We start from the raw sequence: 72,089 nt of genomic DNA, 5'->3' as shown, positions 1-72,089 counted from the left end.
TCCTATGCTTACCAAGTTCACTCTTCTATGCCAATTCTAGTTTGTACCATAACATTAAAACATTTAGCAACACATTTTTAGTCATTTTGGCAACTTGTAACCACTCTCAGCATACACCTTATAACTCGGAATTTTTCCAAGTCCAATTACAATAATTAAAGTCCCATTTACCACAATTCAACCACATGAACATACCTCATTTCCATTGTAACACCCCTATTTGCATAGCCTGGTATATTTCACTGTTCCGGTGACCGGAGTCGGTCTGGACAATTAAAGGGATTGGAACCACACTTAAGACAACTAGATAAGCCATAAACACAAATAATTAGTAATTGCCAAGTAGTTAAGTATAAATAAGAAAAACAGAACATAAGAAGTTAAACGAGCTGAGAGTCACAACGATGGGTGACCTTCTCGGGAATGACTGCGAAGTCGATTTAAACTCAAATTTCAAACCGTAAAATATGATGCCACGGTCCTTAGGGCCATTACGAACATAGTGGAAAAGAGAAAATCACGAAAAAGAATTGTTAAGCCAGTCAATTAATTAGGTCAGGGAGCCGGAAGAAATATTGAATTATTTGCAAACTAGGTTGAACCGACGAGGGGCAATTTGGTCAATTGACCTCGAAAGCTGACTCCTGACCCAACTGTCGAATAAAATCGGAGAAAAGAAAATTTCGGAATCAAGAATTAAATTAAAGAACTAATAGAAAAAAATAAATAGAAAAAAAAATGAAAAAGGTGTAGAGAGATGACATCATCATGCATGATGCCATAAATCCTATTATTAATAAATTTAGTTATATTGATTTTTGGTCTTCCATAAGATAAACATACATAAAAAGGAAAAGAAAAGAAAAATAAAACAAAGTCTTCTTCTTCCTCATGGTTGCCGCCTCCCATCTCCCTCTCCCTCTCCATTAAAATACCTCCATTGAAGCTTGAGCCCAAGCTTTTAAATTCCTAGTAAACCCCAAATTCTTCCATAAAAACTTGGTTTAGTCACTTGAGAAGAAGATTGGTCATCAAAGAAAAAAGAAAAAAAGAAAGAAAATTGGAGAAAAAGGGGAGTTAGAAGTTGCTACACAAAGGTTAGTGATTTAAGTTACAAATGAGTTTATTATTTGTGTTTATAACTTAGTTAACTTAGAAATATGCTTAAAATGAAATATAAAAAAAATTGTTAAGGGATCATGAATGATTTTCGGCCAGCATGTATATGGGAGTATATTTGTATGGTTTGATGGATTTGAATGAGTATATGAATCCCAATTAGTTTAGTGATTATAGTTAAAAGCATTAAATGTGGTTAAATGCAAGAGTTGTGAATTAGGGTTTTGGACATTAGGGTTTAGAGACCAAAAATGTGAGAAACTTGTAAATGATGTATTTTACCTAATGTGAAGTGAGAAATGGTCATTTGTGACCAAATGAAGTGTGTTGGAATGGTTGGAGTTAAGGCCAAATTCGAATTGAGTGTGGTCATGCTGCTGGCAGCATGACCAAGTCAACTTTGAAGGACCAAAAATGGAAATTTACAAGTCCAATTGGTATGAGACCAATTGGGAATGAAAATAGACACTAAATGACACAATTTTAATTTAGGAACCATGCCCAAAAAGTGACTAAAACCTAGTGAACAAATTGATCAAACTTGGAAAATCTTAATCTGTCCCTATACAAACTGACCAAATAAACAGTGTTTGTTCATTTGGCCATAACTTGAGCTAGGCAGGTCTAAATGACCTGAAATTTTACCAGTGGACAAATGAGATATAGACCTAAAACTTTCATGAAGAATATAAACCCAAATTATGCTATTAACCAAGTCATTTGGCCACCCAAAATTGGTGACCTAAAATTGCCAGAATCAAAAATTGCCCAGAATTCTGGGTTGAGTCCAATCTGGCAGCCATAGTTCAAATGGCTATAACTTAAGCTACAAAACTCTAATTGGAGTGATTCAAAAAGGAGAATAAACTTAAGACAATAGGAAACATTTTCTATGAAGAAAGTTTTGCCAAATTTCAACAGTAAGATGACCAATGGAATAGTACAACCTTAGACACCAAAACTGAAATTTATCAAATTTGCCTAAAAGACCTAAGTTTTGAGAAAACAACCAAAACCAACAAGTTTAGGAACCAAAATGTGTTATGTGGGTGAAGTTGAAGTTCCCATACCTATTAAGCCTTAGAAAGTCAACAAATTGACTTGAATAGTATCATGAATAGTAACTCTAAAATGAAAATTTCCAAGAATGTTAGTTTAAGCATATTTGGGCTTGAATTAAGTATTTATGAATTAATTATTGGATTTACTATGAAATAAGATACTGAAACACTATAAATGTTATGTTTCAACTGAAAAAGATCCGAAAGGTATAAGGGACTAAGTCCAGGCCTAGAGGAGACTCATGTCAGGTTTGTGCACAAAAATTTTTAAATTATAGTTTTCATAATGGAAATTGATTTGTTATACATTGTGAATGTGTTTTGTTCATTATGAATTTCAAGAATATTGTGTTGCCTATTCTACAATGGAAATTTGAAATGAAAGTTATTTATTGATTTGTATGAAATATTTGAACAATATGGTTTTGAATTTAGTTATGGCTTTGAAAATCTTATTGAAAAAAAAAATGGTGTGTTGCCTACTTTGTAAATGAAAAGTTTGGAATGAATTGTGATTTGTGAATTGTATGAAATGTTTGAATAAGTTGATTTAAATTGTTTTTGATTCATACTTGGTATGGCAATATTAATATGTTCCTCCTCCACTTGTGGGGTGAGTTTGATATTTGATCACTTTCCTCCCTCTCTGGCTTTCCAGTTTGAGGGGAGAGTTTGAAGGAGTACTCATTAGCTAGCTAGCCACCTCCCTCATTGATTTCGATTAGTGGGGTGAGTATGCCTTGTCGTGATGTACACATGACATGTTCGGAAATTTTGTGTCATGGCCTAAGTTGTGTTATTATTTGGAAACACTTTGTTTATTAAATTGTTTGATCAAGTTGTGCTATATTAAGTTTTGAAAATTATGATTTGTTATAAATTTGATTGGAGAAAAAATTTGTGAAATGCGATTATGAGATTTTTGAATGATGATTTGTTCATAAATGTTTTATATTTTGCATTTTATGCTTTATGGTGCACCACTGAGTATTTATATACTCAGCGATAGCTTTAACTTGCTTTCGCAGATAGGGAAAGGGACATAGCAGCAGAGTGAGCTGCTACAGTTAGAGAGGAGCACAATTGAAAAATTTTTGTACGGGTATTTGTCTATACCCTAGTAGTTAGTTTGATGTAAATATGATAGTATGCATATGTATCTCTGTAATTTGAGCAGTTGTACAGATAAAATTGTAATAATATTATTTTTGAGATTTTGCATCTGTAAATTACCTTATGATTGTAAATTAATGATTTAAAATGCAATATGCATGAGTTATGAAATGTTTTGAGATATTAATTCTTGATTTGAAATTTGGATTTTGAATTGAAGTGTTGCTATTGCTGTTGATTTGAACTTTGGTAGTTGCAAATGGAGTTGTGATTGAGAAATATATTGGGAGTGTTTTTATTTTCAGGTTTTGAAGAACTGTTTTCTCAAAATACAGACAGCACTCTGCCGAAATTTTTGTAAAAATTGTAGAGATTTTAAATATCCAAAAATTTAATTTATGTTTGGACTTTAAATAAAGGTTTTTAAAATTTGAAAAAATTTTACCCACCAATTCCAAAATGAATGAAAATTGTTTTAAAATCCCTTGTAGTATATTTAATGGGTTACCGGTAGGTGAAGTACGGTAATTCATTAGGTGTACTATGGGAACATGTTACATCTTACGAGGAGTAGGGTGTGACATGTTTAGTAAAGGTCCCTTAGGCAAATCCCACATCGGCAAAGCACGAAGATGGTCTTGGGTTCAAAAAGTAATGATATATAAGATGGGGGAACTAATCACTAGAGGCGCCTTTTGGTGGAATGGCCTGGAGAGTTGGAAGAACTTCAGGGTTAAGCGTGCTCACTTGAGAGAAATCCTAGGATGGGTGACCTCCTGGGAAGTTCTACATTCCACCTATGGGACAAAACCGTGAGGCTTATGGCCAAAGCGGACAATTCCTCTAGTGGTTGGAGCCCGATCGTTACAATTGGTATCAGAGCCGCTCGCGTGTCCTCTTGAGCGATGGTGGGGCAAACCTCAGTGAAGACGCTGAGTCCCGAAAGGGGGAGAGAAAGGTCCCTTAGGCAAATCCCACATCGGCAAAGCATGGAGATGGTCTTGGGTTCAAAAAGTAATGATATATAAGATGGGGGAACTAATCACTAAAGGCGCCTTTTGGTGGAATGGCCTGGAGAGTTGGAAAAACTCCAGGGTTAAGCGTGCTCGCTTGAGAGAAATCCTAGGATGGGTGACCTCCTGGGAAGTCCTCCATTCCACCTATGGGACAAAACTGTGAGGCTTATGGCCAAAGCAGACAATTCCTCTAGTGGTTGGAGCCCGATCGTTACATCCATGTCCAAATTCTAACAATTAAATACACACACATGCTGCCATCAATGACAACATAATTCAACAATATTTCATGAACTCAAACACTTCAATAAGTCTTTAACTATTTCTTAAAATATTTTCTAGGGTTTCTCGCAGTTTAGGGCTAGTCAACAGTCCACGCCGCAACTTCCTGGTGCGGTCACCCATCGCTATGGTTATCGGCTCATTTAACTTGGTTACATTTCATTGCTATTATTTTTCCTTTGTTTTTCTTGTATTTTCTTTTCTTGTATTTCATTATTTTATGTCTTCTCACCCATATCTAAGTGTAGTTCTAGGCATTCTAGCTGTCCGGACCGACACTGGTCACCGGAACAGTAGAACGCACTACCGAACATAGGGGTGTTACATGGACTGATAAGAAGATGCATACCAGAGGAAGATATGGAAAGTATTATTCATCATTGCCATTCATCACTATATGGAGGACACTTCGGCACCTCAAAAACCGCAGCCAAGATTTTGCAAGCAGGGTTTTACTTGCCACATTTGTTTAAGGATGTAAGATCCTTTATGCTAAGTTGTGATCAATGCCAAAGAACAGGTAACAGTTCAAGAAGAAATAAAATGCCACTACATGGTATACTTGAGATAAAATTGTTTGATGTATGGGGAATAGACTTCATGGGCCCATTTCCCTCTTCCCATGGAAACAAGTATATTCTGGTTGGAGTTGATTATGTGTCAAAATGGGTAGAAGCAATTACAACACCAACCAACGATGCTAGAGTGGTCACAAGGTTCCTTAAGAAGAACATCTTCATAAGATTTGGCACACCACGAGCAATAATCAGAGATGGAGGAAGTCACTTCTGTAACCAACAATTTAAAACACTACTGAAAAAGTATGGAGTGACTCACAAGGTGGCCACACCTTATCATCCTCAAACCAGCGGTCAAGTAGAAATCTGAAACAGGGAACTGAAGCAGATTCTGGGGATAACTATAAATAGATCTAGGAAGGACTGGTTCATGAAGTTAGATGATGCACTATGGGCATACCACACTGCATATAAAACCCCAATTAGCACAATACCCTTCCGACTGGTTTATGGAAAATCATGCCATCTCCCTGTTGAACTTGAGCATAAAGCTTACTGGGCAATTCAGATCCTAAACTTTGACCTCAAAGCTACCGGTGAGAAAAGACTCCTACAACTGAATGAGTTGGAAGAAATTCGACAAGATGCATACGAAAATGCCAAAATTTTCAAGGATAAAACCAAAAGATGGCATGACAGGCGCATAGCAAGGAAAGAAATAAGAGAAGGAGATCTTGTCCTCTTATTCAACTCTAAATTGAAACTCTTTCCAGGGAAGCTAAAATCAAGATGATCCGGACCTTTCAAAGTCACCCAAGTCTTCCCACATGGAGCAGTAGAAGTGTGGAGTGAAACCTCAGGTGCATTTAAGGTCAATGAGCAGAGGATGAAGCCTTACTTTCAGGGAGAACCCATAGAAATGGGAGTCAATTACCCCCTTGATTATCCTACCGACATACCATAAACAAGCGCTTTTTGGGAGGCAACCCAAAAATTTTTCTGAACCTTTTCTTTTTTTCTTTTTCTCCATTTTCATATTGATTTTTGTTTCATACTCATTAGCATTTCATTTTGTAGGATTTTTGGAAAGGGGAGTAGAGAACAAGAGAGGGAAGGAATCACCAAGTTAAAACCACAAGAGGGAAATTTGGACAAAACTAGGGAAGTAGCTCTATTGCTAAACTTTACATCCATTTCATGTGTTGTGATGATAAAAATTTTCATTTGACAAAAAATTTGGAAAATCAGAAAATTACACGGGTTGTGTACTGGTTTTACATGCCCCGTGTAACTTTCTGGAAGTCCGTAAATTTCTTGTATTTTTAACTCTAAGGGAGACAGAAAGTTACACTGGTCCAAAGCCCAATTTACACAGACCGTGTAATGTTTCTAGCAGAATAACTTAATTCCAGGGAGTTACACAAGCCTCCTTGTATTTGACATGGGCCATGTAACATATCCAGTAAAGCAACTTGAGAGACAAAAAGTTACACGGGTCCCAGAGCTCATTTACACGACCTATGTACTACGACAGAATTTGAAACTTTCGGGCAGAAACTTACACATCCTTACATATCGGGACCCGTGTAGTGATACACGACCCATGTATCATGTCACAGACGCGACTCCTGGGGCGCGAAATGAATGAAACGAAGAGTCCTAACAGCTTTTTAAATGTACCAGTAGCATTAAAACCATTCACAAAGACAAAACCCTTCGCCTCTACCCCTCCTAGCCTATAAAATCCCTCAAATCTCATCTCCCTTCACCAAACCCTACTCTTCTCCTTCCCAAAAACTCATTAATGGCTCTTGCAAAGTGATATGCGAGAAGAATTGGCTCTTCGTCCAGGCAAAGAGGAGAATCCTCATCTTTTCCACCTCAGCCTCCACCCCAACGCCCAAGAACAAGGGTAGCCTCTCCCCAACCATCTCAACTACCTCATCCTCCACCGCAACCCCAACCACAAATTGCTCTACAACCCAAAATCTCCATTCCTTGGGGATTCCGTGATGATGCCCATAAGGCAATGCGCACCAAGCTTCACGTTCGAAAAATAAGCTCCACCAAATACATGGATTTTCTGCTGCTGGAGCAAATCGAGCTACAGAATGAAATCAATGGGCTACTCGATAGCGTCAGGTGGACAAGGTTGCCCAACTCCAATTTCCAGCGTACAAGGACACCACATTAGAGTTTTTGGGCAGTTTCAAGGCCACCTTATGGCCTACCAACAGGGAGGATAGGGGCAAGATTGAATTTCGCCTCCTCGGTGTCGACCGGGTAATGAACATAGATGAGTTCAATGCCATCTTCGTCTTTGATAGCACCGGCCACTAGGAGATTCCTAGGAATTGCATGCTCTACAATAGCATCAACTTATAGAATTCCATTGCCTCGAACACGAAGCCATATAACTCTAGCAAGTCCAAATCCATGGACATCACAAGTTCAGCCCTGTGCTATATGCATCGATTTGCCACCCATACCATCATGGGCCGAGGCGACAGCCTTGGAGTTGTAAATGCCAATGAGCTATTCTTCTTGTGGTGTATGGTTACTAGACAACGCTGCAGCACCAGCTTCTTTTTGTGTAACCATCTCCGATGCCTCTGTCATCAGTCTACCGAGCACATCCTGCTTGGTGGCCTTGTCACAACCATTTCCCTCCTCTTCGGTTTCATTCCAGGACATCACAGGCTGCGCTCTATCACTGGAACATCAAGAATGGATCAAACTATTTGCATATCCATGGGGATATGTAAAAATGTGGGCAACACATGCTACCTGCTGGATACCGAAGGAAACGCCATCCCTCGGAGAGACGAAGCAAGAGAAGGACCTGGCGAGACTTCACAGCCTCAAGAAGAAGACCAAGAGCCAATGTTTCAAGAGTCCCTCGCTCGAGTGCCTCCATACACACCACCACCCATAGACCCGGTACTCACATAACTATGGTGCATGGAGACCGCAATCAACAACAGGATGCAAGCAATCGAGGACAGCCTCCAGGAAGCCCACAACGAATTGGACATGCTAATAGAGAAGCTAGATGATGAGGAGGAGGAGCCAGCATTGCCATCATCACCATCAGAGACCTTTTAGAGCTAGGACTATAGGATAGGATCTTTATTGTAATATCTTACATGCCTTAGTTCTAAGTTGTAATCATAGGTCTCTTTTATATGCTTAATGTCCAAACTTTTCAATGCCTAATAAATAATATGCTTCCTTATAATCTTTGTACATTTTCTCTGATTTTGCATATTATTTTAACATTGAGGACAATGTCTAGTTTGAGTTTGGGGGGGGGTACAAGTGCATTGCATATCATTACATTTGCATATCATTATATGCACATCATTACATTGTTTAAATCCAGCTACATTATTCTTGTGTATAAAAAATTTTTGAAATTTTTTGAAAAATTTTAGACTTTAAATTGTGAAACTTAGCACTATAACCAAATTCTAGTAAGCTAATAATTGGACTCCATGGGATAGAGGAATGAACGCATCTAGATAGGCAAAAAGAGATTTTAACATGTTGTTTATGAAGAAACTAATCTCTTTAATGGAACTAGACTAGTTAAACCTCTTCATGACTATTAATTTATCACATTGAACTTGTAAAATTAGGAGAACAATTTTTGAAATACAAGCAAACCTAAAAAATGTGACACCCCTTTCCCGTGTACAGTATACCCGAGTAAGCAATGTCACACGGTGTACCGGCACACTTTAATATACCTTAATTAATTTTTATCATGCTTTTGAATATAACTTGTGTAATATAATGTATTTGGGCCATTTATCGAAATTATAATTTATTTGAGGTTCCGAAAATTTTAAAGAAAATCCGGCAGAGTACCGGCTAAAAATGGAGAAAACAGTTCTTCGGAACCTGTGAAAAACACTTCCAATAACTATATTCGATCATCTCAAACTCCAATATCATTAATAACTCAATATTTTTCAATTTCAATTCTCAATCATCATTTCTCAGGGTACTCATATATAAACAACAGATAAATACTCAAATTACTTCCATACATAACCATAAATCTTCATTATTTACATGAACCTCAAAATACATTACATAAGTTTATTTACATATGAGAAAATAGAAATTTAGTTACAAAATACCAAAATGACACCTAGTGTCCTACCAATGCACTGCAGAAGTTGAGGTGACACGGACACTGTGCAGAACTGCAGGATGGACTCACCTAGTCTGCGGTCTACTGGGCTCACGATCTGTATCTCCAGAACCTACGCGTGGCAAAAGCAATGCGCTAAGCAATAATGCTTAGTGGTGTAATAATAAAATAAAAGAAATAGCAAGAGAACAAATATGCAGTGAATGTATATGTTTTAATCGTTTTGAATTTGTACATCATTAACTTTGTCCACTTTCATTCATTTGGTTGCCCAAGTAACCTACACTAGACGACTGGACTGGATAAACGGGTAAACTGGCACTGGGTATCTAGTACCTCGGGCCGTCACACCATCGGTCACATATGTATCTCCCAGTAAATGTAAGCGGCTAACAAGCTGTAAATAGTATTAGGCACGAGGCCAAGTCTCAACACAATGTCAAAATGGCTAAAAGCCATAAAATCATAGAATGGCATAATGCCATGTGCAGTACTGCTAACTGAACCCTATTGGCATGCCAAACTATCCAAACCAATCTTGTTAGGTATACTAGGGCATTTGATATTTTAAGATTCTTCAATTTGTGAATTTCAAGTTTTGGTGTCACTATTCACTTCATTAGTCAACAAAAATGTTGACTTTTGGATAGAAAATAGGTGTATTGGTTTTAACACCCTCAATGTACCACATTTTGCATTCAAAACTTGTTGGAATTAATTACCAATACCATTTCTAAGTCTAAAACAAAGGGAGCATAATTTTCAGTTTTTGTACCTAAAATTAACTGTTCTATTAAGTACTGTTGCAGTGGAAATTTGAGGAAATGGTAAACATGAAAGTTGTTCCTTATTTTTTCTAGTTGAATTTCGTTTTTTGAATCACTCCATTTTGGAGTTTTGTAGCTCCAGATATGGTTCAAAAACCACAGCTGGCCGGATTGGAAAATCTGAAATTACAAATCTACGATCATGAGCAGTGATGTGGATCGCCATTTGGGTTAGGTTCTGGTCATAATTTGGGATAGGTTTCTTCATGAAAGTTCTATGTCTTAAATTGTTGCTGTAAAAATTTCAGGTCAATTGACCATTTCTACAGTGAGTTATGGCCAAATGAACAGTTACTGTTCATTTGGTCATTCTGCAGAATTTGCTTGCAGGGTACCCGGATTGGTGCCAACTTTTGGTCCTCTTGCTTTGGTCTTTTGGGCATGGTTTCTTCAGCAAAAATGTGCCATTATAAGTCTAGTTTCATTTCCAATTGGCCAAACACCAATTGAACCTACACAGCCAAAGTTATGGCTGTCCAAGTGGGCTGGAATCACAGCATCATTGCTGCTATCACTAGGCAGCCTGCACATTTCACTTTGCCATGCATTAGCTCACTCCAAATTATGATTAACTTGCCTCAAATGGTCACTAATTGACCATTAGAATGTCCTTTAATCATTTCATAAGCCAAGTCCACATTTTACTCCCAAAACCCTAGTTCAAATTCATGGTTTACACAATTTACTTTAGTTAGCTACTAATTCATTATTCTTATGTTTATAAACTTCAAACATGATTTCTAGTTCACTCCAAGTTCATCAAAAATACTCATTCCTATTCCTTCAATAGGGCTGCCGAAATCCATAGTGTGTATACACATAATTTTTTTTCATTTAAGTTGCAAACTCTTACTCAATTCAAGTTACTAACATGGAAATAAAGAGCTTAAGGTATATATGTGCACTAACCTTTAAGTGGCAGAATTTTTCCCAAGCTTAACTTCACTTTCCTTCCTTTTCTAGGCTGCCAAACACTTTCCCAAGATGAGTGGACAAGTTTTAATGAAGAGTGTTTAGGGTTTAGTAGTGTAAACAAGAGGGAAATGAAGCTTTTGTTGCAAAATCAATGGAGGTTGGGGCAAGCTAGGTTTCGGCTGGTTTTGGGGAAGGAGATGGCTGCTGGCTTTTTGATTTTTTTTTTTTTTTGTCTCAATTTGTCTCTTTTATTAGTTAGTTAATTGGTTGTTTAAAGGTGATTGGTTATAGCTTTTAATGACATCACATTATGTCATAAATAAGCCCTTTTTTCTCATTTTCTTTTCTTTTCTTCTCTACTTATTTTCAATTTAATTTTTAGTAATATTTATTCATATTTTATGTCATAATAATTATTTACTTAACTGGACAAGTCGGCCAAAAATCACCTCTAAAAGCGAAATGACCAAAATGCCCTCCGTTTGGCTTAACGGGTCAAAATTGTCTGTACCGATTGAAAAATTTTTCTAAATATTTTCTTGGCATTCTAATTCCATAGGAACCTCAATGACCCTTCTCTGAAGTCTCAAAAATTATTTTATGAATTTTTACCCGGGTCTAGTGTAACATCCTCACTTTAGCTAGTCCGTATAGTCTACTGTTTCGGTGATCGGTGTCGGTCCGGACAGCTAGAATGTATGGAAAAATATTTAAACTAAAGTGAGGGACTATAATTAACTCAAATATTAATAAGAAAAATTTAGCAAAAATTTTAGAAATAAAATACAACCAAGTTAAATGAGCCGGTGCCCTAGCGATGGGTAACCTAGTGAGAAGTTGCGGTTCTCGCAACTAGGAGCCCTAGACCTGGGGGAAAAATTATAAAATAATTTTTGGGACTCTAGAGAAGGGTTATTGAGGTTCTTATGGCATTAGAATGCCAAGAAAATACTTAGAAAAATTTTTCAATCGGTACAGACAATTTTGGCCCTTTAAGCCAAACGGAGGGCATTTTGGTCATTTCGCCTTTAAAGGTGATTTTTGGCCGACTTGTCCAGTTAAGTAAATAATTATTATAACATAAAATGTGAGTAAATATTACTAAAAGTTGAATTGAAAATGAGTAGAAAAGAAAAGAAAAAAAAATGAATTAAATGGGAATTTATGACATCACATGATGTCATTAGTGTGCCTTCACCCACTCAAGTGTTGACACATGGCATAAATATGTTTAAAAAGACAAAATGGGCTGAAAAATGAGAGAAAGAAATCAGATTTCCATTTCCTCTTCTTCCTTGCCGTAAACCAATTTTCCCTAACCTCCATGGACAAGCTTTTTCAAGCTTGATTTTCCCTAGCTTCCACACCATAAAAGCCCTAGTTGTCTTCACAAAAAATTCACCCCACACCTTGAGGAAGCTTTGGGCAGCAAAATCTTGAAGAAAAATTAAAGTTTTGGTTGGCTTGGATTTGAGCTAAAAGAGGTTAGTGACCAAAACCTTAAATTTAAATTCAATTCCATGTTTAAGCATTATATTGGTGATTAAATGACAAAGAAACTTGATGAAAGACATTGGTATGCCATCCCTTATTTTTGGCAGCCATGGTTAGGGTTTGATAGTGTTGAGTTTAATGAAGTTAAAAGGGTATTGGGGCTGCCCACAATGTGTATTTGCTAAGTAGATTGAAGAAATAAAGTGAAAATGCAAGTTTGATAATGTTGAGTTAGGGTTTGGAGGGGGGAAAATGAGACTTTGATCTTGTGATGATAGAAGTAGGTTTTAATGGTCAATTAGAGACCATTTGGTTTGGTTTGAACCAGAAATGAAGTGAATTGGGTTGTGGGATTTAAGGTTGGAGTGGCTGCCTTGGGTGACCTGCAGGTGTGGCTGTGAGTCCAGCCTGTTTGGACAGCCATAACTTGAATTGTAGAGGTTCAATTGGTGTTTGGCCAATTGGACATAAAACTAGACACATAATGGCACAACTTTGATGAAGAAACCATGCCCAGAAAACCAAACCAACTTGACCAAAAGCTTACCCTAATTCGGGTGACCTGCACTCTGCCTGGGCAAAATGACCAAATAAACAGTGTTTGGTCATTTGGCCATAACTCAATGTAGAAAGGTCTAATTGACCTGAAATTTTACCAGCAACAAGGTGACATATAGACCAACAACTTTCATGAAGAAACCTGACCCAAATTATGATCATAACCTAGTCAAATTGCCAACCAAACTTGAGACACCAAATCTGGCAGAATCAGTTTTGCCCAGAATTTTGGAATCTGCCCAATCCGGCCAGTTATGGTGTTTAGGCCATAACTTGAGCTACAAAACTCCAAATGGAGTGATTCAAAAAAAGAAATTCATCTAGATAAAATAAGGAACAACTTTCATGTTGATCACTTTTCCAAAATACCACTGCAAAGGTGACTAATGGAACAGTAAAGTTAAAGCATGAAAACTGAAAATTTTGTCTAATTATCATTAAGCTTAGAGATGGTGTTGGCAACCAATACCAACAAGTTAAAAATGTAAAATGTGGTATGTTGATGATATTTAACCTAATTTACCTATTGTCAATGCAAAAGTCAACATTTTGGTTGACTAATGAAATGAATAGTAATCATTAAAATTTCAATTTCAAAGAATTACACAAATTAAAAGTGTTAAATGCCCTAGTAGTCCTAATGTGATTGGTTTGGATAGGTTGGCATGCCAATAGGGTTCTGTTAGCAGTACTGCATATGGCTTCATGCCGTTCTGTATTTCATGGCATCCCATGCCATTCTGTAACATAATAGCCTTTGGCTATGATAGTGAGTTGTTATACTTGGGTTTAACCCCCGATAATTATTACAGCTTATTAGCTGTTCTGTTGCACACCGGGAGACACAATGTGACCGATGGTGTGATGGTCCGAGGTACTTAGTACCCTGTGCCAGTTTACCCGTTTATCCAGTCCAGTCAACTAGTATAGGTTACTCGGGCAGTGTTAATAAATCTTACTCAACTTTAATCGAATAATATTACAATAAATATTTGAAATTTAGTCCACCCAAAAATGTAAACCTACATTCTGCATATTTTATTATATTTTATTTTATTCTATTTTATATTGTCACCACTAAGCAGAATTGCTTAGCGCGTCGCTTTTGCCACGCGCAGGTACTGGAGATTTAGCTGGGGAGTCCAGCAGACCGCATACTGGGTGAGCCATCATATCTGCACTCAGAGTTCAGAGTCACCTCACATTGCAGTGCATTTGGTAGGACATTAGGCCATCTGGGATATTTTGATATTTTGTTATTTTGTATTTTGAAAACTTTTGTTATGTACATTATAAACTCATGTACTTATATTTTTGCTGTAATTATCTATGAACTGTGTTCAGAATTAAATATGAGTATTTCTCATTGAACTTGGTGAATATGAGTTGAATGTAAATTTTGGAATACTGAATTGATTTGAGAAATGATTGAGATTGAGATTGTAATTATATTGGGAGTGTTTTTAAACAGGTGCAGAAGAACTGTTTTCCAAAATATAGCCGGCACTCTGCCGGATGTTCTATAAAATTTGCGGTAAATATAGATTTTTTTCAAAAATTGTAAATAAATAAATAAAAAGGGATAAATTGAAATTAAAACATGAATTGATGTTCCGACACACTGAGTGGCATAACTTGCTCGGCTACACTGTAGACGGGTAAGGGGTGTCACATCTAGGGCTCCTAGTTGCGAGAACCGCAACTTCCCTCTGGGTTACCCATCGCTTGGGCACCAGCTCATTTAACTTGGTTGTATTTTATTTCTAAAATTTTTACTAAATTTTTCTTATTAATATTTGAGTTAATTATGGTTCTTGACTTTAGTTTAAATATTTTTCCGAACGTTCTAACTGTCCGGACAGACACCGGTCACCGGAACAGTAGAATGTACGGAGTTGCTACCGGGAGGGTGTTACAAAAAATGTCTCACTAGCTCTAGAACATATCTCTTGGACCTATCAAGGCAAAAACCTAGCATATTGTCACACCCTACCCCTCTGTAAGGCATAACATGATCCCGTAGTGTACCTAATGAATTACCAACTCCGTCTACTGATAACCCATTAAATACACTACAAGGGATTTTGAAAACTTTTCTTACTTCTTTTACAGTGGTGAGCACTATTTACAGGTGTTAAAAACCTTTTTGAACTGAAGTGATAGAACTAACACATTTGAATTATTTGGAATTTCTATAAAAATTTTGGCAGAGTGCCATCTATATTTTGGATAAAACAGTTCTTCAGAAAAACCTGTAAAAAGCACTTCAATATATATTTCCAAATCTCAACTCCAACATGTTTCTCAACGCAACATATTTCTCAACTCAAATCCATAGTAATTTTTCAAAGACTGAGATACAAGAAATATAATACAATTTTCACAAGTCCAAATAACTCATAATTTATTTTACAACTTTAATGTACAATTTTAATTTACAACTGCTCAAAACCAAGAACACTATATACATACAGTGAACATACATTACAGTATAAAATGCAAAATGTGGTATACTCAATATACCCGATGATCTCTCAATGTAGTACTAGCAGCCTAGTGCTGCCCTGTCAGTCTGTCTACCTGCGATAGCAATGAAAAGCTATCGCTGAGTAAAATTTACTCAGTGGTGCACAATAACAATTTGAAATGCGATATATAAATCTTTTATTGGCAGTTCACAAATCAAATGATTCATAATTCCATTTCACACTTTAAAAAATTCATCTAACACAAATTTGATCAAATAACTGAGTAACACAGTTTTGCCAATCAATAATACAATTTGATCAAATAACTGAATAATACCATTTTGCAAATCGATAATACAATTCAATCAAATAACTGAATAATACAATGTTGCCAATCGATAACATAATTTAGGCCATAACACAATTTTTTTCCACACATGCCGTGTTGTACACCACGACAAGACACACTCACCCCAATAATCGAAATCAATGAGGGAGGAAGCTAGCTGAATAATGAGTACTCATCCACACTCACCTCAGACTGACAAGTCAAAGAGTGAGGAACATAATCACACTCACCCCAGACTGATAAGTCAAAGAGGGAGGAATATATCAACAGTGTCATGCCAAATGTGAATCAAAACAATTTCAAATCACAATATTTCATACAAACCATAAATCACATTTTATCTCAAATTTTCCATTTGCAAAGTTGGCAATACAATAAGTTCCAAATAATATTCCCAAACCAAAGCAATCAAAACTTATTCATAACTCATTTCTCTACATAAATTTGCTAGTAAAAGCAGTGAATATAAAAGTATTGTGCACGGACACAATTTAAAACTATAATGTTGAATTAAATTTTTAAGTAGAAAATGAGAAGTCAAACTTATTGTGCACAAACACAATTTAAAATAATAACATAGAAATAATCATAATTTATTTCAATTGAAAAATTCAGAAGAAATACTTATTATGCACAAACACAATTTAAAACAATAACGTATAAATAATCATAATTTATTTCAATTGAAAAATTCAAAAGAAATAAATATTGTGCACAAACATAATTTAAAACAATAACATATAAATAATCATAATTTATTTCAATTGAAAAATTCAAAAGAAATACTTATTGTGCACAAATACAATTTAAAACAATAACATACAATTAATCATAATTTATTCAAAAGAAATAATTATTGTGCACAAACACAATTTAAAACAATAATGTACAATAGTCATAATTCATTTTAATTGAAAAATTCAAAAGAAATAGCCGTTGTGCACAAACACAATTTAAAACAATAACATATAAATAATCGTAATTTATTTCAATTGAAAAATTCAAAATAAATACTTATTGTGCACAAACACAATTTAAAACAATACAAATAATCATAATTTATTCCAATTGAAAAATTCAAATGAATTAATTATTGTGCACAAACCTCTGATGACTGTCTCCTGGTCTGGACTCAGTATTTCCTTCCCTTTTCCTGAGTCTTTGGTAACTGAGAAATACAATTTAAAGTGTTTCAGTACTAAATTAAATTGTCTCTAACGATAATGTTCGATAAGTAATTCACTGAAAGCTATTATTTGCTTAATCACCTAATATACCGACCCTCGATGCGTTCTAGGTAAATTAGATTTTAGTGTCACTAATATGTCACATTCGATAGTGTTTTAGGGTTGGTACACGTTACCAATTTCATTTCCTAGTCTAGTGCATTTTATTGCAACTTGCTGGATTCCGGTATACTAGTTTGACCTAGCCGGAAGACCTAGTTTTCTCGATTTTCGGGTTTCGGTCAAAACTACAAACTTGTAGATCTATGTCTTATGGAACACGGGGCAAAATTTTAGGTCATTCTGAGTTATGTAGACCAAGTTATGGTCATTTTACTATTGCTGGTCAAATGGCATCAAATTAGGTCATTTTAGGTCAATTTGGTCAACTTTGGTTCGGCCAGTTTTTGGACCCGAAATTGTGAAAGCTGTTTGACTTGCTTATGGTCATTTCTGGGCTTTGGTGTCTTCATGAGACTTGTAGGTATGGGTCTTAACTATTCATGGTTAAAATTTCAGGTCAATTGGACCTGTTTTGAGTGAGTTATGGCCTAAACACTAACTGCTGCCCAATTAGTCAATTTTCAGGCCTCATTTGCACTTAATCCGAATTTGTCATTTTTCATGCTACCTTGCAAGCAGAATTTTGGTATGCTTTCTCAATGAAAGTTGGCACATTTTGTGCCTAGTCTCACCTCCAATTGGTCTCATACCGATTGGAGTTACACATTTAAAGTTATAGGCTAAAATGCATACTGCCCTTAAATACATTGCATAAACATGTATCAATTACACATTTGCCTTGCTACAAGTCCACTTCTCTTACCAATTCTGTTTTGGTACATTACCAAAACCATATACCACCTTACCTTTAAGTCATTTTGGGCAGAATACAAATATCCTCAATACACCAAATGAAACTCTAATTCACAAAGTCCAAATACAACCACATATACACATAAACATTTCTAATTCTTACATACACTTTACACAACCCATTTACATACATATTCATCAATCCTCAATATCACAATTCACCCAATATCTTCATGAATTAAAACACTCCTTAAAGAGTCCCAAGGCTGCCGAAATGTTCCACAATGCCAAAGTGTCCCACAATTCGTCAACTTGCATTTCAAGTGCACAATCACCATATACATATGGAATTAACTTACTAGGACATTAATCACCCTACTCAACATAATTTCCCATCAAATAAATGTAAGAATAAATCATCAATTATACAACTCCATGACTGTCCAAACTGGATATATCAAGAACTTCTCAAAACTTAAAAATTCCTTCACAAAGCACACACCCATAACATGTATACAAAGTTTAACAAAGCAATATTCAAAATCTCAAACTTACCTATTGTTGGGACTTGTTTAATCTTCACTAAAACTTCTTAATATTGGTATCAAGCTCTTCCTTGTGATGTGGGGACAATTTTTAATGAAGAAACCTAGATGATTGGAAGTGAAATGAGGAGATTAATAGAGCTTCATGCAAACGGCAATGGAGGTTTTATCTTTCTTCATTTCGGCAAGGTTGAGGGAAATGGAGAAGATGAAGATTTCAGCTTGTATTATGGACTTACACCTGCCATTTAGTGTTTAATTTAATCCCTAGTGGTCCACTCACACAATTTAAATCATATAATAAGTTTAACTCCCATTTATTCCACATTAAACCCTTCATTTTTTGCTATTTACTTTAGGTGCCACCAATTTAATTTTTCATTATATTTTTCAAGTGTAATATTATTTATTTTTAATAGACATTTAGGTCAAAAGACAATTCGGGATGTCAAATGACCATAATGCCCCTGTTCGGGTTGCATTCCCGATTTTTCGGTAACACCGAGTTTTGTCCGTTTTTCGATTTTTCACTTTTCTTTGTACTAATTAATTAATTTTTCTTTGACATTTCTAATGATATTTCTACTTCAATTGATGTCTCTTTAAGTCCTAAAAATATTTTCCAGGGTTCCCCGCAGTCCAGGGCTAGTCAACGGTCCACGCCGTGATTTCCCGGTGCGGTCACCCATCGCTAGGGTTCTCGGCTCGCTTAACTTGGTTACATTTCTTTGCTATTATTTTTCCTTTGTTTTTCTTTTGTTTTCTTTTCTTGTGTTTTCTTTTCTTGTATTTCATTATTTTATGTCTCCTCACTCATAACGAAGTGTAGTTCTAGGCATCCTAGCTGTCCGGACAACACTGGTCACCGGAACAGTAGAACGCATTACCGAGCTTAGGGGTGTTACACATATGCTTAATAAAGAGATGATTAAGGCAGTCTTTGATATAAGCCTCACTAAGCCTTAGCCACCCCTAATTAAAATGTACATCCCTTGTAGCCAACTTGAAGCCTATGTTTATCCCTTAAAATTTATTGCTTACCCATGTCATTTACCTAACCCCTAGCCTAAACACCTACCATACCCTTTTGAGGAAGCAAAATGCATACGAAAAATGAAGAGAGGATGTAGAACTCAAGAAAGAATGCAAGTGTGCAATTGAAATCAAAGAAAAAAATTTGCCTTTCCAACTTAGCAAAAGTAATGAGTTTGGGGGAGAGGACAAAAGGGACATAAAAAAAAAATCCCAAGATAAGTAGCATGGAAGCATGCTTGTGTTAGTAGTATGCCCTAGAGCATATCATTTAGTATGTATCTTGTACATGTTTTTATTAATAAAAGGCATTTCTACTTTTTCGTTTACATAATATATTTATGTGTAATAAAAAAGGTCCATTGATATTTTGTTAGAAATTCTATTCTTAAGTTGTTAATAATATGAGTGACAGTATTTCTAGCACAAAGTATCATAAATAGGTTCACAATCGAGGATACTTTACAATAAGGACATGACTTATTCAGAAAGATTATATTCATGTTTGTTCCCAAGTTATTTATATGAGATATAAATAAGATGGAATGGTGAGTCTCATGCCATATAACAAACATGATAGACACTTATACATGATAAGTAGGTCGAACTAGTGACACTTATGACAAGCACATGGAGTTTACTCTTGTCAATGTATTATCATAAATCATATCAGTGCATATAATCTTTAGACCTGAGATAGCACAGTTGTCTTGTATATAGGTGGTTTGAGTTTGATACTGCTTTCATACTTGTACTATGTATGGGTATATGGGCATGTGTTGGCTCCTACTAGTTATATATGGTGGTAGGTGTTGATCAAGATGGAATCTGCTCCTCTAAGTAAATAGGGATAAAATCCTATGTTTATTTAATTGTTCTTGATGCTTCAAGTTCCTGGCCATGACAGATAGATTTAATCAGAAAAGAGTTTCTGATAAGAAAATTTTTTAATAAAGAACTGGAATTAAAAGAGAACATAATATTCATAGCAAATGAGGTTTGACATAAACCATGACTCCAGCTTGAATTGGGATTTTGTAACAAAGAGATTCTAGTGCATGGTAACATATGATTATAGGTTCATTTAAGGTAAACCTTATTACTGATTGGATGGCCATGGCATGCTATACTAGTTGTTAACCATAGTCTATGAGGTGCATAAAATGATTTAGAGAAATCATTTATGGTAAGAAAGAGTTCTGATGATATTAAGAGTTGATATCATGTCTCATTGCCAATTAGTGATGAGCCTAATAAGTCACATTAAATATGATTTAATTAATTAATTAAAGAGTTTAATTTATTAATTAAATAGGTTTGGTTTGCAATTAGATTGCAAAGTCCCTAGCATGACTTGAAACCAAATCTATATTATTAGATGTATAGTATAGTTAAATTTATATTTAAAGTGTTTAAATATAAATTTAATTAATAAGAAATTAATTAATAGAGATTAATTAATTAATTTATATTTGATATAAATTGATTAAAAGAAGAGAAATAATTATTTTGGGTTGAGAACTTAAAATTAAGACACAGGGGTATTTTGATCATTTTACAGGGTGACATGTGACACCATGAGATGGTGACACATGGCATTACACATAAGCTTGTCAAGTGTCTTTTAATCATGTAAGATTATTAAAATTAAGATTAAATATAGGTTTGACATTTGGCACAATGTGATTGGGTCAATTAAACCTAGGGCCAATCAGAAGATGACATGTGGCAAGAGTTTTAAGTGGTGACTAATTTGATTAAATATTTTATTATATTATCTTTATTTAATTTTTAAAATTTTATCATAAATTTTATTTAATATTTTTTAATTATTTTAATAAGAAATATATTTATACATTTTTTTAACTAAATACATCAATTATTTATAAATCACTTATAAATATTTTAACCAAATACATAACTAATTTAATTTTTAGATGATTATAAAGTTAAATTAGCTTATAAGACAATCTTAAAATTAGGCCAAACACCCTCTTGATTCAATAATATTAGAATTGTCTTTATAACTATTAAGTTTTGCATTCCAATTTTACCGGATGCTAATTGTATAAAACAATAATTATATAGAATTTGTTTTTATTTAGTAAAAATCATATTTTTAGGAGCAGAAAAACACTATATTAAAAATATTCTGAATAATATGTAGAATGCCTCAATAACGTTGAATATTGAGACTTTTCGTCACTCAAGATCTTAAGAAAAATAATAAAAATACCAAAACATCATTTTCAAATAAATAAATAAATATCTTCGGCCCAGAAGCAAAAAGCGAACCACAAATATCTCCTACTCAAACAAAATCTGCCATATCTCTCATCTTCTCTTTTGAGGAGGAAATTAATTAAATTTTCTTTTTTTTTTTTTTTAAAATGCCTACTGCTTTCCTTCCATCTGCATACTCACATTCTGCTTCAATCATACCTAGTAACTTAACTCCAAAACCATTCACTTCATTTCCTCCGAATTCCAAGAAACTACGTTACAGGTCTGCGTCATGTCGTAGACCTCCCGCTGCTTCCACCTCTTCTTCAATCACAGATTTCGACATCTATGATCTTCTAGGCATCGATAGCTCCTCCGATCAATCGCATATCAAAATGGCATATCGTACGCTGCAGAAGCGATGCCACCCAGACATCGCAGGGCCTACGGGGCATGACATGGCTATCATTCTTAACGAAGCTTACTCTGTTCTATCCGATCCAAATTCGCGTTTGGCTTACGATAAGGTCAGTGAAGTTTGGGTGATGAATCATGAAAATTTTAGGCTTGAGACTTTGGGATCAGGTAAAATTTAATGGGCTGGTTCTTAATGTCGTGCAGGAACAAGCAAAGATTGCAGAACTACGTGGGTATACTGGGAAACCCATTTACTCAGTGTGGTTTGGGTCGGAAAGCGAAGAGAGAGCAGTATTTGTGGATGAGGTGAAGTGTGTTGGTTGCTTGAAATGTGCATTATTTGCAGAGAAAACCTTTGCCATTGAATCTGTTTATGGAAGAGCAAGAGTGGTTGCACAGTGGGCTGATCCTGAGCACAAAATTCAAGCTGCCATTGATACATGTCCAGTTGATTGCATCTCGTAAGGATCAATATCTGCTTTCTTCATATTTGAACTCATTCTTTTATTGTGAATTAGATGATACCTTGAATTAAATTCATTCCCATTTAATTTGAATTAGTAGAAGGCAGAACATGCACGCAACGTGTCGGATACTTATCCAATCAAACCCTATCGAAATTAAAAATTAATAAAAAAAGGTTTTGGGATTGAAAAATAGGGTTGAGTTTAGGTTTTGTATATTTGATATCCATATTCAAATTTATTTATATAAATTAATTGATTAAATATAAAATATATATTTTATATTAATATTTTTAAATATTTTTTTATTATATTTTAAGTAAGTATAGTTTGAAATTTTTGTAGAATCATTAAAATTTAAAATATAAACTATTTATAATATATATATAAAGTAAATTATTAAATAAAATATATAAAATTCAATGAATTTAATATTATTTTGATATTTATGATTGAATAATTTATGATATATTTTAATTTAATGTATAACAAATTCGAGTAATAAAAATAATAATTGAATTTGAATTTGATTTAGGTGCTTTTCACATATACTCTATCAATTGTTATCAGCACACCAAAGTGTACTTATTTAGGGGCAGACTCGTGTCTCAACCGAGCTAATCCTTGACACTTAGCAATTTACGCAAAGGCATTACTGTGTGTTTTTCTTTTATGTTGAAACATGAGATTTAGTTAACACAGAAAAATCACATGAACATTTAAATATATGATAGTTACATGAAATCTAAATAATTCAAGTATAAGTTGATTCTGGAATTTGTTCGTTAGATATTCTGATGCCTTATAAAATTCTTGAAAATCTATAATTTCATAATTCTTCTGAACCAAATATATAGGATGGTGGAAAGGTCAGATTTAGCAGCACTAGAGTTCCTAATGTCCAAGCAGCCAAGAGGCAATGTGCGAGTTGGCGCTGGCAACACAGCGGGTGCACGTGTCTCAAACATATTTGTTGATGTGAAAAAGTTCCAAACCAGAGTTGTTGAAGCCATGAACAAGGCAGATGCCCAAGGCTCCAAGGTAAGCCCTTTGCATCTCTTTTTGTGCTTTAATTGTTAAAGTGTTAAAAGTAGTGGGCAAGTTATTGAAAGGGTGTGGTAACTTGATTACAGCATGAAAATAATAGTTATAGTTGATGCAACATGAAATTTTAACGATCAAAATCTATATCGATTCTATATACAATGAATATATTGAATAATTTCTCTTATAAAACTAGAGTTAACCTGCTAAAGGCCCACTTAGCTCGTAAGAAACACAGAGAAAGTAAAAGTGATACAAGAAACGACAGATAGGTGGTGACTCCAAATTTGTATAACTTACCCTTAATTCTTTGGTTCTAAATCAGCATAATAAAAACCCTAATTTTCTATCTCCCATTTTCACTTTTACAATTGATTTCCAATTTTCAGTTTTTATTAAAAAAAACCAGAAAACACGTTCACTGTTTAATTGTTAAACAATTCATTAACATGCAAGTATGGTTTATTAACATGTAACCATAAATGTTCCATTCATTTCAGGAAACAGACCCCCAAAGAGAAGCAAGAATATCAGCTATTCAAGCAATTAGATCAATCTCGAATTGGTTATATTGGCAATCACGAAAAGCAGGACCCCCATCGAAACCTCACCAAAACCTCCCACAGATTGCTCAAAATACAACCGAACTAAACATTAACAAGCTCCGGGCAGCCGCTGCAGCCAGAAAGCATGCAAGCCAAAGCACAAGACCTGCTCGTCAAGTACCATCCAACCTATATCACGAGGAGTACTGGATTCCATCAGCCGGAGCACTTCCTGCCTCAACCAATAAGTCTGGCTCTAGAGCCACCTCAGAGGCTCCAAAACATACTAAAGAGCCAAAAGTTCTTGATGAGAAAGATTACAAGACAGGAGATAACCAAATGAATCCCATAAGACGGAGAGCTCCAATGGTGATTGCAACAATTGCAGCAACTATAGTAAGAGAACAGGCTGTTGTCCGTTTGAATGAACATATAGGTGGTGCTTTGGCATTGGAGATTGTTAATAGCTCTTGGTTACATGCTATATTAGCAGGGATTACATGGTACATAGTTGGCTTGGGAATGATAGAGCTAGTAGAAGCAATTAGGAAAAGGTTATAACAAAGAAATAAAAGAAGATTCATCATGCACTGAAATGATACTTCATGTGGAATATATTCATGACAAGATAGTATTTGATTTTCTGTAATAAATTAGCAATAAAATAATATGTATAGTTCCATACATCCTAGATCTGAATGCATACACAACATGATTAGGCCTAACAAATGACCAACTTATGTTGAGAAAGATCCCTGAAGGCAAGTGCTCTCAGCTTTCAATCTGTCTATGAGTTTAAGTCTACTCCGATAAGAAACAGAGGGGACTTAACTAGGGGGACCCAGTCCTATTGAAGGAACCAAAATTTTTCATACATCGCCCTGGAAAACAGCTCAGTCTAGTTCAAAAAAAAGGTCATGTTTGGCACCATCTCATTCCCAGTAAATGGGGGGAAGTGTGATCAAGGTCAGGAAACATAGGGCGAGAGGAAAATCGAGCAGATATCTCTCACTGATCAAAAGCCTAACATTACAATGCATAATGCATTCCCATCTTTTATACAACCGAATCATCAAGACATCAACTATCTACTGCTCTTCGTAATTTTACATGGAACATCTGCATGGCCAAGAATGTCAGCCCTTTTATGTGCCAGGACTTGTTCTTACAGCTGAAGTGCATGTGTTCTGCACTACACCCAAGCTACTTCAAAGAATATTTGAAGCAACAATAACAATCCTTTATCCTATAAGATTACCTAAAATTAATTTATAAAAAAAATAGAACAAGCAAAAATTCCACTGTTCTAGCACAAAATAAATGTCAGATACATTGTCTGCACACAAGGCAAAAAATGTAAACATACCATCATAAGAAACTCCTAGTTAGTTAACCAGGAAATTCCAATCTACAAATTTCTGAAGCCAAGTTTTATGCATAAACATTGTTTTGATCACAGGTTCTTACATAGTCGGATAGTCCAATGAATAATTTTTCTTACACTTAGTAGCGGTACTTGGTGGAGTAATCTTTTGGAGCAATAACCAAACCACGACCCTTCCTTGCCCCACGGTAGACAGTCTCAATAATGTCAATGAACTCTTGCTTGTCCTTGAGAGCCCAATTAATTTTGTTGTTATTTCCAGTTCCAAGATCAATCATAATGTGCTTGTTTCTGAAGAAGAACATGACAGTGGATGGATCATACAACTCATACATTGTGTTGAAATCAGGCACCTCAGTGATGTCCACAAGATATATGACAGCAAAGTTCTTAATTGTCTCAGCAACTGATGCAAGCACTTCATCCATCTAAATAAGACCAACAAAACCAATTTGAGAGGAAATATTATCACAGATATTAGAGACTTTTAGATTGAGTTGGTCATTCAAAAACATTTTTCAAATGGAAAAGCCCAATTTTTAATAAAGAAATCAACCTAACAATGCAACAACAGTTCATTAAATAAGTACAAACCCATCAGATAACAACATGCATAGATTAAAGGAATATAGCATGATAGCCAGGAAACAGATACATTGTCACCCAACAAAATAAAAGAAACAGTTCCATCGAAGCCAAAATATTAGTTAGTTCAACTAAAAGCATAATCTTGCAATTCCAGTTAACTCGTAAAGATTGAGAACCGAAGTCAAGTCCAATTCCTGTGAAGCAAAAATTTATCAGCTTATAGCAAAATGCACTCAAATTAAACACTTAAACCCATTTGACAGCTGAAAGGAGAATAAAACATCACCCAAAACCAAAAAGCTGTAACGAGGAAACTACCACAAGAAAATAGTTGAAAAGCAAATCATTTCCATGACTATTACGCCGTAACCTTAATTCCAAACAACCATTGTGGGACGGACAATAAAAAGAGGGGAGAAAAAATTCAGAAAATTACACACAATCCTACGCCCCCAAATCACTCTAAAGAGAGATGAATAACATCAACACAACAATTAGGCATTTAATAATGGAAAATGAACAGTACAAATGCAAGAAATTCGAATTCCAATAAAAAAAAGTTGTTTGATCGGTACTTGAGATTCAAAAAAAGTTGTTTGATCGGTACTTGAGATTGAAAGAAGTTGAATTTCCGGTAACAATCAAAGAGAGGCAAAGAGAGAAGATGAAAAAAGAGAGGGTTTATACCTGCATGCAAGTCTCGTCCCAGTCGTGGCCGAATCGGATGACGACGAGGCGCTCTTCCTCCACCAAGATTGCCTGATCTACAGCCCATCCTGAGTGCAAGTGTGGAAGCAGATACGACATCTCTCAAACAACTCCTCGAATCCCTAGATTTCAATTCTTCCCTGCGATTGCGATTATTTGTTTCCCTCTCCTGAGTAACACTCGTGCGTTGGAAAAACGCACGCGTACATATGGTAGCCCTACGGCCTGCGGGAGTTTTATTTTTAACAGGGATAAGGGCAAAAAAAAATCTTGATTATTTTATTTGAGCCGATTTTAATTTATTATGATAAAATTTTTCAAATTTAATTTTGTTTTAAAAAAGTCTCTTGCTATAGCAGTTTTCATGTTTTTTTTTTTAAATTAATATTAAATTGATATTTAATTAAAATAATTTTATAAATTATTATATATTATTTTTATTCTTATATTAAAATTAAAATATGGATGAAATATTATATATTAATAAAATATTATTTTAAAATTTAAAATTATTATTATCATTATTTCATATTATTATAAATTGAATTTTAATTAATAACAAATATTATATATATAATTAATAACTTCATTAATAAATTTAATTAAAGTAAAATAATTTTATTCATAATAATTATTAATTAATTTAACTATAAAAGTAAAAAAAATAATTTTATTCTTTTTAATTTAGAAATCTTTTATTGTAGGTCATGAAATTTAAAAAAAAAATAAAATTGAGTGATTTTATTTTAATGAATTAAAGTTAATACTGAAATGAAGTAATCACATAAATTAAGAGATAATTGATGTAACTGACCATAAATTTTAGTATTTGCAGTAGTTAGTTGCATGCCAAAATAATTTACTAAATTAATTCAATTCAAAATTTGGTTTTTATTTATATGAAAATTTGTTTTGGATTTTATTTTTATTTTTTTATTTATTTGATTTGATTTAATTTTAAAAGCAACAAATTTTTAAAAATCGAACTAAATAATTTGAATAAAACAATCGTTTTGTAAAATCCCTTATCTTTTACCTTAGACCATCAAAATACTCCTCAATCTTCGTTCAGTCACTCCAAAAACTCTTTGCCCCTAGCCTTCCTCTCGTGTCCCTCTTTCCTTGTTCTCATCTTATGTTGTTAGAAATATGATTTGAGTCATTCATGTAGATCAACCCGAATCTATTAGACTTAAAATTAGTACCAAGAATAACCGTATAAAAAGTCATATATATTGCAAAAAAAGTGGCAACATCCAAAAGTCATATAAATTATCAAAAGGTGGCAAAATTTAAAGGTCATGTATATTAGTTAAAAGATACAATTACATGAGGAGATGCAAGTTTTCTTAATAGTTATATGCAAGAAGTGATGCAACTTTTAGCTAAAATGTTAGCACGCTTTGAGTAAGTATATGTAAGAGCCTTACAAACATTTTTTAATGAGTAACAAAAGGAAAAATGAGTATAAATTTATTCTTGATTCTTAGAGATTCTCATTTTAAACAAGTTGTGCAACAATTTGTTTATGTAAATAAAGTATACATTTAGACTGTAAGCTAATCTATACAAATTATATTATTCATGTGATTACATGAAACACTAGTAAAATAAATATTATGGAGATTTTGGGATTGTATGAACATAGGTTAGGATCTATATATTTAAATTCATATGTTGGGTCTTTATAATTTTTCTTCATTAGTATCAGCGTCCTAAATATTTATTTCCTAGTTTATGAAGTTTTTAAACTTGATTAAGGTGTTAGTATTTATTAAAATGTGTTATGATTTTTTCAGTGCATTTTATGATTTTTTAACATCATTTGGGTTAACTCGTAAAGGAGTTATCCTTTTTTTTTTTTCACATAAAAATGGCACTAGTTGGTTTTTGCCAACTTAACCAAAAATGGCTCCATGAAAAGAAAAAAAAAAAGAAAAAAGAAAAATGACAATAGAGCCATATGTACCTAGAAAAATAAAAATAAGCTTAAAGTGCGATATGAAGGCATAGAATAAATATGACGTTGTGCCGTATGTAAATGTGATTTGTCTTCTTATGACCAAAACGTAAAAATCGCATAATTTTATTTTATTAAAATAATTTTTTTTACAAAATAAAAATTATGGGTCAATGAGAACATGAATTAAATATGTTAAATTCAATATTAATTTTATAAATCAATTTCTAGAATTAATTAAAGGACTTTTGGATAAATATATATTGAATTAAAAATTATTTAATTCAATATATATTATTTTAGGAAAATTTATTTTCTAAAATAAATGGCATTTTTTAGGCAATTAATTTGATAAATTCAATTAAAATTAGTTTTAATTGATCTCATTAAAATTAATCATAGTAATTATAAATTTTTTTTTTGGAATTAATATTTCCTAATTGGATTGGGAAATAGAATTAAATTGTTTCTAAAATTACGGGACAAACTAAAATTAATATTTTGATGAATTCAATTAAAATTAGTTTTAATTGACTTTATTTAAAATTAATTTTAGCTTCTAAATTTCTTTTCGAATTTTACATCTCTAATTGAATTAGAGATTGAAAAAAAAATTTATTTATTTGATGTGAATATATATATGATATGAATATGAAATTTTTGTTGTTTTATTTCACTTGTGGTATTATATATATATATTTAGAAAGTTATTTATATGTAAATAACTATGCATATAAGACATGCGTAAATTGGTCTTATTAAATATTTCAATATTAGATATTAAATCAATTGTTGCTTAATCTTAAATTCACATAATTTAATATTATAGTTCCTTACATAATTAATTACGTTAAACTTATTGCACATTAAAATTTTAGATGATGATTGGGAACATAATGAACTTTCTATTCCAAGTCTATTATGGAATAAGTGTTAGCATAATTAATTATTGTAAAGGATATTTATGTATATGAATTTAAAATTTATTACATATTGTCTCATATTAGATTATATTTATATATAAATGTGAAAATTCCATATGTCCTGAAAGAGTAAGAGACTCTTAATTTGTATATTACATATTGGGACAATAAATTGTTTACCACTACATTTGTCCTTAACTAAGTTTCATCTAAATCAGTTACTATAACTCCATATGGGTATGGACTCATAGAAAACCTAACTTAAGTGTTATAAAAACCTTAAGGGTGTGTTGTTTTGGTTCACAATCCTATTCATAAGTATGGAAATTTTGGTCCAAGTGGAAGGAAGTGTATCCCTATAAGATACTAAAAATAATCAAAAGGACATGTATTTATGAGTGAAAAGGATAGTGACATGATAACTAAATTTGAATCATGAGATTCATATTCTTAAAGAATGAATTTTCTTGATAGGGCGAGATATGTCAAGATCTATCTTTATATGAAATTATGGACCAGACTACTTTCGCTTTACAACATGAAATGGATTCTTTTCCGAGTGGGAACACTAGTTCAGGAATTGGTTCCTATTGACACTAAAATACCATTTGTAGTAAATCCATCTAATATTGCTGTTCCCAATGGGAGCAACATAAACATTGATAAGTCAATTCATCAATTTCAAATTTCAATCACAACGATCGAGTCATACATATGTTTCTCATCGTCATTTTGAAATCGAAGGGGAAGCTTTTATAGTTACTCCATAAGTTTAAAGAAAGCGGTGATTAGAAAATAAGTACATCCTTTACGCGCCTTGCTAAGGATGAATGGTGGATTAAGGCAATAGGGAAAGAGATACATTCTATGAAATCAAACCAAGTATGGGAATTGACTGATTTACAAAAAATGGAGCAAATGGGAAAAATCCTTTGTGCTAGTGAAATTATATCTACTATGTTGTTGGGTTGGTTAGTAGATACCAATCTAATTTAGGACATCAACATTGAAAAACAATTAAGAGGATATTAAGATATCTAAAAGCATATTGATACTAAATATAATTTTGTTAGAAATATGGTTGCAAGAAAGAAAAATGAACATAAAGTACACATCTACGTATGATATGGTAACCTATTATAAAAAAATATTTATAATAGGCACATTAAATCTTTGGGTTTGCTTAGATGTTGTTAACATACTTATATTATATTTTTCCCAAACATGTTCATATGCCTAACTTGTAACACCCCTATTTGTATAGCCTGGTATATTTCACTATTTCGGTGACCGGTGTCGGTCCGGACAATTAAGGGGATTAGAACCATACTTAAGACAACTAGAGAAACCATAAACACAAATAATTAGTAATGTTCAATTAGTTAAGTATAAATAAGAAAAACGGAACATAAGAAGTTAAATGAGCCGAGAGTCACAACGATGGGTGACCTCCTCGGGAACGACTGCAAAGTCCTTTTAAACTCAAATTTCGAACCGTAAAATGTAACACTGCGGTCCTTAGGACCCTTATGAACACAGTGGAAAAGAGAAAATCACGAAAAAGAACTGTTAAGCCAGTCAAATAATTAGGTCAGGGAGCCGGAAGAAATATGGAATTATTTGCAAACCGGGATGAACCGGCGAGGGGCAATTTGGCCAATTAATCCCGAGAGCTGACTCCTGACCTAACTGTCAAATATAATCGGAGAAAAGAAAATTTCGGAATCGAGAATTAAATTAAAGAACTAATAGAAAAATAAATAAAAAAAAAGAGAAAAATGAAAAAGTAAAAAGGTGATGACATCATGCATGTTATCATGCATGATGCCATAAAAGGTATAATTAATAAAATAATTAAATGGGATTTTGTGGTCTTCCATAAGCTAAAATACATAAAAGAAATAAAAGAAAAAAAAAATTATTTTGGGTCATCTTTTTTTCCTTATTGCCGCCTCCCATCTCCCTCTCCCTCACCATTGATGAAGCTCCATTAAAGCTTGTCTTCAAGCTTTAAAACCCTTACCAAATCCCAAATTTTTTCATAATCACTTCATAAAACCTTATTCCCTTCCCTTGAGAAAGAAAATTAACAAGAAAGAAAGAAGAAAAGAGGAGGAAAAAATTGAAGATTGGATATCAAAGTGAGGTAAGCAATCTAAATTGAAAATTTTAGTTTATTGGTTATGTTTATGGTTTGAGTAACCTAGAAATTTAATTAAAATCAAAAGAAAACAATTGTAGAGGACCAAAGGAAATTTTATCCAGCCATGGATGTATGAGAATATGATGTGTTTTGAATGAATTAAAATTGTTAGTAAGCTGGTATGAAAGTGGTAGTAAGATTGAAATGCTTAATTGTGATTAAATGCAATAAATTAGTGTTATTAGGGTTTGGAGGCCTAGGGTTTTGAGGCAAAATTTGGAGAAATGAGTAAATGGTGTGTTTGACCTATTGTGAAGTGAAAAATGGTCAATTGTGACTAAATGAGTTGTGTTTGAATTGTTGGAATTGAAGTTAAATTCAGTGACCAAGTCAACTTTGAAGGACCAAAACTGAAATTTTACAAGTCCAATTGATATGGGACCAATTGGAGATGAAAATAGACACAAAATGACACAATTTTCATTTAGGAACCATGCCCAAAAAGTGACCAAAACCTAGTGAACAAATTGACCAAAGTTGGATAAGTGCAGTCTGCCACTATACAAACTGACCAAATGAACAGTGTTTGTTCATTTGGTCATAACTCAAGCTAGACAGGTCAAATTGACCTGAAATTTTACCGGTGGTTAGATGAGATATAGACCTAAAACTTTCATCAACCAAGCCATTTGGCCACCCCAATTTGGTGACCCAAATATGCTAGCACCAAAATTTGCCCAGAAAATTTGGATTGTTTCCAATCCGGCAGCCCTGGTTCAAATGGCCATAACTTGAGCTACAAAACTCCAATTGGGGTGATCCAAAAATGAGAATAAACTTAAGACAATAAGGAACATTTTCTATGAAGGAAGTTTTGTCAAATTCCAACAGTAGATTGATCAATAGAATAGTGCAACTAGGGACACCAAAACTGAAAATTTGACAATTTTGCCAAAAGGACTTAAGCTTTGAGAAAATGACCAAAACCAACAAATTTAATGACCAAAATGTGGTATGTGGGTGAAGTTGGAGTTCCCATACCTATTAAGCCTTAAAAAGTCAAAAATTTGACTTGAATAGTGTAGTGAATAGTAACTCGAAACATAAAAACTTCAAGAACGTCGAAATTAGCACATTAAAGCTAGGTAAAAATGAAGTGAAATTTATTTTTGGATTTATGCTAAGTTATGGTACTGAAACACTGTGAAATTGTGTGTTTCAGCTGAACAAGACTTGGAAGCTCTGAGAGACTGAGTCAAGACCTAGAGGCGATTCACGTCAGGTCTGTGCACAGTAATTTTTATTTGAATATATGATTCTTGAAAATTTGATTTTTCTTGAGTTAATTACGAATTGTGTTGCCATTTATGATTGTGAATTTGACTTTGAAAATTTATCAGATTTCCAATGAATTATTTGAATAAATTGTTTTGAATTGATTTTATGTTCACACTTAGCATGACAGTATCACATTATTCCTCCTCCATTTATGGGGTTGAGATCGTTTATTTTCCTCCCTCTCTGGCTTGCCAGTTGAGGTTGAGATCGGATGAGTACTCATTAGCTAGCTAGCCACCTCCCTCATTGATTTCGATTAATGGGGTTGTAGATTGCTTTGTCGTGGTGTACAACACGGCATTGATCGAAAATTTTGTGTCATGGCTTAAGTGTATATGATTTTGGCAACACTGTGCTTAATAAATTGTAACATCCTCACTTTAGCTAGTCCGTACAGTCTACTGTTCCGGTGACCAGTGTTGGTCCGGACAGCTAGAACGTTCGGAAAAATATTTAAACTAAAGTCAGGAACCATAATTAACTCAAATATTAATAAGAAAAATTTAAGAAAAATTTTTGAAATAAAATACAACCAAGTTAAATGAGCCGGTGCCCAAGTGATGGGTAACCAGAGGGAAGTTGCGGTTCTCGCAACGAGGAGCCCTAGACCCGGGGAAAAATTCATAAAATAATTTTTGGGACTCCAAAGAAGGGTCATTGAGGTTCCTATGGCATTAGAATGCCAAGAAAATTTTTAGAAAAATTTTTCAATCGGTACAGACAATTTTGACCCGTTAAGCCAAACGGAGGGCATTTTGGTCATTTCGCCTTCAGAGACGATTTTTGGCCGACTTGTACAGTTAAGTAAATAATTATTATGACACAAAATGTGAATAAACATTACTAAAAATTAAATTGAAAATGAGTAGAGATGAAAAGAAAAGAAAATGAAAGAAAATACCTAACAATGACATCATATGATGTCATTAAAAACCTATCCACCAATCACAATTTGTTAAACTCATTAAAAGAGATAAAAGTGACCAAAAATTTGAAAAAACAATCTGCATCTTCAACCTTTGGGCAGCCTAAAAAACGTTGAGAGAGAGAGAGAGAAGAGGTTCCACCATTAAAGCTCCCTTAAGCTTCATTTTCCACTTCAAACCACTTCAAAACCTTGTCCTCCCTTCACTAAAAATTTCCCTTACCACTAGAGCAAGACTTGGGCAGCAATTAGAAGAAGAGAAAGTGGAAGAAAGTGAGGTGTGAACAAGCTTAGAAAATCACCAAAGAGGTTAGTGCCATAACCTTTGCTTTTACATCTTTCTAATCATGAATTTGAGCTAAGTTAAAAATTTGACAAAAATTGAATTAATGAAGCATGGTTATATTCCATGAAGTTTTGGCAACCTTGACATGAGTTAGGATTAGGAGAAATCTTTGGTTTAAAGTGACATATTGCTGCCCCTCTTATAAATTATATGATTAGTATAGCAAATTAGGAGTGGGATGCATGAATTGGAGGCTTGGTCAATTAGGGTTAGGGTTTTGGAGAGAAACTTGGACCTTGTTTAGGTAATGGTGAATGAACACTTTAATGGTCAATTAGTGACCATTTGAGGCAAGTTAATCATAATTTGAAGTGAGCTAATGCATGGCAAAGTGAAATGTGCAGGCTGCCTAGAGACAGCAGCAATGAGGCTGTGATTCCAGCCCACTTAGACAGCCATAACTTTGGCTGTGTAGGTTTAATTGGTGTTTGGCCAATTGGACATGAAACTAGACTTATAATGGCACATTTTTGCTGAAGAAACCATGCCCAAAAGACCAAAGCAAGAGGACCAAAAGTTGGCCCCAATCCGGATACCCTGCAAACTGATTTTGCAGAATGACCAAATGAACAGTAACTGTTCATTTGGCCATAACTCACTGTAGATATGGTCAATTGACCTGAAATTTTTACAGCAATAAGTTAAGACATAGACAAACAACTTTTATGAAGAAACCTACCCCAAATTATGACCAGAACCTATCCAACAAGGCAGTGGCAGTCACTGTTCATGGTACTGTAGATTTGGTAAATTCTGTAGAATTGAAATCCGGCCAGCTGTGGTTTTTGGACCATATCTGGAGCTACAAAACTCCAAATGGAGTGATTCAAGAAAGGAAATTCAACTAGACAAAATAAGAAACAACTTTCATGTTTACCATTTCCTCAAATTCCCACTGCAACAGGACCCAATGGAATAGTAAATTTGGGTCACAAAAACTGAAAATTCTGCCCTCTTGGTTTTAGATTTGGAAATGGATTTTGTGGTTAATTCCAACAAGTTTTAAATGTAAAATGTGGTACATTGGGAGTGCTAAAACCAATATACCTATTTTCTATCCAAAAGTCAACATTTTTGTTGACCAATGAGGTGAATAGTGACACCAAAACTTGAAATTCAAAATTTGAAATTAGAAATGCATCTAGGGGACTTTAAATTGCAATTGGCAATTAATACTAGCAAATGTAAAACTCAAAATGTGGGATCTTGGTGTAATTAGAATTAATATATCCACTAAGTATGAAAAAGTCAACATTTTGGTTGACTAGTAAGGTGCATAGTAATCAAAATGATTAGTAAATTAAGATGAAAACCTAGAACCAATTCTAAGCTTAAATGCTTAGAATTGTATGACAAATGTAGACTATGCATCCTAGTCAAAATTGTTAAAAAGAAATTAAGGCCATAAATTAGAAATCTATGAAATATTCATGGATTACTTGAAACATGAAAAATAAGTCACCTAATTGATGTGAATAGATAGTTAGGGCTTATATGCCCATCACAAATGAAATTCATAAAATATTAATAACTCAACTTGAAATATAAAATTTGTAATTACATAAGTAGATTCTTGAATGTATAAATGAGAAAAGGAAAATGTTACGAATACAATGGTACGTGTGAACCATTGTTTAGAATTGTGATCAATATGAATAACATAATGAATGAATAAATGAACCATATTAATGTATGAATGAGACATTAGTTCTCATTATTGTAGAGAGGAGAAGTATTTTGAGTACAATGGTATAAAAGGATAATTGATGTGAATTGTGATCATATAAATGATCAAATGAATGTATGAATTGTAATTGAAATTTATCATGAAATAATGAAGTCATAAAACACAATATATTAATATTTAATGATATTATGTGCCCTTGTATTGCCTAGACATGTGTGTCAGATTGGATAGTTTGGCATGCCAATAGGGTATTGTTTTAGCGATCGCGAAAGGCTTTATGCCTGTATTCATGGCTTTATGCCCGTATTCATGGCTTTATGCCCACATTCATGGCTTTATGCCTGTATTCATGGCTTTTATGCCCGATTATGTGTTATCATGGCTTTTTAGCCATACTGACTGCATACGTGGTTGACGTTCTGCGTCCCATGGTATGACGGCCCGAGGCACCGCGGTGTCCAGTGCCAATGACCCGTTATCCAGTTTAGCCAGCCTGTCATAGGTTACTTGGGCAGTGAAATTTATTGAAATAAGTTAAGAATATTAGTAATAAAAAAAAATATATTAGAAATTAAATAAATGAGTAAGATAACCTAAAATAAATTAGAATAGTTATTTATTAGAAAGAATCGAAATGAACTAGACCGGTATCAAAATTTACTTATTACGGAACAATCTGAGACAACCTAGAAAGTATTGAGAAAATGCTAAAAGATTAGCAAAGAAAATTATAACATACATAAATATTACAAATGTGACTTACATGATAATATACTCATAAATTTATCATTTTTATATCATTTTTCTTTGTACATTATTACTATACATTGGCGAAATAAACACTTCCAAAGAAGACTAAATTACGATAAAACATATTAAATTTTAGAATCGCATGTGAAGTATAAATAAATCTTAATTATTTAAATTATATTTTATTTCTATCTTTATTTGTATATTATTTCCTTGTTATATTATTGCACCACTAAGCAGCAATGCTTAGCGCGATGGAATTGTTTCCTTCGCGCAGGTACTGAAGCTAGAACCCAATGGATGTTTGACTGGGAATTTTGGGAGTTCTGATCTGCAGAAGTGTTTGAAGTATTCAAAGCTTGTCACCTCCTCAGCAATGCATGTAGATAGGGCCCATATAGATCATATTTTGTATTTTGTTTAAAATGCTAGATATTGTATTATAATGTAGATTATGAACATGTAATTAATAGGAATGCGATGTAAATTAATTAATTAGCTTTTTCATATGTAATTAATTTATATATTATGTAAATTATGAAATTTTATAATTATTTTGTAAATTATGTAAATTATGGAAATTTGAAAATTTTGCTTATGTAATTTGAGAATGTTTACATATGAATTGAGTATGAATGGAAATGTATGGAAATGATTATGAAATTGAAATGTATGGATGAGATTTGAATTATGAGAAAATTATGAGAATGATTGATGAGATAATTATGATTAGCATGGATAAGATTTTATTTTGGAAATATTATTGAATTTCAAACAGGTGAATATTGAAATACGCCAAACGATAATAAAATAGGGGAAACTCCGCTGGTTTCTCCGTCAAAAAATAATTGATATTAAATTAAATGAATTCAAAATTATTTTAAAAAAAAAGTAAGATAAGTTAGGGTGCTCCGGCACCGATTGTAGCACGCCTTGCTCGGCTATACTATAGTCGGGTGAGGGGTGCTACATAAATTGTTTGACTAAATGGTGTTATTATGAGCTTTGATATTTGTGAAATGTGATTAAGAAGTATTCAATTGTGTTTCATCAATGAACGATTTATGTATTGCATTTTAAATTTTTATTGTGCACCACTGAGTATTTTTATACTCAGTGATAGCTTATTTTGCTGTCGCAGATAAGAGCAAGGAGAAAGCAGCAGAGTGAGCTGCTATCGAATTGTGGACCACATCGATCATTTTGTACGGGTATTATTTTATACCCTTATAGATAATTTTGATGTAAATATAGAAATGTTGTATGTATCAATGTAAGTTGAGCAGTTGTAAATAAATTGTAATAATATTATTTTGGATTTCCTTCTGTAAATTTAATATTTGTACATGTAAATTTCATGTTTTATGCCTCGTGAATGAAGTATCAAATATTTTGAGATGATGAATTTTGATTTGTATTGTGGAATTACTTTAAAGTGACTTGAATTGAGATGATTGAGATTTATTGGAGGTTGGGAGTTGTGAAAAATTTTTGGAAGCGTTTTTCTCAGGTATTTGAAGAACTGTTTTCTCCAATTACAAACGGAACTCTGTCAAAATTTTTATAAAATTTGCGGCGAAATTTAAATGGACAAAATTTTTTACTAGTATTTAAACTTTGAATAAATGGTTTTTAATTCCTACCAAAATGCTCACCACTTCCAAAATGTAAGAAAATTGTTTTAAAATCCCTTGTAGGGTACTTAATGAGTTATCGGTAGGTGAAGTTCGATAGTTCATTAAGTATTCTACGGGATCATGTTATGCCTTACAGAGGGGTAAGGTGTGACATAGCTTATTTCGCCGATTCATATACATATGTGAGTATATATGTTTGGAACATATATTAGAACTTGAAAAGTACATCGAACAGATAAAAAGATTGGCCTTCTCACACATGCAATCGCCTCTATAGCTTTAGTGGTGGAAGGGGATGAGATAGCTATAAGCTTAATATTATTTATGTGATAATAATATAAAGAGCTCAAAGCTTATAACATGAAATTTTTCCTTGGAAAAGAGACAAGGAACTAGGGTCATTATAAGCTAAGTAATTGCATTGACCATATCTGATTTGAGTCACATTATATGTCTTGAATACCATATGTGAGTTCTAATGTGAAAAAGTAGACAAGTGAACTCAAAGTTTGACATTAGGGTGTTTAAACTATCATTTATATGGTATTTGATAAAGACATACCTCTATGGGAAAAGAGCAAATATCATAGCATGTGATTCATATCACATGTGTGATTTGTGTCCAGCAAGGGGAATAAAAGTGTGATCTCTACTTGGTATTTTGTGAGATCCTAAAGATTATGAGTAATCTTTATCTAGTACCCTCTGACTTTAATAAGTTACTCAAGACTTAGTTTAAGGATCACTATCTTAGGTTGTTCCCAAAGGACTATGAAAGATTCAGTTTAGAGGCGCATTTTTAGAAAAACGAGTTAAATTAAGGTTAAGAATATCATAAAAAGAGAAAGATCATTGAAATTGTCACATTAGTCTATGCTCATACGTCAACCAATTATGTTTATATTTGCAATATAAACATAATTATGAACTTAGTATATATGAATGAGATCGGAAAAGATTAGAATGTGATAAATGATCTAGGGTGCTACATACTACATCTACTATAAGCTTCATCAATTGAGATGCCATATTATCCTAACAGGTATATAGCAAATGAGCTCTTGAAGTATGCACTAGTCACATGGTTTATTTGTGAAGTATGAAATTATAGAATTTGAAATAAGAGTTACCCATCATGTGCGAGTGGGAGATGTTGGAAATATGGTTTGAGTCACCTATGTGGATCCACCTGGATCCATTATACTTAAAATCAGTACCAAGAATAACCGTATGAAAATTTATGTATATTGCTAAAAAGGTGGTAAAATCCAAAAGTCATGTAAATTGCCAAAAGGTGGCAAAATCCAAAATTCGTGTACATTGATTAAAAGATGTAATTACATAAAGAGATGCAACTTTTCTTAATAGTTACATGGATGAAATGATGTAACTTTTCGCCAAAAGGTTAGCATACTTTGAGCAAGTATATGTAAGAGCCTTATAAACATTTTATAATGAGTAACAAAAGGAAAAATGAGTGTGCATTTGTTCTTGATCTTTGGAAGCTCTCATTTTAAAGAAGTTGTGGAGCAATTTTTTTCAGGAAATAAGGTACACATCTATACTGTGAAGTAATCTATATAGTTTATGTTATTCATGTGATTTTATGGTAGACTAGTGAAACAAATATGGTGGAGATCTTAGGATTGTATGTACATAGGTTAGGATCCATGTATTTGAATCCATGTGTTAAGTCTTTATAATTTTTCTTCATGTGTCTCTTCTGCAAATCAAGCAATCTCATCTTCGATAACCATTGAAGCCATACACAACACGAACGCAACCTACCAACCTCCATGCAATGCTACTTTCATCCCACCCTTCCCATTGAAATTCAATACTAACACACCTTCGTCCCTTCTAAGCAACATAACCTTTGAAGGAGAGAGGGAATCTTCAGTATTTCACCATCAATAAATAACCATGCAAATGCAACCCTCAGTCTTAGGGGCTTCTAGTACCAATTGCTAGGTGCGTTCTTTCTCTTTCCTTAATCGATGGCTATGCAAGTGCAACCTTCACTATTTCTTAATTTCTCTTTTTTAACTTCATTATTTTGTATTTTTTTGATACTTGATAGTTGTTTGCTAGTTTTGGATAGCTTGATAATTGAAATTACAATTGTGTTTAGGGTTGATAATTATAATTTTGTTATTGAGATTTTGTATTTTTGTCAGTTTGCTAGTTTTTCTCTTTTTCTTTGGAAATTTTCTTTTTCCTATGTGAAATGCATGGTTTCCTCTGCTGAATGAGTAAGAGAATAAAAAACTAAGTTGGAATTGTTGAAGAACTGATTGATTAAACTGAACCAAACTGATTTATTTAGATTCGATTATTTACATAGATTGGTTTAATTTTTAAATTTATATGAAATTCGATTTTCAATTTATTTGGCTTAATTTCGGGTTGAATAATGCTTAGCCATTTATTTAAATAAGATTGATACATAACAAAACTAAGCCTCTAACATCATTCTTCAAAAGCCTAGTTTTTAAAATTTTATTCTATTATGTGTGTGTGTGTGTGTTCGCGCTTGTATGTCTAACCAATAACATTTCATGAAAATTTTAATTAGTTTAGTGGTCCTTAGTAAGGGCCCGATCTAATGTTTTTGCACATCTTTCGGGTTTGATGGCAAGCTCTCTGTAGTGACAAAAACTTACACCTAGAACTCAATTGGAACATAGATGCTTTAGTTTATCCTAATTATGGTGTGACACCCCTTATCCGTCTACAGTATAGACGAGTAAGATGTCACACAGTGTACCAGAACACCATATTTTATCTCAGTTATTATTATCCTTCCTTAATTTATTTCTTCATAGTTATGAAGTGCAATTTGTGAAATTTAACTCATTTAAGTCATTTATAAAAATTATAAATTCATTTCAGGTTTCGAAAATTTTATAGGAAATCCGGCAGAGTACCGACTAAAAATGAAGAAAACAGTTCTTCGGAACCTGTGAAAAACACTTCCAATAATCATTTTCAATCATTCTCAAACTCCAATAACCATTAACATGGTCTCATCAATTCTCAACATTAGTAATCATCTCAAATTCTCAACATGAATCCATAATTTCATTCAAATTCAAAATCAACTAAAATTTCATGAAGATATTCTCAAATTATATTAATTAACAAAATTTTACAAAATATACACATCAACATATGATTACATAAATTTACTATTTACATGAGTTCATAATTTACAAATCACAAACTACTACCTATTACAAAATGCAAAAACATAATTTTAAAAGGGACCTCAAGGTTCTACCACTGATGCACTGTAGATGAGAGGTGACTCTGACTCTAGGCAAATCTGTGACCTCACCCAGTCTGTGGTCTGCTGGGCTCTCTGTCTGTCTCTGTAGAACCTACGCGTGGTAAAAAGTGACGGGCTAAGCAATAATGCTTAGTGGTGCCAATAATAAAATAAAAAGAACTAAAAGGAAATATGTATGCAGTGAGTGTATTAATGTCTAATGCAGACAAATTTTTGGTAATTATTTATAGTCTTATTTATTTGATACTTGTCATATTCATTATTTTATTGAATTTATCAACTTTCATATTTGGTTGCCCAAGTAACCTATACTGGATGACTGGACTGGATAAATGGGTAAACTAGTACTGGGTATTAAGTACCTCGGACCGTCACACCATCGGTCACATATGTATCTCCCGGTGTGCAACAGAACAGCTGATAAGCTGTAATAAACATTAGGCACAAGGCCAAGTATCATCATAATATCAAAATGGATAAAAGTCATAAAATCATAGAATAGCTTAATGCCATGTGCAGTACTACTAACTGAACCCTATTGGCATGCCAACCTATCCAAACCAATCATATTAGGTCTACTAGGGCATGTTACACTTTTAAATTTTACAATTCTTTGAAATTGAAGTTTAATTGTTACTATTCATTTCATTAGTCAACTAAAATGTTGACTCTTTCATAGATAATAGGTATATTGGTTCTAATATCCGCAACATACCACATTTTGCATTCTAAAGTTATTGGTACTGGTTGCCAATACCATTTCAAAGCTTAGTGTTGGTTATTTACAATTTTCAGATTTCGAGCACTAAGTTTACTGTTCTATTGGTCATTTGTACAGTAGGAATTTGATAAAATTGTCTCCATGAAAGTTGTTCCTTTATGTTTCTTATTTAATTCCCTTTTTGAATCACTCCATTTGGAGTTTTCTAACTCAAGATATGCCCTAAACACCATAACTGGCTGGATTGAAAATTTTCCAGAATTTCTGGGCAGAACCAATTCTTCAGTTTTTGTACACTGATTTTAGGTCAGTTTTTTGACATGTTATGGTCAAAATTTGGGTTTTTTTTCTTCATAAAAGTTGTAGGGCTATGTTTCAGATTTCTACTGGTAAAATTTTAGATCAATTGAACTTTTATACACTGAGTTATGACCATTTGAACAAATACTATTCATTTGGTCATTTTCCAGGTACAGCATGTTGGTCACCCAGATTAGGGTAATTATTAGGTCAACTTGATTTAGTTTTCTGGGTAGGGTTTCTTCACCAAAGTTGTGCTATTATGTATCTAGTTTCATGTTCAATTGGCCTTGCACCAATTAAACCTATACAACTCCAGTTATAGCTACCCAAACCTACTGGACTCACACCTAGTCCTGCAGGTCACCAAGGGCAGCTTGCCTAAGCTCAACTCCATTATCCTTACTCACTTCAATTCCTCCTCACACACATTCAAATGGTCACTAATTTACCATTACAATGTTAATATACCATTACATGAGCAAACCCTAATGTTGTTCAAGTGTCCAAGTTTTCAAGTTCCATTCATGCATTACACTTGCATTTCACTTACACTTACATGTTCAATCACTCATCTCATGCCAAGGGCAGCTCATAAACTACTTTACCTCAAGTAAATTCATCAACGCTAACCATCCATAAATAGCCGAAATTATAGGGATGCTTACACATAAATTTTATTTTGTTTTCTTACACTTTCCACTTATTTCATGACATTAAACATGGATTAAGTAAAAGAGGTAGGAGATTGATCACTAAACTCAATTGATAACTCTTTCAAGTTTCCAAAACTTCCTTTTTCCTTCTTCTTTTTGTTGGCTAGAGGTTATTGAAGATGCAAGATCAATTTTTAGTGAAGCAAGTTGGTGGTTTTAGGGTGAAATGAGGTGGGATTTGGAGCTTGCTCAAGCTTCCATGGAGGAATGGGTTAAGGTGAGGGTTTCAGCTGGTTGAGGGAGGAAGAAGGCAGATGGCATTTGATTTTTTTTTGTCTCAATTATCCTCTTTTATTTATCCTCTTTTATTAGTTAATTAAGTGGTTATTATACATGAATGGTGGAAATTTTTAAATGACATCATAATGATGTCATAATTGAAATTTTATTTCATTTTCTTTTCTTTTCTTCTCTACTCATTTTCAATTTAATTTTTAGCAATATTTACTCACATTTTATGTCGTAATAATTATTTACTTAACTGGACAAGTCGGCCAAAAATCATCTCTGAAGACGAAATGACCAAAATGCCCTCCGTTTGGCTTAATAGACTAAAATTGTCTGTACCAATTAAAAAATTTTTCTAAGCATTTTCTTGGCATCCTAATGCCATAAAAACCTCAATGAATCTTCTCTGGAGTCCTAAAAATTATTTTATGAATTTTCTCTTGGGTTTAGGGCTCCTAGTTGCGAGGACTGTGACTTCCCATTGGGTTACCCATCGCTAGGGCACCGGCTCATTTAACTTGGTTGTATTTTATGTCTAAAATTTTCCTAAATTTTTCTTATTAATATTTGAGTTAACTATGGCTCCTCACTTTAGTTTAAATGTTTTTCCAGATGTTCTAGCTATCTGGATCGACACCGATCACCGGAATAGTAGAATGTATAGATTTGCTACAGTGAGGGTATTACAACTCTTTCCCTCTAATTTAAATTTCATCCTCGAAATTTACCTGATACAAACAGTTGAGGGAACTGTTGCCTCATCATCTCTTCACTTTCCCAAGTTGCATCCTCGGTGTTGTGGTGCCTCTAAAGTGCTTTCACTAGTGGAATTTGCTTATTCCTCAACTCTTTCACTTCTCGAGCCAGGATCTGTATGGGTTCTTCTTCATATGTCAAATCTGGTTGTACTTCAATTTCTTCCATGGAGATGACATGTGAAGGATCTGAGCGGTAGCTTCTTAGTATAGATACATGGAACACATTGTGGATCTTGTCCAACTCTGGTGGTAAAGCTAGCCTATAGGCCACTAGACCTACATGTTCAATGACTTCATATGGGCTAATGAACCTAGGGCTTAACTTACCTTTTCTTCCAAACCTTAGTACCTTCTTCCATGGTGATACCTTGAGGAACACTTTGTCACCAACTGCATATTCTATTTCTTTTCTCTTTAGTTCGGCATAGGATTTTTGTCTGTCTGAGGCAACCTTCAGATTGGCTTTGATTAGCTTTACCTTCTCCTCAGTCTGTTTCACCAGGTCTGGCCCTACCAGTTTATCTTTGCCTAATTCAGTCTAACACATTGGAGTTCTACATTTTCTCCCATACAGTGCTTTATACGGGGCTATTTGGATGCTAGCTTGGTAGCTATTATTGTATGCAAATTTTGCCAGTGGAAGGTATCTATCCCAACTTCCCTCAAACTCAATGACACAACTCATCAGCATATCCTCAAGGACCTGACATATATGTCATGTTATTATTATCATTTTAGTTTAATATTTGTATTAGTTCAATTGGTTTCAATTGTTTACCTAGATTACTCTTTCTTATTGCCCATCCGTCTGAGGATGGAAAGCTGTGCTGAAGTGGAGTTGTGTACCCAAGGATTCATACAACTTCTTCTAAAATCTCGATGTAAACCTTGGGTCTTGATCAGATATGACGAAAAGTGGAATTCCATGTAGTCTGACTATCTCACTGATATACAATTCTGCTAACTTCTCCAGTGAGTAGTCAGTTCTAACTAGCAGAAAATGTGCTGACTTCGTTAATCTATCTACTATCACCCATACTGCATTATGCTTCTTCTGGGTGAGAGGCAGACCACTTACAAAATCCATGGTGACCCGATCCCATTTCGTTTCAGGTATGCATATAGGCTGTAGCAAACCCTATGGAACTTGATGTTCTGCCTTGACTTGCTGACATGTCAAGCATTTAGTCACATAGTCAGCTATGTCCTTCTTCATACCAGGCCACCAATAATGAAGCTTCAAGTCATGATACATTTTTGTACTTCTTGGGTGCATAGCACAAACATTGGTGTGTGCCTCTTTCAGAATACTAGCTTTCAATTTCCCATCATCTGGTACACATACTGTTCCTTTGTAGTACAAACACCCATCTGCTTTCACCTCATAGTCAGTTGCCTTCCCTTTTGAGATTTTACTCATAGTAGTCATTAACTTTTCATCTACCTTCTGCCCAACTAAAATCTGCTGTAGCAGGTTTGGCCTCACTTGCAACTTAGCCAAAATAGCTCTATCTCGAGCCAAAGATAGGCGGGCATTCAATGATCTCAAAGTAGTGATGGATTTTCTACTCAAAGCATCAGCAACTACATTTTCCTTTCCAGGATGGTAGTTAATCACACAATCATAGTCTTTCAGGAACTCAATCCATCGCCTCTGTCTAAGGTTGAACTCCTTCTGGGTTGGCATGTATTTCAGACTTTTGTGGTCTTTGTAAATGTAGCACTTTTCACCATACAAGTAGTGCCTCCATATCTTCAGTGCGAAGATAATTGCTACAAGTTCTAGATCATGGGTAGGATAATTCTGTTCATGTGGCCTTAACTGCCTGAAAGCATAGGCAACCACCTTCCCCTCTTGCATCAATACACACTCTAACCCATTATGAGAGGCATCACTATAGACCACAAAGTCTTTTCCCGACATTGGCTATGTTAACACTGGTGCCTCTATCAACATAGCCTTCAACTTCTCAAAACTGGCCTGAAACTTGTCATTCCAGTCAAATTTGACATTTCTATGTAGCAACTTGGTCATTGGAGCAACTATTAAAGAAAATCCCTTCACAAATCTTCTGTAATACCCAGCTAGCCCCAAGAAACTTCTGACCTCAGTTGTATTTCTAGAAGGCTTCCTGTGACACCCCTTACCCGTCTACAGTGTAGCCGAGCAAGATGTGCCACGCAGTGTATCGGAACACCCTATTTTAATTCAATCAATTTTTTTTCCTAATTTATTTTTTTTCTCATAGTTACGAAGTAAAATTTATAAAATATAATTCATTTAAGTCATTTATTGAAATTATAATTTATTTGAGGTTCCGAAAATTTTATAGAAAATCCAGCAGAGTACCGGCTAAAAATGGAGAAAACAGTTCTTTGGAACCTGTGAAAACACTTCCAAAATTTTCAACCAATCCCAAACTCCATTTCATCATCAAAATCTCAATATTTTTCAACAACATTTCCATTTCTCAATTATTTATTTCTCATGGTATTCATATACAAGCAATAAATAAATACTCAATTTTCCATTCATAAATACAATTTTCATTATTTACATTAACATCAAAATACATTACATAAGTCTCAATTATACATGAGAAAATAAAAGTTAGTTACAAAATACCAAAATGAAACCTAGTGTCCTACCAATGCACTGAAGATGGTGAGGTGACACGGACACTATGCAGAGCTGCAGATGGTCTCACCCAGTCTGTGGTCTACTGGGCTCTCGGTCAGTCTCTTCAGAACCTACGCATGGCAAAAAGCAACGCGCTAAGCAATAATGCTTAGTGGTGCCAATAATAAAATAAAAAATAATAAAAAAAAATAAATATGCAATGCATGTTCTGATATCTTATGCAGACAAATTTTCGATCATTATTGGTAATCTTATTTATTTTGTATTTGTTATATTCATAATTTCATTAAATTTATCCACTTCCATTTTTAGTTGCCCAAGTAACCTATACTGGATGATTGGACTGGATAAACGGGTAAACTGGCACTGGGTATCAAGTACCTCGGGCTGTCACACCATCGGTCACATATGTATCTCCCGGTGTGCAACAGAACAGCTAATGAGTTGTAATAAATATTAGGCACAAGGCCAAGTATCAACACAATGTCAGAATGGCTAAAAGCTATGAAATCATAGAATGGCATAATGCCATGTGCAGTACTGCTAACTGAACCCTATTGGCATGCCAACCTATCCAAACCAATCTTGCTAGGTAAACTAGGGCATTTTGCACTTTTAAGTTTCATAATTTTTGAATTTCAAGTTTTGATGTTACTATTAACTTCATTAGTCAACCAAAATGTTGATTGTTGCATAGACAATAGGTATATTAGTTTTAATACTCCCAACATACCACATTTTGCATTCAAAATTTGTTCGTATTGATTGCCCATACCATTTCTAAGCTTAATGCTAATTGAGCAAAATTTTCAGTTTTCATGCTTCATTTTTACTGTTCCATTTGTCATTTTTGCAGTGGGAATTTGGCAAAATGATCAACATGAAAGTTATTACTTATTTTGTCTAGTTGAATTTCCTTTTTGGATTGACTCCATTTGGAGTTTTGTAGCTCAAGTTATGGTCCAAAAACCACAACTGGCTGGATTGAAATTTTTCTGGACTGACCATATCTATAGTGCAATGAATAGTGACTGCAACTCACTTGTGGGATAGGTTCTGGTCATAATTTAGGTTAGGTTTCTTCATGAAAGTTGTTGGTATATATCTCAGCTTGTTGCTGGTAAAATTTCAGGTCAATTGGACCATTCTACACTGAGTTATGGCCAAATAACCAAACACTGTTCATTTGGTCATTCTGCAGAAACAGACTGCAGGTCACCCAGATTAGGGCAAGCTTTTGGTCCACTTGGTTTGGTTTTATGGGCATGGTTTCTTCACCAAAGTTGTGCCATTATGTGTCTAGTTTCATGTCCAATTGGCTTTGCACCAATTGAACCTCTACAATTCAAGTTATGGCTGCCCAAACCTGCTGGACTCATGTCCAATTCTACAAGTCACCATGGGTAGCATACCATTTCAATTCCAATACTACAACAGTCTCCAATTTAAGGTCAAAATTCATCAAATGGTCACTAATTGACCATTAGAATTTAATTTAAATATCTAAGCATTAAACCCTCAATTAAATCTCAAAACCCTAACCCTAACAATCCATCACTTTATCTAACATACCCAAATCAACATCTAGCTCAAATATCCTTATCAACAACCATTTCTAAGCTATTTAGCTCAAAAAAATCAATAATTTCCAAACTCCTCCCATGGCTGCCAAATATCTTGGTGTTCACACACATATATTTTATTTCAATTCCTTACAATTTCTTACTCAATTTAAGCCTCTAACATGGAATAAAGAGTCAGACATATAAAAATATGCACTAACCTCTTGTAGCTTAAATCCAAGCTAACCAAGACTTCAATTTTTCTTTACTTTCTTACTCTTTCTTGGCTGCCAAACACTTCTCCTTAGTGTGGGTATAATTTTTAGTGAAGGGAGGATAAGGTTTTGAGGTGAGGAAGCTTAGGAAAATCAACCTTTAAAAGAGAAAATGGAGAGAAAGCTTCTTGGCTATGGTGGACGGGAAATGAGGAAGAAGAGTTCAGTTTTTCATTTCAATTTTTTGCCCATTTGACTCATTTTAAGTGGTTTATGGACATGTGTTACAATGTGATTGGGTGAGAGTGCTTAGTGACATAAGCATGAGGTCAAAATTGCAATTTTAATTCATTTTCTTTTCTTTTCTTTGCTACTCATTTTCAATTCAATTTTTAGCAATATTTATTCAAATTTTATGTCATAATAATCATTTACTTAACTGGACAAGTCGACCAAAAATCACTTCTGAAGACGAAATGACCAAAATGCCCTCCATTTAGCTTAACAGACTAAAATTGTCTGTACCGATTGAAAAATTTTTCTAAGCATTTTCTTGGCATTCTAATGCCATAGAAACCTCAATGACCCTTCTCTGGAGTCTCAAAAATTATTTTATGAATTTTCGCCCCCCCCCCGGTCTAGGGCTCCTAGTTGCGAGAACCGTAATTTTCTACTGGTTTACCCATCGCTAGGGCACCGGCTCATTTAACTTGATTGTATTTTATTTCTAAAATTTTTCCTAAATTTTTTTATTAATATTTGAGTTAATTATGGTTCCTCACTTTAGTTTAAATATTTTTCTGGATGTTCTAGCTGTCCGGACTGACACTGGTCACCGGAACAGTAGAATGTACGGAGTTGCTACAGGGAGGGTGTTACACTTCCATTCCATCACTGCTTCTATTTTCTTGGGATCCACTCTAATCCCATCGGCTGACACTATGTGTCCAAGGAATGCAATCTTATTCAACCAGAAGTCACACTTGGATAACTTAACATACAGCTTCTTTTCTCTCAGGGTTTACAAAACAATCCTTAAATGCTCATCATGTTCTGCCCTGATCTTGGAATACACCAAAATATCATTAATAAAGACCACTACGAACCGATTTAGGTATGGATGGAAGATACGGTTCATAAGGTCTATGAATACTGCTGGTGCATTTGTTAGGACAAAGGGCATCACCAGGAACTCATAATGCCCATACCGGGTCCTGAATGCAATCTTTGGCATATCTGCATCATTCACCCTCATCTGATGATACCCTGATCTGAGATTAATTTTTGAAAATACTCCTTCTCCCTTCAACTGATCAAACAGATAATCAATCCTAGGCAATGGATATTTGCTCTTCACTGTCACTTTATTCAACTGCCAATTCTCAACACCATATTTTGGCCGATCACCGAGGTCAAGGGACTTTAAATTGACTCCCAGCCGACGTCCTTCGATCAACAAATGACTTTTCCGAACACATTGATTGCTTGATCGTGAAATAAACCGATCCTGCACTTAATAAATTGTTTTCCGATCTCTTATCAGAGGGGTTCGAACTAATTTCAGGTCTCCATACCCTCCAGTCTTACTTTCCGATCTCTCTCTTTATAAATATTATGGAAAGTTGTTTAGCTAATGCTAGAATCAGGTTCCTCACTTGTATGTCCCAGATATTCCTTAAAATAAAGTTAAGGTTTCTGTTCGATTTAATGATGATTCCAATCTTAAGAATTAGAGTCAAGTCTTTCCTATTCTATTGTTCTAAAGTTATACCCGGTGTTTGGTCATGGCTTAGTCCAATCTCATGTTTACAATGTTTTTCAGACCTCTTATACTTAGATTAATAGTTGCTTTTAAGTTTGATGTTCTAAAATGTTCAAACAATCAAGTACTCATACAATTGGGACGCTTCTCGATCTCATTAAGAAATTGAACAAAAGAGAGAACTTCATTTCATTTCAAAAAAAAATTTACAAGTAATTCGGCTGGAGGGTCTCCCCCAGCCTGTTCTCTAAGTACATCATCATCTCTCTCATTTCCTCTCTCTCTCGCGGGCTCCTCATTGCTCTCGTCTTCGGCCTCTGGGGCAAGCTCGTTCATCCAGGAGAAGTCCTCTTCAAGATACCATTTCTTTAGCTCAGCCATAAGGTCATTATGGGTGTTCACATAAGCCCTAGCCTCCTTCGTAGTGCTCTCCTCTTCCGTAGCTCGAAGCTCCTCATCCTTGGCTCGAAGCTTTTCCTACTTCGCCCGAAGGTCTTCAGCATAACGAGCGAGATCGGCAGACCAACCAGCTCGAGAGTATTCAAGTTCTCATTCCACTTCGACGATCCTCTCCTCATAACGCTTCATCTAATCCTCCATTCTGGCAATGTACTCGTTAGCAGAGGAGAGCTGAGCTTGTGCAACAGATGCATCTTAGACCGCCTTAAGGATCTCTTTCTTTAAGCCGTGGGCTTTTTCTCTGAGTATATGCTGGTTTGCAATGGCCTCTAAGCCTAAGCTCATTGTCTGAGCTAAGATATCATCAAAGCTCTCCTCTTCCAACCTGTTCTGATCTTCTTGGAAGCAAATGGAAACTCCCATGACTTTGGCCAGGCTGGGATTCCCCTTAGTAGAGCGGTTCCTTTCCAATGATTGGATCAGAAGTTGTGCACCCTGGGAAAGTGTCCTGACTGTTGGACCGGAAGACTCCCCTTCTACATTGGAAGAGGTCGGAGGAGGAAGGGGGGGGGGGGGGTGGGGGGTGGAAGCTCGATTTGTTGAGGAGTCGAGGCGATGATGTAACACCCTCCCTGTAGCAACTCCGTACATTCTACTGTTCCGGTGACCAATGTCAGTCCGGACAGTTAGAACATCTGGAAAAATATTTAAACTAAAGTGAGGAACCATAATTAACTCAAATATTAATAATAAAAATTTAGAAAAAAATTTTAGAAATAAAATACAACCGAGTTAAATGAGCCGGTGCCCAAGCGATGGGTAACCTAGTAGGAAGTTGCGGTTCTCGCAACTAGGAGCCCTAGACCTGGGGGAAAATTCATAAAATAATTTTTAGGACTCCAGAGAAGGGTCATTGAGGTTTCTATGGTATTAGAATGCCAAGAAAATGCTTAGAAAAATTTTTCAATCGGTACAGACAATATTAGTCTATTAAGCCAAACGGAGGGCATTTTGGTCATTTCGTCTTCAGAGATGATTTTTGGCCGACTTGTCCAGTTAAGTAAATAATTATCATGACACAAAATGTGAATAAATATTGCTAAAAATTAAATTGAAAATGAGTAGAGAAGAAAAGAAAAGAAAAGAAAATGAGATTAAATGACAATTTTGACATCACATGATGTCATCAATCTTTTCCCCACCAATCACAATTAAGCTAGCCTATTAAAAAGGGATAATTGAGACAAAAATAAATAAAAGAAATCAGATTCATCTCCTTCCCCATTTCCAGCCGTTTCCTCTTCCACACCCAGACCACCATTGAAAGCTTATCAAAGCTTTAATTCCCACCTTAAACCACCTCAAAACCTTAACTTACCTTCATTAAAAATTATCCCTACCACTAGAGCAAGCTTTGGGCAGCAATTTGAAAGGAAGAAAGCGAAGTTTTTAAGCCTTGGAAAGTACCTAAGTCAAGGTTAGTGCCAATTTATTCTAAAAATTTTGTGTATGGCTGCCATTGAACATGATGTTGGTGTTGTAAACTATGGATTGTATGTGTATGAAAATTTTAGTTGTTGGAGTTAGGGTTTGAGGTATAAAACTTAAATTTTGTTCATGTGTTGGTGAATGAAAGTTTAAATGGTCAATTAGTGACCATTTGGCTGTGTATGATGAGGAAATGAAGAGAGTTGTGGCTTGGTATTTGAGATTGGTAAGATGCCTTGGCTGACCTGCAGGATTGACCATGAGTCCAGCAGGTTTGGGCAGCCATAAATGGAGTTGTATAGGTTCAATTGGTACAAGGCTAATTGGCCATGAAAATAAACACATAATGGCACAACTTTGGTGAAGAAACCCTACCCAGAAAACCAAACCAAGTTGGCCTAAAAATTACCCTAATCTGGGTGACTTGCATTCTGCCTGGGCAAAATGACCAAATGAACAGTGTTTATTCATTTGGTGATAACTCAGTGTAGAAAGGTCCAATTGACCTGAAATTTTACCAGCAGAAATCTAAGACATATACCTATAACTTTCATGAAGAATACAAATCCAAATTCTGATCATAACCTAGTCAAATTGCCAACCAAACTTAGGTTACCAAATCTGGCAGAACCAGTTTTGCCCAGAATTTTGGATTCTGTCCAATCCAGCCAGTTATGGTGTTTAGGCCATAACTTGAGCTACAAGACTCCAAATGGAGTGATTCAAAAAAGGAAATATAACTAGAAAAAATAAAGAACAACTTTCATGAAGACAACTTTGCCAAATTCCTACTGTACAAATGACCATTAGAACAGTAAACATAAGGCTTAAAATCTGAAAATTGTGAATAATTAACACTAAGCTTAGAAATGGTATTGGCAACCAATACCAACAACTTTAGAATGAAAAATTTGGTATGTTGAGAGTATTAGAACCAATGTACCTATTGTCTATGCAAAAGTCAACAATTTAGTTGACCAATGAAATGAATAGTAACACCTAAACTTAAATTTCAAGAATTGTAAAGTTTAAAAGTGTAACATGCCCTAGTACACTTAGCAAGATTAGTTTGGATAGGTTGGCATGCCAATAGTGTTCAGTTTGCAGTACTGCACATGGCATTATGCCATTCTGTGATTTCATGGCTTCTAGCCATTCTGACATTGTGTTGAGACTTGGCCTTGTGCCTAATGTTATTACAGCTTATTAGCTGTTCTGTTACACACCGAGAGACACATATGTGACCGATGATGTGACGGCCCGAGGTACTTGATACCCAGTGCCAGTTTACCCTTTTATCTAGTCTAGTCATCCAGTATAGGTTACTTGGGCAACCAAAAATGAAAGTTGATAAATTTAATGAAATAATGAATATAACAAGTACCAAATAAATAAGACTACTAATAATTATCAAAAACTTGTCAGCATGAGACATCAATACACTCACTGCATATTTATTTTTTTATTAGTTCTTTTTATTTTATTATTGGCACCACTAAGCATTATTGCTTAGCTCTTCGCTTTTTTCCATGCGTAGGTTTTGGAGAGACAGACAGAGAGCCCAGCAGACCACAGACTGGGTGAGGTCACAGATCTGCCTAGCGTCAGAGTTACCTCTCATCTATAGTGCATCAGTGGTAGGACCATTAAGTCCCTTTTGAAATTATGTTTTTGCATTTTGTAATAGGTAGTAGTTTGTGATTTGTAAATTATGAACTCATGTAAATTAGTAAATTTATGTAATCATATGTTGATGTACATATTTGAAGAATTTTGTTCATTAATATAATTTGAGAATATCTTCATGAAATTTTAGTTGATTTTGAATTTGAATGAAATTGTGGATTAATGTTGAGAACTTGAAATGATTGCTAATGTTGAAACCATGTTGATGGTTATTGGAGTTTAAGAATGATTGGAAATGATTATTGGAAGTGTTTTTCATAGGTTCCAAAAAACTGTTTTCTCAATTTTTAGCCGGTACTCTGCCGGATTTTCTATAAAATTTTTGAAACCTCAAATAAATTATAATTTCAATAAATAACTTAAATGAATTATATTTCATAAATTATAATTCATAACTATGAAAAAAAATAAATTAGAAAGAATAAAAAAAATGATTGAATTAAAATAAGATGTTCCGATACACTGCGTGCCATATCTTGCTCGGCTACACTGTAGACGGGCAAGGGGTGTCACATTTAGTGGTATCAGAGCACGGTTTAGGCGTGTCTAGGTCTAGATTGAGTCCATACTATACATTGCATTTGTAAGAGTCGAGGTGATACTAATGCAGATCTGTTGTCTTTGTTAAATAGGATATGGACCCTTCATCTCAGAGGGCAGTTGAGAAGGAAGTGGAGAGTCATGCTCCACCTGCAGCAGCCGAGACTGGGGGTAGGGGAGAACCTGCTCGGCCAGCTCAAGAGAGCCTGCTCAGCCTCCACAGGCCATGATCTAGCAAATGGCCGAATTCTTCAAACAAATGGCTGGGGTAATGCCACCACCACCACCACTTCCACAATAGAAATCACACCTGGAAAGACTGAGAAAATTTGGAGCAGTGGATTTCTTTGGCAAGAGAGAAGATGATTCTGTTGCAGCTGAAAATTTGTTGAACAAGAACAGGAAGGGTTTTAAAACAACTCCACTGCACTCCAGAGCAAAACTTAGAAGCTGCTATATCTCTGTTGCAAGATGATGCATATGAATGGTGGGATACGGTGTCCAGTGAAGTACAACCAGAAGTAATAACTTGGGACTGCTTCCTCTCAGAATTCAAGAAGAAATATGTGGGTAGTGTATACCTGGAAGAGAGAAGAAGAGAGTTCATTAATTTGAGGCAGAGACAGCTGACAGTGGCAGAGTATGAAAAGGAATTTGTCAGACTGAGTCGTTATGGAAGGGAGATAGTCCCTAATGAAGCCGAGAGGTGTAAAAGATTTGAAGAGGGATTAAATAACAATATAAAGATCATGATTACTGCCTTGGAAATCACAGACTCCACCAAGTTAGTGGAAGCTGCAATAAAAGTTGAAAATGTTAGAATAAGTGAGCAGACCAGAAGAGAGAGACAGTAGAAGAGGGGCCCGGGTCAGTCTAGTTCATCTCCTGCACCTGGGAAGAAGTTCAAAGGTCCACCTGCACAGAGTTCAGGTCAACCACAAGGTCGAAGTCGGTCCAGGGGCCTGAGCCACGATTCACCCCTAGGATAGGTCACTCCACACCATCAGTGAGCAGCTCTCCAGGGACGGGGTTCAGGGGACCAGCCCCAGCATCTTTTGCATGTTTGCATTGCCTGAAGTGGCATAAGGGGGAGTGTTGGAGAGTGACGGGTGCCTGCCTAAGGTGTGGGTCGACAGAGCATCAGTTGAGGAACTGTCCATGCAGAACTGCTATAGCTGCTCCAACACAAGCAGATAGACCTGCTCTTGCACCACAAAGGGTTAGGAAATCTGGCAAATCTGAGGCAGTGGGACCATCACAGAGGCCTGCATCTGGGCTAGCAGAGAGGCCTGAGGCCAGACCACCTGCCAGTGCCTATGCTACGAGAGCTCAGGAGGAGCAAGATGCCCCAGACGTCATCAGGGTTACGTTCTCCCTCTACAATACATCTGTGCATGCCTTGATGGATCCAGGATCTACTCATTCATACATCTGCATCAACCTACCCGTAGAAAGGGGGATACTAGTAGGGGAGAGTGACCAAGACATCCTGGTCACTAATCCATTGGGCCATAATGTTGTGGTGAACAAAGTGTACAAGGGTTGCCCGTTAAGGATTCAGGGGTATGAATTCTTAGCAGACCTAATTGAGTTACCTTTCCATGAGTTTGACATGATTTTGGGAATGGACTGGTTGTCATGTCATCAAGCAATGGTTGATTGTAAACTGAAGAGGATTTCTTTGAAAACTCCTGAGGGTAATGAGATCACAGTTGTGGGGGAAAGGACATATTTCTTGTCTAATGTCATCTCAGCCACAGTTGCAAGAAAACTGACGAGAAAAGGCTGTGAAGCCTACCTAGCACATGTGGTGGATACTAGGCAGGCTAAGCCAGATCTGTGTGACATATCCATAGTAAAAGACTTCCCAGATGTGTTCCCTGAAGAATTGCCTGGCTTGCCACCAGAAAGGGAAGTCGAATTTGCTATTGAGATACTGCCGGGTACAGCACCAATCTCTTTTGCTCCTTATAGGATGGCACCCACAGAATTGAAAGAACTGAAAATCCAATTACGGGAGTTACTGGATAAGGGGTTCATATCCCCCAGTGTGTCACCATGCGGAGCTCTAGTGCTGTTTGTGAAAAAGAAGGATAGGACTTTGAGGTTGTGCATTGATTACCGGCAGTTGAATAAAGTGACAGTGAAGAACAAATATCCGTTGCCTAGAATTGATGATCTGTTTGATAAGTTGAAAGGAGCAGGAGTATTTTCAAAAATTGATTTTAGATCAATGTATCATCAGTTGAGGGTGAAGGATGCAGATGTGCCAAAGACTGCATTTAGGACCCGGTATGGGCATTATGAGTTTTTGGTGATGCCCTTTGGCCTAACAAATGCACCAGTAGCATTCATGGACCTTATGAACCATATCTTTCATCCATACCTAGATCGATTCATAGTGGTCTTTATTGATGATATTTTGGTGTATTCCAAGACCAGGGAAGAACAAGATGAGCATTTAAGGATTGTTCTGCAAACCCTGAGAGAAAAGAAGTTGTATGCTAAGTTGTCCAAGTGTGACTTATGGTTGGGTGAGATTGCATTTCTTGGACACATAGTGTCAGCTGATGGGATTAGAGTGGATCCCAAGAAAATAGAAGCAGTGATGGAATGGAAGCCTCCTAGAAATACAACTGAGGTCAGAAGTGTCACACCCTATCCCTTTGTAAGGTATAACATGATCCCGTAGTATACCTAATGAATTACCAACTTCGTCTACTGATAACCCATTAAATACACTACAAGGGATTTTAAAACTTTTCTTACTTTTTTTTACAGTGGTGAGCACTATTTACAGGTGTTAAATTTTTTTTTTTGAACTGAAGTGAAACAGCTAACACATTTGAATTATTAGTAATTTCCGTAAAAATTTTGGCAGAGTGTCATCTGTATTTTGAATAAAACAATTATTCAAAAACCTGTAAAAAGCACTTCAAATATATTTCTCAATCTCAAACTCCAACATTTAATCAACACAATATGTTTCTCAATATTTGTTAACTCAAATCCACAATAATTTTTTAGTAATTTCAAAGGCTGAGATAAAAGAAATATATCACAATATTTACAAACCAAAATAATTTACAATTTATTTTACAACTTCAATGTAACACCCCTATTTGTATAGCCTGGTATATTTCACTGTTCCGGTGATCGGTGTCCATCCGGACAATTAAGGGGATTAGAACCATACTTAAAACAACTAGAGAAACCATAAACACAAACAATTAGTAATGTTCAATTAGTTAAGTATAAATAAGAAAAACAGAACATAAGAAGTTAAACGAGCCGAGAGTCCCAGTGATGGGTGACATCCTCAGGAATGACTGCGAAGTCGATTTAAACTCAAATTTCGAACCATAAAATGTGACGCTGCTGTCCTTAGGACCCTTATGAACACAGTGGAAAAGAGAAAATCACGAAAAAGAACTGTTAAGCCAGTCAAATAATTAGGTCAGAGAGCCGGAAGAAATATGGAATTATTTGCAAACCGGGATGAACCGGCGCGGGGCAATTTGGTCAATTGACCCTGAGAGTTGACTCCTGACCTAACTGTCAAATAAAATTGGAGAAAAAAAAAATTTCGAAATTGAGAATTAAATTAAAGAACTAATAGAAAAAAAAAAGAAAAAAAAAGAGAAAAATGAAAAAGTAAAATGGTGATGACATCATGCATGACCTCATGCATGATGCCATAAAAAAATTAATTAATTTATTTATTAATTTAGATTTTGTGGTCTTCCATAAACTAAAATAAATAAAGAAAAGAAAAGAAAAAAAAAAACAAAAATCTCTTCTTCTTTCTCCCAATTGCCGCCTCACTTTCTCCCTTGTTCCTCCATGAATGGTCCTCTATTTAAGCTTACACTTAAGCTTAATTTTCTTCACTTAACCTTCATAACTCCCCTAAAAACCTTACTAGAGCTTGTTATTGCAACTTGAGAAGAAGATTACAAGAAGAAAGAAGAGTTAAAGATAGTAATTTGAAGTTTTAAGAGAGGTTAGTATGTTAACTTGTTATTTTCCATTTTAAATGCATAATTAGTTATTGAAATGAGCTTAGAAACTAATGAAATTAAATAAAAATATGGGGGGAGGACCAAACTGAATTTTCAGCTAGCTTGAAGGGGAGTAAGATTTTGTATGGTTTGATGGATTTGAATGAGTTTAAAAACCTTATTTAGTTGAATGGTTAAGATTGAAATGCTTAAATGTGATTAAATGCAACAATTAGTGTGATTAGGGTTTGGAGACCTAGGATTTTGAGGCAAAAATTTGGAGAAGTGAGTAAATGATGTGTTTGACCTATTGTGAAGTGAAAAATGGTCAATTGTGACCAAATGAGTTGTGTGGGAATGGTTGGAAATTAAGTTAAATTCGGAGGGTGTATGGTCATGCTGCTGGCAGCATGACCAAGTCAACTTTGAAGGGCCAAAACTGAAATTTTACAAGTCCAATTGATATGGCACAAATTGTGGATGAAAATAGATATAAAATGACACAATTTTCATTTAGGAACCATGCCCAAAAAGTGACCAAAACCTAGTGAACAAATTGACCAAAGTTGGATAAGTGCAATCTGCCACTGTACAAACTGACCAAATGAACAGTATTTGTTCATTTGGTCATAACTCGAGCTAGGCAGGTCGAATTGACCTGAACTTTTACCAGTGGTTAGATGAGATATAGACCTAAAACTTTCATGCGGGACACAAGTCCAAAATCTGCCAGCAACCAAGCCATTTGGCCACCCCAAGTTGGAGACCCAAATCTGCCAGCACCAAAATTTGCCCAGAAAATCTGGGTTGTGTCTAACCTGGCAGCCCTGGTTCAAATGGCCATAACTTGAGCTACAAAACTCCAATTGGGGTGATCCAAAAATGAGAATCAACTTAAGACAATAAGGAACATTTTCTATGGAGGAAGTTTTGTCAAATTCCAACAGTAGATTGACGAATGGAACAGTGCAATTAGGGACACCAAAACTGAAAATTTGACGATTTTGCCAAAAGGACTTAAGCTTTGAGAAAATGACCTAAACCAACAAATTTAGTGACCAAAATGTGGTATGTGGGTGAAGTTGGAGTTCCCATACCTATTAAGCCTTAAAAAGTCAACAATTTGACTTGAATAGTATAGTGAATAGTAACCCAAAACACAAAAACTTCGAGAACGTCGAAATTAGTACATTAAAGCTAAGTAAAAATGAAGTGAAATTTATTTTTGGATTTATGCTAAGTTATGGTACTGAAACACTGTGAAATTGTGTGTTTCAGCTGAAAAAGACTTGGAAACTCGAAGAGACTGAGTCAAGGCCTAAAGGCGACTCACGTCAGGTCTGTGCACAGTAATTTTTATTTGAATATATGATTCTTGAAAATTTGATTTTTTCTTGAGTTAATTACGAATTGTGTTGCCATTTATGATTGTGAATATGACTTTGAAATTTATTAGATTTCCAATGAATTATTTGAATAAATTGTTTTGAATTGATTTTATGTTCACACTTAGCATGACAGTATCACATTATTCCTCCTCCATTTATGGGGTTGAGATCGTTTATTTTCCTCCCTCTCTGGCTTGCCAGTTGAGGTTGAGATCGGATGAGTACTAATTAGCTAGCTAGCCACCTCCCTCATTGATTTTGATTAATGGGGTTGTAGATTGCTTTGTTGTGGAGTACAACACGGCATTGATTGGAAATTTTGTGTCATGGCTTAAGTTGTGTATGATTTTGGTAACACTGTGTTTAATAAATTATTTGACTAAATGGTGTTATTATGAGCTTTGATATTTGTGAAATGTGATTGAGAAGTATTCAAATTGTGTTTCATCAATGAACGATTTATGTATTGCATTTCAAATTTTTATTGTGCACCACTGAGTATTTTATACTCAGCGATAGCTTATTTTGCTGTCGTAGATAAGAGCAAGGAGAAAGCAGCAGAGTGAGCAGCTATCGAATTGTGGACCACATCGATCATTTTGTACGGGTATTATTTTATACCCTTATAGATAATTTTGATGTAAATATATAAATGTTGTATGTATCAATGTAAGTTGAGCAGTTGTAAATAAATTGTAATAATATTATTTTGGACTTCCTTCTGTAAATTTAATATTTGTACATATGAATTTCATGTTTTATGCCTTGTGAATGAAGTATTAAATATTTTGAGATGATGAATTTTGATTTGTATTGTGGAATTACTTTGAAGTGATTTGAATTGAGTTGATTGAGATTTATTGGAGGTTGGGAGTTGTGAAAAAATTTTTGGAAGTGTTTTTCTCAGGTATTTGAAGAACTGTTTTCTCCAATTACAAACGGAACTCTGTCAAAATTTTTATAAAATTTGCGGTAAAATTAAAATGGACAAAATTTTTTACTAGTATTTAAACTTTGAATAAATGGTTTTTAATTCCTACCAAAATGCTCACCACTTCCAAAATGTAAGAAAATTGTTTTAAAATCCCTTGTAGGGTACTTAATGAGTTATCAGTAGGTAAAGTTTGGTAGTTCATTCTACGGGATCATTTTATGCCTTACAGAGGGGTAAGGTGTGACATGTTTTAGTGGTATCAGAGCATGGTTTTTCAATAAATTTTGACTATGTGTATGAACATTTTATTGATAAGTACAACTACTCAAGTATCTTTAATTGATACATATGATATATTTACATCATGAATATGCACTAACGGAGGTCAACCTCTTTGTGTTTGATCTCAGGAAGTAGAAAATTTGGGAAAACGGAATGGAAGGAGGAGATCATTCCGAAGAACAATCTGTTGAGGCTGAGGTTCAAGGGGAAGCCCTAGCTCTCCAGAACGTGAGTGGGTTAGCCACTCCAGCTCCTGCTCCAGCACTGCAGTTCCTTGCTCAATTTGTACAGCAGATGGCTGCGTTCTTCCAGCAAATGGCGGGTAAGGTGCCACCCCAAGCTCAGATGCAAGCACCTGTAGCACAACCACAGCCCTCAACTCGGCAGTATGAAAAATTGATGAAATTTGGGGCCACCGAGTTTAAAGGCACTGTGGATCCACTGGAGGTAGAACAGTGGTTGGAAAGATTGGAACGAGTTTTCAGAAAACTGCAGTGTACGGAAGAGATGAAGTTCGAGTATTCTGTTTCCTTGTTATAAGGAGATGCATATGAATGGTGGAAGACCATCCCCCACAGCCTGGTTGAGCCACCTGTGCTGACATGGACAGACTTCCTGAGGGAATTCAGGCAGAAATGGGTTCCTGATGCATATGTAGATATGAAATTACAAGAATTTTTGAGTTTGAAACAAGGGGACCGAACCATAGCAGAGTATGAGAGAGACTTCTCAAGGCTAAGCCACTATGCTGGAAGCTTAGTCTCTACCCCCAGAGACAGATGTAAGAGGTTTGAGTCCGGATTAAGGCTGAATTAGAGAATGCAAGTCGTGGGTTTTCGACATCAGAATTTTGCTGAATTGATCTCACAAGCCCTGAACTAGAAAGGATAGAATCAGAAGGGGCAGTGAAGAAGGGTCCACAAGAGAAAGAGAAGACTAAAAAGACTACGGGACAAGCATCTGAGAGTGGTTCTGGCAAGAGGAAACAGTTTGGGGGATCCAGCTCCCATAGATCCGGCAGAGGAAGATTTTCTGGCCAAAGACCACCCCGGTCTGGTCAGCCGACCCAACAAGCTTCTCGAGGATCTCTATCAGTACGACAGTGTGAAACTTGTGGGAGAACTCATGGTGGGGTTTGTTTCAAAGCTACTGGTGCATGTTTTAACTGTGGAGGGAGTGGACATTTCGCTAAAGATTGCACTAGTCCGCGCCGGTCTGGACCTTCTGTTACATCTGAGGGATCAGCCCAAGTCTTTGCACCTAGAGGGTCACAGTCAGTTGCTAGAGGTAGAGGCAGAGGTAAGGGTCCGGGTAACACCCCTGGAAGTCAAAGCACTGTTAACCAGCCAGTACCCAGTGGCGCACCAGTCAGAGTGTATACCATGCGTCTGAGGGAGGAAGCTGAAACATCAGATGTAGTATGTCACACCTTACCCCTCTGTAAGGCATAACATGATCCTGTAGTATACCTAATGAATTACCAACTCCGTCTACTGATAACCCATTAAATACACTACAAGGGATTTTAAAAACTTTTCTTACTTCTTTTACAGTGGTGAGCACTATTTACAGGTGTTAAAAACTTTGGTGAACTGAGGTGAAACAACTAACTCATTTGATTTATTTGGAATTTCTGTAAAAATTTTGGCAAGGTGCCATCTGTATTTTAGATAAAACAGTTCTTCAGAAAACTCAGAAAAGCACTTCTATAATTTTCCAAATCTCAACTTCAATACATTTCTCAACACAACAATTCATCAACTCAATTCCATAGAAATTTTTCAAAGTCTGAGATAAGGAAATATAATACAACTTTTACAATCCAAAACACTCATAATTAATTTACAACTTCAAGTACAATTTAATTTAATTTACAAGAGCTATAAACCAAATACAATATGTACATACAAATGTCATACATTACAAGACAAAAGCAAAAGCGGTATACTCAATATACTGTAATCCTCATTGGATGTATATGCACCTAGTCCGCCTCTGCCTATCTCTCTACTGCGACAAAGAATAAAGCTATCATTTGAGACAATGTCTCGCAGTGCACAACATTAACCAAATACAATTTAAATCACAATTCATAAATCATGTAAATAGTGGATACATAAAACCATAGTCAAATTTAAGACAATAAAGGTCAATAAGAATTTAAACTCCATTTCACAATCTCACAATAATTTTCCATAAGTCGATCAGGTTTGAATTCAAAAGACAGTATATGTCAATGAGAGTTTAAAATCCATTTCACGATCTCACAATACACATCAGTAAATCACACACAGCTTAATCATGATCCATAATTCAATTCATCCCAAAAGTCGATGACTAATGAGGAATAACATGGCTAGCTAGCAAAAATATGAGTACTCATTCTATTCGTCCTCAACAGGCACACACCTCAACACTTCAGCCAGAGAGGGAATTCAATTCATCCCACTAGACAAGCTAGAGAGGAATACAATCAATATACATGATAGCTGTGGTTTCAAACCATTTCTAATGCTTTTTAATCAATAAGTATCCATCAATGTCATTCAAACCATTTTTCACAGTTTCAAACTATTCACAATATTTTTCAATCAATAAATATTCCTCAAACACATTTCCACAATTTAAAATAATGATATACAAATAATCAATATTTATTTCCATTGAAAATAATTCAAAAGAAACAGTTGTTGTGCACAAACCTCTGATATTTGTCTCCTGGTCTTGACTCAGTATTTCTTTCCCTTTTGCTGAGTCCTTGTTAACTGAGAAACACAATTTGAAGTGTTTCAGTACCAAATTAAACTATCTCTATCGATGGGGTTTGGTAAATAATGCACTGAACTCAATTATTCGCTTAATCACCTAATATACCGACCCTCGATGCGTTTTAGGTAAATTAGGTTTTAGTGTCGTTAATATGTCACACTCGATAGGATTTTAGGTTTGGTATGTTTTACCAAAGTCATTTCCTCGCTTAGTGCATTTTAATGCAAATTGCTGGATTCCGGAACACTGGTTTGACCTAACCGGACGATCTAGTTCCCTCGGTTTTCGGGTCTCGGTCGAAACTACAAACTTGTAGATCTAGGTCTTATTGCACGCGGTGCAAAATTTCAGGTCAATCCGAGTTAAGTAGACCAAGTTATGGTCATTTCACTATTGCTGGTCAAATGGTACCATTTTAGGTCAATTTTAGGTCAAAGTGGTCAATTCTGGTTCGGCCAGTTTTTGGACCCGAACTTGTGCAAGTTGTTTGACTTGCTTATGGTCATTTCTGGGCTTTGGTGTCTTCATAAGACTTGTAGGTATGGGTCTTAACTATTCTTGGTCAAAATTTCAGGTCAATTGGACCTGGTTTGAGTGAATTATGGCCTAAACACTCACTGCTGCCCAATTGGTCATTTTTCAGGTCCTAATTGCATCTAATCCGAATTGGTCAAATTTTTAGGTCACCTTGCAAGCAGAATTTTGGTATGGTTTCTCAATGAAAGTTGGCACATTTTGTGCCTAGTTTCACCTCAAATTGGTCTCATACTAATTAAGGTTACACATTCAAGGTTATAGGCCAAAATATACACTGCCCTTAATATGCATTACACACCCCAACTTCAAACACACACTTACCTTTGCAAGGTTTACTTCCATACCCTACCAAACTGTTTTGGCACATTACCAACAACATTTTCTACATAACATTAGCATTATTTTGGGCAGATTCCAATCACCCTCAACACACCATATATCATTCACAATTACAATTTCTAAGTACCATTACAAACACACCTAAACATTACAAACTTTACATACACTTTACAATGTAAATTGACATACATATCATCAATCCTTCTAGGTCAATATGCTGCCCACACTCCCTTCAATATACACCATTATTCAAGTGTCCACAAGCTGCCACAATTCATTCATCAACATCACATTGCCGTACCATATGCCAATTCCCATCAAAGTGCATCATTCACCATATATACATGCATTAAATCACTAGGTTACTAAATCACCATGATTAACATTATTTCTCATCAATTATATACACAAATACCTCATCAAAAACGTGACCCATGGCTGTCCAAAATGGCAACAACAATAACCCTTCAAACTCAAAATTTTCCTTCACCAAACCAATACCCATAACATAAACATAAACTTTAACAAAGAACTTCTCAAAAATGCAAACTTACCTTTAATTGTAAATTGCTAAACCTTCACCAAACTTCCCAAAATTGGTATCAATATCTTCCTTGTGATGTGTAGACAAATTTTAGTGAAGAACACTAAGTGAATGGAGTTGAAATGGAAGGAGGGATCAAGCTTGCATGAAAATGTCCATGGAGTTTTCTCTCCTTCATTCACGGCTTGGATGGTAAATGAAGAAGATGAAGTGGCTGCTGGACATAGTGGACTTACATCAGCCCCATAATGTGTTTATTTTATTCCCTTAGTGGTCCACTTACTCTAATTAATTCATATTATAAGTTACTTTCACTTAATCCACATTTAACCCATTATTTCCACTATTTATTTTAGGTACCATCAAATTAATTTTTCATTTCATTTTCTAAGTGTAATACTATTTATTTTTAATGGACATTTAGGTCAAAAGACAATTCGGGATGTCAAATGACCATAATGCCTGCTCAAGTTACGTTCGATTTTTCGGTAAAACCGTATTTTGTCTGTTTTTTCGATTTCTCACTTTTCTTTGTACTAATTATTTAATTTTTCTTTAATCTTTCTAATGAGATTTATACTTCAATAAGGTTCTATTTAAGTCCTAAAAATATTTTCCAGGGTTCCCGCACAGTAGCTAGTCAACGGTCCACGCCGTGACTTCCGGTCTGATCACCCATCGCTAGGTTTCCTACTGCTTAACTTGATCACATTTCTTTGCTATGATTTTTCCTTTGTTTTTCTTGTGTTTTCTTTTCTTGTATTTCATTATTTTATGTCTCCTCACTCATATCAAAGTTGCGGTTCTAGGCATCCTATTGTCCAGGACAACACTGGTCACCGAGCAGTAACGCACTCACCGAACTTTGGGGTGTTACAATTCTCTCCTTAAATAAATTTCGTCTCAAATTTTTACACGGCATTAGTCTTTGAACATTTGTGGTGCTGTCTCCTCATATCCTCTTCACGTTCCCAAGTAGCTTCTGGCACGAATGATGGTTTCACAAAGACTTTAACCGTGTGTATCTGCTTGTTCCTCACTGTTTCACCTCATAAGCCGTAATTTTTATGGGTTCTTCCTCATATGAGAGGTCTGGATTTACTTCAATCTCTTCAACCGATAGTACATGAGATGGGTCCGATCTGTACCTCCTTAACATGGACACATGGAAGACACTGTATCCTTGCTAGCTCTGGAGGTAATGCCAACCGGTATGCCAAGGGACCCACTCTTTCCGTAACTTCATATGGTCCGATGAAACGAGGACTCGCTTCCCTTTCTCGCCAAATCTCATAATCCTCTTCCAAGGAGAAACTTTGAGGAATACCTTATCACCCATTGCATACTCAATATCTCTTCTCTTGAGATCAACATAGGACTTGACGGTCCGACGCAGCCTTGAGTCTATCTCTCGATCAATTTGATCTTTTCCTATGTCTCTTTGAACAATTTACAGCCCAATCATCTTTCTTTCACCAATTTCATCCCAACATAGGGAGTTCGCACTTTACGCCATACAAAGCTTCATATGGAGGCATCCCAATGCTTGATTGGTAGCTGTTGTTATAAGCAAACTCAATCAAAGGCAAGTGTGTATCCCAACTACCTTCAAATTCAATCACACAAGCCCGTAGCATATCCTCCAATATTTGAATAACCCTTTGAGGTTGGCCATCTGTCTATGGATGGAATGCTGTGCTGAAGTTCAATCTAGTTCTTAGGGCTCTCTGAAGACTACCCCAGAATCTAGAAGTGAACCTAGGATCTCTGTCAGACACAATTGATACTGGCATTCCATGCAGTTTTACAATCTCATATACGTACAATCTGGCTAATCTCTCCAACTATAGTCCATTTAGAATGGCAAAAAGTGAGTAGACTTGGTTAGTCTATCAATTATAACCCATACTGCATCATGACTATTCTGTGTCCTCGGAAGTCTCATCACAAAATCCATAGTTATCTATTCCCTTATAATGTTTTCATAGGGTGCCACTTGTATGCTAGCTTGACACTTATTAATGTATACAAATTCTATTAGTGGGATTTATCTGTCCCATCTCCCCTCGGATTCAACGACACAAGTTCTCAGTATATTCTCGAGGGCTTATCACGTATTACAGGTTATTATTATCATTTCATTTCATTATTTACAGGAACTCAATGAGTTTCCGAATTTACCTGAATTACTTGTTTCAATTGTCCATCTGTCTGAGGATGATACGTTGTACTGATATCTCTAAGCTTATAGCAATTACTGTTGTACTGGTAGTTCACATTATTGTAACCGAGTTACTGACTCCAGCTACCTTACAAGTGTAGTCTTTCGACAGGCTAGTTCTGAAGTTTTAAATTTCTGACTAAAATTTTCACATTTATTTCCAGTAATAGTACCCTATTCGGGTGCAACTGTATCAATTTATAGATTACTTACAAATATTCTTACTTATTGTACCACGAGGAAACACGTAGCTCTACACAATAATCCGATTATCAGATCTTAATGTCTGCGACTTACAATACAAACATTGAGAACACTATATAGTCACTACGTTATAACCTCATGGACTAGGTTTTCTAACATCTTATCTTTCTCGAATCCACTAATATCCCAAACCGATTCTGATTACAATTTCCTTTGACAATTACTAACAGTAACATCTTTGCCCTCATCTAGAGTAATTCTATTACTGTAACTTACTTTTAGGTCCTCTTGCCTTACATTAAGTAGGCTCGCCAATTAGCTTTATAATTTACGGTATGTTAGAAAATACTTTTAGCTAAAATTCTTCCAAAATTAATGTCAATCATACTTGTTATTACAATTATTATCCTAAAAGACTAGTCACTAATACATCAAAATTCATTTCCATGTAAAGGAATAACAACAGAACCTATAATTCTGACACTAACACACAACTTAGTAGTGCTGGGATCAAATAATAACTAATTGTTCCTTTCAAAATTTAAGAACTTACCAGCAGCTACATCTGAAGTTTCTGCTCTTTCTCTTTGGCGCATAGTGGACACTCTCACTGGTGCGCTACTATATTCGGGTTGATTCACTGTGTTATAGTGGTGAGGAGTACTGACTCTATTTCTATCTTGACTCTGACTGACGGTCTGTGAACTCCGGAGAGCAGATCGAGGTGATTTAGCACAATCTTTAGCAAAGTGTCCAAGTTTTCCATAATTGTAACAGGCTCCAGAGGCCTTACGACAAATACCTCCATGATATCTTCTACATGTTTCACATTGGCGGGAAGGGTAGGAACTTCTAGTTGTTCGACGACTAGATCTTAGTGGTCTCTGCCCTGATGATCCGCCTCTATCAGATTTCTGAGTTCGGGGTTCCTCAAATTCTTTTCTTTTTCTCAAATTACTGTTCGAACTCTGACCCATAGGTTTCTCCCTCTTTTCCATTACACACTGCCCTTGTGGGGGTTGGGTCTGTACTTGGGCTTGGGCTGACAGATTATCAGCCATTTGTTGAAAAAAAGTGGCCATTTGTTGGGCCATTTGTGCAGTAATTTGTACCGGTAAAACTGGTACAGTCAGGCCTTCGACATTTTGTGGAGCTGGGGCCTCAACTTGTTCTTCTGCCATTGCAGACTATTCTATTATCTCATTCTTCTCTTCCATTCTTTTCACAGAATTTTCTATTCCTGTACAACCAACATAAAGAGATTTCTCTCCATTAGTTCACTTTTATGATGTAAATGTACTATATGTATCAAACATTTGAGCAGTTGTAGTTACCGACAAAAAGATTTCAAATTCACAGTTCAAAATTTACTTTAAAACCATTGCTCTGATACCACAAAAACATGTCACACCTTACCCCTCTGTAAGGCATAACATGATCCCGTAGTATACCTAATGAATTACCAACTCCGTCTACTGATAACCCATTAAATACACTACAAGGGATTTTAAAAACTTTTCTTACTTCTTTTACAGTGGTGAGCACTATTTACAGGTGTTAAAAACTTTGGTGAACTGAGGTGAAACAACTAACTCATTTGATTTATTTGGAATTTCTGTAAAAATTTTGGCAAGGTGCCATCTGTATTTTAGATAAAACAGTTCTTGAAAACTCAGAAAAGCACTTCTATAATTTTCCAAATCTCAACTTCAATACATTTCTCAACACAACAATTCATCAACTCAATTCCATAGAAATTTTTCAAAGTCTGAGATAAGGAAATATAATACAACTTTTACAATCCAAAACACTCATAATTAATTTACAACTTCAAGTACAATTTAATTTAATTTACAACTGCTCAAAACCAAATACAATATGTACATACAGTGTCATACATTACAGTACAAAAAGCAAAAGCGGTATACTCAATATACTGTAATCCTCATTTGGATGTATATGCGGCCTAGTCTCGCCTGCCTATCTCTCTCTACTGCGACAAAGAATAAAGCTATCATTTGAGACAATGTCTCAGTGGTGCACAACATTAACCAAATACAATTTAAATCACAATTCATAAATCATGTAAATAGTGGATACTTAAAACCATAGTCAAATTTAAGACAATAAAGGTCAATAAGAATTTAAACTCCATTTCTCAATATCACAATAATTTTCCATAAGTCAGATCAGGTTTGAATTCAAAAGACAGTATATGTCAATGAGAGTTTAAAATCCATTTCACGATCTCACAATACACATCAGTAAATCACACACAGCTTAATCATGATCCATAATTCAATTCATCCCAAAAGTCGATGACTAATGAGGAATAACATGGCTAGCTAGCAAAAATATGAGTACTCATTCTATTCGTCCTCAACAGGCACACACCTCAACACTTCAGCCAGAGAGGGAATTCAATTCATCCCACTAGACAAGCTAGAGAGGAATACAATCAATATACATGATAGCTGTGGTTTCAAACCATTTCTAATGCTTTTTAATCAATAAGTATCCATCAATGTCATTCAAACCATTTTTCACAGTTTCAAACTATTCACAATATTTTTCAATCAATAAATATTCCTCAAACACATTTCCACAATTTAAAATAATAATATACAAATAATCAATATTTATTTCCATTGAAAATAATTCAAAAGAAACAGCTTGTTGTGCACAAACCTCGATATTTGTCTCTGGTCTTGACTCAGATTTCTTTCCCTTTTGCTGAGTCCTTGTTAACTGAGAAACACAATTTGAAGTGTTTCAGTACCAAATTAAACTATCTCTATCGATGGGGTTTGGTAAATAATGCACTGAACTCAATTATTCGCTTAATCACCTAATATACCGACCCTCGATGCGTTTTAGGTAAATTAGGTTTTAGTGTCGTTAATATGTCACACTCGATAGGGTTTTAGGTTTGGTATGTTTTACCAAAGTCATTTCTCGCTTAGTGCATTTTAATGCAAATTCTTGGATTCGAACACTGGTTTGACCTAACCGGACGATCTAGTTCCCTCGGTTTTCGGGTCTCGGTCAAAACTACAAACTTGTAGATCTAGGTCTTATTGCACGCGGTGCAAAATTTCAGGTCAATCCGAGTTAAGTAGACCAAGTTATGGTCATTTCACTATTGCTGGTCAAATGGTACCATTTTAGGTCAATTTTAGGTCAAAGTGGTCAATTCTGGTTCGGCCAGTTTTTGGACCCGAACTTGTGCAAGTTGTTTGACTTGCTTATGGTCATTTCTGGGCTTTGGTGTCTTCATAATACTTGTAGGTATGGGTCTTAACTATTCTTGGTCAAAATTTCAGGTCAATTGGACCTGGTTTGAGTGAGTTATGGCCTAAAAACTCACTGCTGCCCAATTGGTCATTTTTCAGGTCCTAATTGCATCTAATCCGAATTGGTCAAATTTTTAGGTCACCTTGCAAGCAGAATTTTGGCATGGTTTCTCAATGAAAGTTGGCACATTTTGTGCCTAGTTTCACCTCAAATTGGTCTCATACTAATTAAGGTTACACATTCAAGGTTATAGGCCAAAATATACACTGCCCTTAATATGCACTACACACCCCAACTTCAAACACACACTTACCTTTGCAAGGTTTACTTCCATATCCTACCAAACTGTTTTGGCACATTACCAACAACATTTTCTACATAACATTAGCATTATTTTGGGCAGATTCCAATCACCCTCAACACACCAAATATCATTCACAATTACAATTTCTAAGTACCATTACAAACACACCTAAACATTACAAACTTTACATACACTTTACAATGTAAATTGACATACATATCATCAATCCTTCTAGGTCAATATGCTGCCCACACTCCCTTCAATATACACCATTATTCAAGTGTCCACAAGCTGCCACAATTCATTCATCAACATCACATTGCCGTACCATATGCCAATTCCCATCAAAGTGCATCATTCACCATATATACATGCATTAAATCACTA

General features: G+C 35.1%; 2 protein-coding genes across 2 annotated transcripts; one reads left to right on the top strand and one right to left on the bottom strand.

The window, feature by feature from the left end:
• Window positions 1-21,794: 21,794 nt before the first annotated feature.
• Window positions 21,795-24,877, top strand: LOC110660207 (chaperone protein dnaJ C76, chloroplastic). Its single transcript, XM_021818426.2, has 4 exons — window positions 21,795-22,248; window positions 22,343-22,599; window positions 23,460-23,643; window positions 24,147-24,877. The coding sequence occupies exons 1-4, from the start codon at window positions 21,889-21,891 to the stop codon at window positions 24,750-24,752; spliced, it is 1,407 nt and encodes a 468-aa protein (XP_021674118.2). The 5' UTR covers window positions 21,795-21,888; the 3' UTR covers window positions 24,753-24,877.
• A 595-nt stretch (window positions 24,878-25,472) lies between these two features.
• On the bottom strand, window positions 25,473-27,134 carry LOC110660208 (thioredoxin-like protein YLS8). The gene is made up of 2 exons (XM_021818428.2): window positions 26,851-27,134; window positions 25,473-26,003 (listed from the first exon to the last, which is right to left on the bottom strand). The coding sequence occupies exons 1-2, from the start codon at window positions 26,968-26,970 to the stop codon at window positions 25,695-25,697; spliced, it is 429 nt and encodes a 142-aa protein (XP_021674120.2). The 5' UTR covers window positions 26,971-27,134; the 3' UTR covers window positions 25,473-25,694.
• Between the last annotated feature and the right edge of the window lie 44,955 nt (window positions 27,135-72,089).

This window comes from Hevea brasiliensis, chromosome 10 (genome assembly GCF_030052815.1).
Source record: "Hevea brasiliensis isolate MT/VB/25A 57/8 chromosome 10, ASM3005281v1, whole genome shotgun sequence".
Taxonomy (NCBI): Eukaryota; Viridiplantae; Streptophyta; class Magnoliopsida; order Malpighiales; family Euphorbiaceae; genus Hevea; species Hevea brasiliensis.
This window is presented reverse-complemented; position numbering and strand designations above follow the sequence as displayed.

Coding starts and splice junctions, on each gene's coding strand:
- LOC110660207 (XM_021818426.2), top strand. CDS start 21,889: ATGCCTACTGCTTTCCTTCCATCTGCATACTCACATTCTGCTTCAATC. Junction 22,600..23,459: donor TGTCCAGTTGATTGCATCTC/GTAAGGATCAAT, acceptor CCAAATATATAG/GATGGTGGAAAGGTCAGATT. Junction 23,644..24,146: donor CAGATGCCCAAGGCTCCAAG/GTAAGCCCTTTG, acceptor CATTCATTTCAG/GAAACAGACCCCCAAAGAGA.
- LOC110660208 (XM_021818428.2), bottom strand. CDS start 26,970: ATGTCGTATCTGCTTCCACACTTGCACTCAGGATGGGCTGTAGATCAG. Junction 26,004..26,850: donor GGGACGAGACTTGCATGCAG/GTATAAACCCTC, acceptor GGTCTTATTTAG/ATGGATGAAGTGCTTGCATC.